This window comes from Homo sapiens, chromosome X (assembly GCF_000001405.40).
Source record: "Homo sapiens chromosome X, GRCh38.p14 Primary Assembly".
Classification (NCBI taxonomy): Eukaryota; Metazoa; Chordata; class Mammalia; order Primates; family Hominidae; genus Homo; species Homo sapiens.
Genome location: NC_000023.11, coordinates 93,658,651 through 93,730,739, shown reverse-complemented (window position 1 = coordinate 93,730,739; position 72,089 = coordinate 93,658,651). Strand labels below are relative to the sequence as shown.

At 35.7% G+C, this 72,089-nt stretch overlaps 2 protein-coding genes across 15 annotated transcripts; one reads left to right on the top strand and one right to left on the bottom strand.

The window, feature by feature from the left end:
- On the bottom strand, positions 18,475-57,059 carry FAM133A (family with sequence similarity 133 member A). 14 transcript variants are annotated; one of them, XM_017029455.2, is made up of 6 exons: positions 56,466-56,534; positions 55,988-56,059; positions 32,255-32,343; positions 25,242-25,294; positions 22,466-22,574; positions 18,475-21,423 (listed from the first exon to the last, which is right to left on the bottom strand). In XM_017029455.2, the coding sequence occupies exon 6, from the start codon at positions 21,318-21,320 to the stop codon at positions 20,574-20,576; it is 747 nt and encodes a 248-aa protein (XP_016884944.1). In that variant the 5' UTR covers positions 21,321-21,423; positions 22,466-22,574; positions 25,242-25,294; positions 32,255-32,343; positions 55,988-56,059; positions 56,466-56,534; the 3' UTR covers positions 18,475-20,573. The 14 variants fall into 14 exon arrangements, with proteins under 14 accessions (XP_016884944.1, NP_001164581.1, XP_011529231.1 ...); NM_001171110.2 differs by lacking the exons at positions 22,466-22,574; positions 25,242-25,294 and adding an exon at positions 52,790-52,824; XM_011530929.2 differs by lacking the exons at positions 22,466-22,574; positions 25,242-25,294 and adding an exon at positions 52,790-52,824 and having other exon boundaries at positions 32,301-32,343.
- On the top strand, positions 57,162-59,810 carry NAP1L3 (nucleosome assembly protein 1 like 3). Its single transcript, NM_004538.6, has one exon. The coding sequence runs from the start codon at positions 57,436-57,438 to the stop codon at positions 58,954-58,956; it is 1,521 nt and encodes a 506-aa protein (NP_004529.2). The 5' UTR covers positions 57,162-57,435; the 3' UTR covers positions 58,957-59,810.

Here is a 72,089-nt window from a genome sequence, read left to right as displayed (position 1 = left end):
ATCCATAAAGTATACTTTCTAGCGAATCCTGATGAAAACTTACATCTTTCTCTCCCTGTCTCTTTCTTTCTCTCTCTTTCAGACTTGAACTAGACTTTGACTCATAACCTATAGCATTGAAGGTGCTATGAAATAAAAAAAAATATTTTAGCATTATGTTTCACAGAGTCTATATCTTTTTAAAAATTACCTCCAAAGCCCCCCAAAATCATGACTAAAATGGAGAATAGGCCCTGCTACCTTTACATTGTCTCCTAATACTAGACTTATAGGCTTCTTCAAGAGCCTGTGCCCTAAAGACACACAATTACACTTCACATCCCACTTGTTATTGTTGATGGCTGCAGTAATAATAACTAGCATAGTGCTTCCTATGTGGCAAATACTATTCTGAGTTTTTCACACATAAAAACTCATTTAATTCTTACAATAACCCAATGAGGCAGGTACTACTATTTTAATCTTCATATTCTACAAATCAGGAAAGTGAGGCACAGAGAGGTTACATAACTTGCCCAAGTGTTTACAGATGGTTCAGAATCAGGCTTCAAATTGATACCATTCATCTCTAGAAACTGTGCTGTTAACCAATGCACTAGTGATTCTTTGTTATGTCAAGGAACATAATTACCTAAGAACTCAATATGAGAGAAATCTTCCTAAAGCACTTGTAACAAACAGTGGCAATTTATGCTTGCAATATTGATTAGACTGACTAATTACTTCTGTGAACTGCTAACCAAATAACTAATACTGTCTCCTTTAAACCATTGACTCTGTTATTAACGACAATAACAGCCTTGGAAGAGTTCCTCACATGTTCATTCAGTTTATCATTGTTTTGTTTCCATCTTTTTCTTTATTTCATATTTCTTTTCTCATACACACACACACACACGTGTGTAAATTTCTTTTGGTATGTGTGCTCTCTTCCTTTTTAGATCTCATTCTCTCCCTAACATTCATTGTCAAACTCATACAAATAACCTTTTGAAAATGCTGAAATAAGGCTGTTTCTATAGCAGCAGTTTTCAAATATCTTGAATTTTTCTCTAATCGGTACAGGCTTTTAAGGTCATTCAGAAAACTAAATTAGCTATTCCTGAATATGCTGGTATTTCAAGAGCTGCATTGTTCTCTCTTTCTGATGAAATTCTGTTAACAAATATCAGTTACAGGAGGACAGAGTCAATTAACTTTTAGAAAATCCATTCTTTAAGAAAGGACTATAGCCCAGGTTTACACAATCTCAGAATTTAATGAGCTTTGATTTTTTACTTAAAAGGTTATAAGTTCTTGAATGATGTTGAAGTAACAACATTCTATATTTTTGCCTTGTATATCACATTGCCAAGCACATAAAAGCACTCAATAAACACTTTTAAAAATTAATATAAGGACTTCAAGTCCCAAGCAAGATAGAGTAAGTCAACTATAGCCTATTTCTTCCACTGATTACAACTAAAACCTCTGGACAAATTATAAAAATAAACTATCAGAAGGTATGTTAACAGGAGAAAAAATGCCTATTTTTCTCTGGTTAAACATATTTAAAATATTGTGAAAGATAGAATGGCCCCCCAAATGTTTATGAACTAATCCTGGGAACCTGTGAATATTCTTTATTATATTACAAAAGAGACGGTAGAGATGTAATTAAGGTTATTGCTGGAGTCAGATAGAGTCAGAAGAATAAGAAGTCAGAGAGATTCAAAGAATGAGAGGAACCTGACATGCCATTGCTAGAGGAGGCCACATGGAAAGCATGGGTAGGAATGTGAGCAACCTCTAAAAGCAAAGACTGGCCCCAGCTGATGATATTCAGCAAGGAAAGAGGAAACTCAGTGCTCCAGATGAAAGAAAATATATATGGCCAATAACCTGAATAAGCTTGGAAGTCGATTTTTTCTACAGATCTTCCAGTAATAAACAAATATAGCTCTGCTGATACCTTAATTTAGGCTTTGTGAGGCCCTGAGCAAAAGACCCCAGTGAGTCATGTTGTGATTGGCTTCTGATTCATAGAATCGAGCTAATAAATGGCTGTTGTTTTATGCTGTTAAATTTCTAGCAACTTGTTATGGAAGCAATAGAAAAACAATGAATATTTTGGTACCAGAAGTGGGGCATTTATATGACAAATATCAAAAAACGTGGAAGTGAGTTTGGAATGGGTTAGTGAATAAAGGTTGGAAGACTTTGAGGAGCATGACATAAAAAGACTAAATTGACTTTAACACTCTGTAAGTAGAAATACTGATGCTGCTTGTCAGGGTTCAGAAGGAAGAGAAGATAACTTGAGAGAAATTGTAAATCACTAGCGAAAGCCTAAATCACTTGAACAGACTATTAATAGAGATCTAGACTTGGATGATAGTACTGGTTAAGGCTCAGAGAGAAGTGAGGAACATATTTCTGTAAACTGAAGGAAAGGAGACCCATGTTATGCACTGTCAGACAGTTTGGTGAAATTGCATCCTGCAGTTATATGAAAAGCAGAACTTGTAAATGAAAGTCCTGATCATTTACCTCACATCTCCAAGCAAAATTTTAAAGTGCATTCTGTTTTCTTCTCACTGCTTATAGTAAAAATAAAGAGAAGAAAGAGAACTTAAGGAAAGAACTGTGAAATTAAAATAAAAATACCCAGGAATTAATGATTTGGAAATTTTCCAACCTATTCAGATGCCAAAAAGTCAGAGTATTCAGTCACACAAAATGCATTAAAGGTGTGGCCCACAGATCCCCTTAAACAAATCAGGGACCCTCTAGGTATCTTAAGGGAATCATGCCTTAGACATCCCAGCAGAAGCCAAGCATAGAGAATCATCCAAAAAGATCTGTAGACCTAACTTCTGTCTAATGAATACTTGTGACATCAAGATGAGATCCACAAACTTCTTGAGAATTGTATATAATCAGAACACTGTCAGCTTAGATTGAAAAGGACAGAGAAAGTAAGTAATTAAAGAAGGCTGGAGAACCTGTGAAATGCTGCTGACAGTAAGCAGGCTGATAAAGTTATTTTGCTGCAAATACATGCTTCCTCCCATGAAAAAGGGAGAATGACTTAGAGGACAGAGCCAAGAGCATACAGGACAGAGCTTAGAGCACCGAGGGCAAGGCTGAGAACCACAGAAAATTATTTCCATTTCCAGGTATTGAACTATAAGGGAGTTTGAATGACTAATTTCAAAACTGTTTTAGATTATTGATTATTGTTTACTATCCATCTTCCCTTTTTGGAAATAAAATGTCTACACTGTAACTGCTATCCTATATCTGTGCCACAAGTGTATTTTGGGAGCAGTTCACTTGTTTCTTTAGCTTCACAGGCCCGCAGATGGAGAGGAATTATGCCCTAAAATTTGTATCTAATGAATTATAGCCACAGTCTCATCCACAACTGATTTAGATTAATAGATTTAGGTTTTTTGAGCTGATGAGATTTACATGCTATTTTTGGACTTTGTTTTGACATGGTAATGGAATGAGATCTTTGAGGAACTTAGAATGAAGTGAGTATTTTCTTTTTTATTTGGAACGGACATGAATCTTTTGTGGCCAGAGGGTGGATTGTGGTAGATAGAATACCCACCAAGATGTTCAAAATCCAAATCTTAGGAACCTGTTAATATGTCACATGGCATGGCAAAAAGGAATTGGCAGATGTAATTAAGGTGACCAACATTAAAATAATAAAGAGATTATTCTTGCTTCTCCATGTGGACCTAATGTAATTCCATGAACCCTTAAAAGCAGAGAACTTGTTCCAGCTGAGGTCACAGAGATGTAGTATCAGGGACTGTGAGAAAGATTCAAAGCATAACCAGGACTCTATCCACTGTAGTGGGAGGGGAACACATGGAAAACATGAGAAGTAATGCATGTGCACTTGCACTCCAGGAGCAAAGACCTGCCTTAGCTAACAAGCAACGAGGAAACAAGGACCACGGGCCTACAGCTACAATTGGATGTCCATATGCAAATATATAAATAAATGAACAAGCTATAATCTATATAGTTTGGCAGCAAAATACAATAAGTATCACAAGAAATGTAAGTGGCCTAGCTTCATCCATCAAATCATATAACACCTCAGACTTAACTAGAAATAAAATTCAATTATATGTTGCTTATAAGACACATGTTTTTAGTAAAAAATTTAAAAAGAAAGGCTGAAATCTGTAAATCAAAAGTCCTTAGAAACTACTAGAAACAAAGAAAAAATGAGGAAAACAATAGTGGCATGATATGTTTAACTAATGTCAATCTACCACAGATAACACTAAACAAATTAAATAGCAAAGGAATAAAAATTTAATTATTAACATAGAATTAGATGTGCTTTAAATTCTATAACTCACTAATTGAAATTATACTCATTTTCAAATGTCTTTTTATAAAATAACAGACAATATATCAAGCTGCCAAAAAAGGTGAGAATATCCAATTAAGTTAGTAATATAAAAAAGAGTAAATGTTTAGAAACAAAAATGGTGCACCCTAAGTAATAACTCAAAGACAAATTGAAAATATCTGATTGCCTAAAAATAATATTTAGAAAATAATAATAGCTATATAGCATTTACTATACACAAAGCATTGTTTAAAAAAGATCTTTACATAAACACTTTTCTTCCTCTCAATGAGCCTATGGGATTTATGTGTGTATAACTATTGTAATAATTATTATTTTACAGTGGAGATATAGTCAAGGAAGTATTCAGAGGTAAATTAATTAACTTTAAAGCCTTTTTTAAATAGCCAAGTTAAGGCAACTAGTAACTATCCAGATAGAACCATCAAGTTGAGACCTACAAAAAATTTTATAGGATCATAATAGGCTCAGTTGGAGCATCTTGAGTTAAAAACCCCAGAGAACATGAAAATGGAGTTATCCAGCAAGAGTTTGAATATATAGTCTGAAGCTCAGGAGAAATAGATCATGGCTTGAGTTGTAAAGCTGAGGAACATCACCCACAAGTTAATAGCTGAAACAATTTACCTCTCTTTGTGTTATCAATTTGTTTTTACAAATTTCTATTACAATGACAGTCTGAGCTCATTCAGGTTAAAAATGGCATCATATTCATAAATAGATACGATTTCTCAGGTAGAGAACAAAGAATGAGAAGTGACAAAGGCAAGACTCTTTGAAGATACATTTGAAGGTGAATAAAAATGGAAATTGAAGGGCTTCATGCCTGAAGGTGTAGTTGACAAGATATCTAGAAGAGAATGGGAAGGTAATGAAGGCTGGAGGGGCCCGCCAGCCTGGGAGAATTGGGAGGGATCACAGGTTAAAGATATAGAAAGTAGAAGAGTGGGAAAGTAGAGAGTGGAAGTGGAAAGATACAAGAAAGAGTCATTTCTGAATTCAAGAATTCAATGCTTGCATTTTCCCAGATGTTTACTATGTCTAGGGTGGGCCCATGAGAGGGAATTACAGAAGTGTTGAGGGTAATTTTTGGTGGAGTATAAGATAGATATCAGAACTGAAAAACCACATTGTTAGATGAGTCATCACCATGATCTTGAATTTGCTAAGAACAAATTTTCTCAGGATTACAGGAGAATAAATGAATGGGAAAACTGTGAATGAAGTTCCAAATCCCTTTCTGGAGATGGGGAGAACCCACGATTTAGTTAGAAACCGGAATCTAGGAAGAAGGTTGGGAAAATGTGGCATCTTCAAATGAGACATTAGAAAGCAGAAATGGTAGAAAAAATTTCAGTTTCTCTTATCCATAAGTCATATGCCCCCATGTCTTTGCTTGGAATGCATATACCCCACACATCTCTCTCTTCACTAAGTCAGCTGATATCTGTTATTTAAGAGTCCATGAAGGTATCACCACCTCCAGAAAGACACTGTTGACTTCCTCAGTTTGGGTGATGTGTCCCTCCCCTGTGCCTATCACTATAAATTCACTAATAATAATTTTTTATAATGATGCATTTGCATGTCTATTAGGATTATATCATAATAACCACTCTAACCCTAATTCCTAGCAGTGTCACACACATAGTAGGCCCCCTATATATATGTGTTGAATGAGTGTTCTCTCTAGTTAAGTTCAATTTTATCAAGATTTTACTTCCCTTACTCTCATGTAAAAACCCCAATATGTAACATACAATACCATTAATTTCCATTTTGTTTCACAAACCACTTCTTATATAGAAGTCAGTCTTCAAGTTTTGTCCTAAAACTTCGTTCAAAATGAAGAATCACAGACCTATACTTAGAAAGTTTGATTCAGAAAGTCTAGCATGCAGCTCAGAGCTCAGAAATCTATTTTTAACAATCACTCCATGTGATTGTGATACATGTAGTCTGAGCATCATATTTTGAAAAACATTTCCTTAAGTTAAATGCTTGAAATAAAGTTAGGTTAGTGATTTATAAAGAATGTAATGAAAGACATATTTGGTATGACTGTTTTAGCATTTTTCATCTCTGCCATGGATTTTTGTCACAATTAACTGTGATTAAGTCATGTCAAAGTTAGTTTTATAAGAATGATTTGTAAGTATCTCTAAATAAAATTGGAGATGCTGATAGCAGTGTCTTGTGCAAAAGGAAAATATAGCTATATCCATAATTCAGAACAAAAGTCCAATATGACAGGATTTTGATTTCTTCCACAGCTTTATCCAAGAATCAAGAGTGGAAGCAGTTAATTTTCTAATCAGCAAAATATCAGAAATTTTTTTCAGTCGCTCATAAACACTTATAACTATTTGATTAAATAAAATAAAGAAAGAAGTTTTCGTGATTGCAGTTCCATCTTGTTATTATGTGATATGTTAAATATATAAGAAGGTAGAGAGAATGATACCACATACCTACTCTTGTACCTACCACTTAGTTTAAGAAATAAAACATTACAAATACAGTTATACTCTGGTATACCACTGCCCAATCAACTTTCCCTCCTCATGCCCAAAAGTAACCAATATCCTGAATTTGGCAGTTATCATTCCCAAGGATAACTTTCTACTTTTATCGGATATGCATTTATCAATGAGCAAAATATGAAATTGTTTATATTTTTTTTGCATGCCTGTACTACAATTTATTTTTCCTTTCTCATGTTAATGTTGCCATTCTTACCTCAATGTAGAATTTTTATGCTTTTCAGTTTTAACCTCTTAGCTCCAAGATATTAAAATGTTATCTAATATCTAATTTGTGTGGTTTCCTTTGACAAACTTTAGTGGCTCAAGTTTGTCCCATTCTCTACCGCTACCATCAAATTTTCTTAGCTCGTTCTAAATACTAATTTATATAAAGTCATTTTTACAATTAAAATGAGCATTCAAAATAGGCATGCAAATAATTTTTCTATACTTAAAGGTTGAGATTATTCTAAATCTTTGTTTATGAATACTTTTAAATATACATGGGATAGAGAGAGCATCTGTTTTGGCATATAGACATGGTGACCTCAAACTAGAAGGAGGTACACAGGTGTAATCTTACCGTGTGCTCAGAAGGGGAACCATTAATATCTATTGAATAATATTAATGATTACCACGCCAAGGGAAATATATTAGGCAACTAGTAGGTTGAACACTTTATATAGTTGACAGTCAAGTTGTGAACTGATAATGTGTCAAGTCAGATTCAGGACATAGGCAACAAGATGAATAAGATTTGAGAGCAGACTGAAGAGAAGACCTATTAGGGCTCAAGTTTCCACAGGAATAGACTGATCACCAATGGATGGGTTCCTCCTGTTCTCAATATCTATGTGCCCCACCAGCTCTACTCTACCCTTTGATTTCTGCCCTGGGATACTAACAGTTATGGGTTACATCAATAGGCTCCTGTGCTCTCTAGCTTCCCCTTGGGTTTAGTGAAATGAGAATCCTCGAAAGAGACAGGAGAGAGAGGGAGCACTGTGAGCCCAGCATATTTATTCTCTTGGCATTCTCCCAGTGAGGTCAGTACAGGTTTCTTGTGTCCATTCAACTCTCTTGCCTGTAAAGGCAGCCTCTCTGCATAAAACACTTTCAGTAGTAGGACCAGGACTGGTTGCCTCACAAATTGGAATTATTCCTCTTTGTAAGTTACCATCTTTCATTGTCTTTGGGCCCATAAGAGAGTGTGGAGGGCATGTGTGGGAGTGAATTATAAGAATGTTTGAGCAAGGCAGGTGAAATTTAAGACTCAATGAACTAAATGCATTGACATGAGTATATTCACCTAGGATACAGTAGTTGATGTGGCAGCTCAAGAACCTTGGATTAGCTAATAACAATCTGCTAGATTGGATAATTAAATTCTGGGTTCAATAGTGGACTACAGTTAATGAGGTTAAAATGCTAGTATTTTCCTGGCATACACTGGAGCAACTATTATCAAAAATTAGTCCCTAGACCATCATCAACAGCCTAACCTGGGAACTTGTTATCATTCTAAATTATTAGTTCCGGGGTAGTCGGAAATGTTTAATCAGAAACACTGGCGGCAGCACCCAGTAATATGTGTTTTAACAAACCCTCCAGGTGATTCTGATTCACACTGATGTTTGAGAACCACTGCACTAGAGGAAAAAGGCCAAAGACCCAGGGAAATGGAAACACTGGTGCATCAATTATGTAAAATCTTAACTCTGTAGTGGCCGAACTCTGTAAACCAGCGAAGAATATGAAATGTGATGGATTTGGGTTCCCTAATGTCAATGGAAATAATGGGATCCTGGTGTGGTAGAGATGAAGTAGCAGCATTTAACTATCAAGTTCTGTGAAATTTCTCAAAAACCCAGGGATTGTAATGATAATCAGAGTGTTTTGACCTAAAACAAACTGTGGCAATGGCCACCTGATCACAGGGTCCTTAGAAATTCAGTAGATTGGTATCCTACTAAGTTGCTAGTTGATAATAAAGGTGGAAAAATTCTAAAACAATTAGAATCCTAATTTTTACACCACAGTGTGAATTTATTCACCACAGTGTGAATCCATGGCCTCTTCTCCAATTCCTCAGGGTCAGTCAGGTGAAAGACCTCCAACTGAGGGCAAACTGTGAACTTTTGAGGAGGGATCTTGCAATATGGTCACAGACTTATACCATAAACGTTTCCTCAGCTCTTCTCCAGTGAACCCTGCAGCCATTAGTCTGAGTAACTGCACTAGGGGATGAAAGATAGCCTTAGCTTCTGGGGATTAATAGTTACTTACCTGGAATTTGGGTTGATGCCTAGATACTTGAAAATGCCACTGTATTCCACTGGTAGAAGTATGGGCTTAGTAAAATCAGATGATAGATGGAGTCTTGGCTTTATTTTACAATATATTCATTGGAAATGTAGGATCATTCCGTGGTTATTTCACTGGCTGCAAAGTATATAGTGGGAATAGGCATATAAAGTAACTTACAAGATCTCCACAATGCTTCCTTTTCTCATGGGGTAAGGACTATTATGGTAGAAAATGTGAAGGGGGAGATCCTTCAAAGATAACAAACCAAAAACCCTGAAGGAATTTGCAGATTAGTGCTGCTATCAGAATTTCGAGATGCAGAGGAAATGATTCCTATAACATTTCCATTTATTATGCTTGTTTGGCTGGTGCAAAAGCCAGATGGATGATGGAAAATGACAGTAAATTATTGCAAATAACCAGGATGTGATGCCAATTACAGGCATGATTTCAGATGTGGAATCTTTACTGAAGCAAAGCAACACAGCTCCTGGATTCAAGTACGCAACTACTGACCTGTAGAATGTTTTCCCTTAACCTTCCAATCCGTAATGACTATCAGAAACAGTGTATATTTCCATAGCATGGACAATAATACATTATTTACTGTATCACCTCAGGACTGAAAGCTCTCTTGCTCTAGGTCCAAATGTAGTCCAAAGAGATTTTGATCATCTTGATATCCCACAGACTATCACTTTGGCCCGTTAGAGTGATGTTAATTGGATTAAATTATGTTAATTGGACCTACTGAGTCAGAAATAGCAACAAGCACTATAGATCAGTTCTTACCAAATTTCATTAGCAAAGGATATCTTTTAAAATTTTCAATTAAAAATTATTAATTATTTTTAATTTCATCAAAGATTGACACTTTTTTCTACTTTTATTTTGGGCTCAAGGATTACATGACATGTGCAGGTTTGTTACATGGGTAAATTAAATAACACTAAGGCCTGGTGTACAAATGATCCCATCACCAAGGTAGTGGGCATAGTACCTGATAAGTAGCCTTCCAATCTACGACCCTCTGCCACCCTCACCCTTCAAGCAGTCCCCAGTGTCTATTCTTTTCAACTTTGTGTCCATGTGTATTCAGTGTTTAGCTCCCACTTATAAGTAAGAATATGTGGTATTTGGTTTGTAAAATATAATAAACATAAAGTACTAGAAAAATATCTATGTACTTGGATATTGCAAGTATGTCATTAGTTCTGTATGATTGTTTTAAAATGTCAATTTTCTTATTTATCTTATCGTAGACTAATGACAAACAGTTCCTGAACCGACATGAATCCATTACTTTCAATAATACTGCCATAGATGCCTTAGTAAGACATGTGAATGCCAGAGAGTGGAAGATACATTACACAGAAGTTCAAGACCTGCCACATTAGGGAAGAGTCCAGTGGTCTAGGGTATATTGGGAAAATTTATTCAAAATGAGACACAAGTTGTTTTACCTTTTACCACCCACCACACACACACACACACACACACACACACACACACACACACGAGACATAATGCTTGGCGGACCTCTTTGGATTTGGAAGGCAACATATAATATACTTGGCATGCTGCTATGACAGCCTATTTGGTGATCTGTAGAGCTTCTAATTTTAAGTGAGTGCTCGAAAAGAATGGGGTCTCCCTGAGTTCCAGGCTGCAGTGCAACATGCTTGACTATTAAGGCTTTATGAGCCAAAGGTCCTGAAGGTATGCAAAGTTTTGTGGGAGAAAGAGATGTTGCATGCAGCCTCTGGAAACTCCAATTGGAGAAAAATAGCACAGAATTCCTGGGTTTAAGAGAAAAGTCTTACCCTACTTCCATTAGAAAAGCAGCTCCTGCTTTATGAATGGGCCCTAGAAGAGATTGTATTGCTCATCATTAATTGGTGATATCTGATTCAGATAACCATGAATTTGGATGTGCACAGAAACTTTTCATTATAAAATAGAAGTGGTGTATACCTGGCCTAAATATATTTGAAAGGCAACATAAAAATTATGAGCAGATGATCCAGCAATCACACTTCTTGGTATTTAACCAAATTAGTTGAAAACTGATAGCCACACAAAACTTTGCCTAAAAATATTTATAGTAGCTTTATTCATAATTACCAAAACTCGGAAGCAACCAAAATGCCCTTCATTAGGTTAATAGACAAACTATGGTACATCCAGACAATGGAATATTATTCTGTGCTCTAAAGAAATGAGCTATCAAGTTGTGAAAAGACATGAAGGAACCTTAAATATCCATATTACTAGGTGAAAGAAGCCAACCTAAAAAGGCTACATTACTGTACGATTACAAAAACACGATATCTGGAAAAGGCAAAATTGTGAAAACAATAAAATTTCAGTTGTTGTCAGTGGTTACAGAGGGGCAAGGGATGATTAGATGGAACACAGAGAATTTTTAGGGCAATGCAACCATTCTGTATGATATTATAACGGTGGATACATGCCATTATACATTTGTCAAAATCAGTAGAATGTAAAACACCAAGAGTGAACCCTAATGTAAACTATGGATTTTGGGTGATGATGGTTTGTCAATGAAGACTCATCAATCGTTTTTTTTTTTTTTAGTTATTTAGCATTGTCTTCTTATTTCCTTTTTTAATTTTACTTTATTATTATTATACTTTAAGTTTTAGGGTACATGTGCACAACGTGCAGGTTAGTTACATATGTATACATGTGCCATGCTGGTGTGCTGCACCCATTAACTCATCATTTAGCATTAGGTATATCTCCTAATGCTATCCCTCCCCCCTCCCCCAACCCCACAACCGTCCCCAGAGTGTGATGTTCCCCTCTTCCTGTGTCCATGTGTTCTCATTGTTCAATTCCCACCTATGAGTGAGAATATGCGGTGTTTGGTTTTTTGTCCTTGCGATAGTTTACTGAGAATGATGATTTCCCATTTCATCCATGTCCCTACAAAGGACATGAACTCATCATTTTTTATGGCTGCATAGTATTCCATGGTGTATATGTGCCACATTTTGTTAATCCAGTCTATCATTGTTGGACATTTGGGTTGGTTCCAGAAGACTCATCAATTGTAAAAAATGTACCACTCTGCTATGGAATATTGGTAGTGAGGGAGATTGTGTATGTATGGGAAAAAAGGTGTATGAGAACTCTCTATGCTTTCTGGTTAACTTTTCTGTGAACCTAAAATTACTCTAAAAATAGTCTATTAAAATTATGGACAATTATCTCAGGCTTTTATGCTACTTGATTATATTATTTTATCACTTGCCCTCAACCACACCTATTACCCCATGAGGAGTTCCTCATGAGTAGTTAACGAGGAGGAGAAAATGTGGGCTTGATTTACCTACGGATATGCATGCTATGCCAATATGACCAAGAAGAAATGGTTGTGAAAATCAGTGGTGAAAGGAAACCCTTCCAGTTAGCAGAATATTTGTCAGTATATGTGGTTTTACACATCAGTGGAAGGAAAGATAGCTAGACATATAGATCTAGCTCAATTAATGAGCAAAGGCTAACAGGCTGGTTAGGAATTTGGAAAAATCATAATTGGGAAATCAGTAAAAAGAAGTCATGGGAATGGGGGAAGGTACTTGGATGGAACTCTTAGAATGGTTCCTCTTACAATAGTGTAAACACATTCATAGCCCATGCAAATGCCAGCCGGGGGTATCCATAGCAGAGGAGGCTCTCAATAATCAGCTGGGCAAGATAACCTGTTATTTCAATGAGTCAACCTTTCCCCAGTTACGTTGATGCTTATTCAGTGGGTTAACGTACAATGTGTACATGGTGGCAGAGATAGAGACTACGTGTGGACTCAGCAATATGGTCTTTCCATTGCCAGAGCTAACTTGGCTACCACCTCTTCTGACTGCCCAACCTGCTAATAGCAAAGGCCAACGTTGAACTCCTAATATGGTATAATTTGCCATGCGTTCGCATGTGGCAGATTTATTATATTGGACCCCTTCCCTTATTAAGGAGAAAATTTTGTCTTTGATGCGATAGGTCAGCACAATTGTTCTTGGACTTATAGAATGCCTTTATCCATTGCTGTGGCATCCCACACAATATTATCTCTAACCATAGGACACATTTATAGTAATAAGTTCACACCCACAGAATTAACTGGACTTATATGGCCTACTAAAGATTAATTTGTTATTTGAAATAGAAAAAAAAAACCTGGAAGGTTAGGATGCTGTGGTAAACGATACAATATGTGGCTTAAACCACGTGGCCAATAAGTGGTGCAATTTCTTTCATAACAAAGAATTAAAGGGTAGGTGGGAGTGGCTCTTCTTAATAGTACAGTTCATAATTTCCTTGAACATTTTTTTTCCCATTTTCACAGTCTTGGTCTTGGTATATTTGGAAATCCTAGTGTACAAGGGAAGAATACTTCCACCAGAAAAAAAGAAAAAACAGATCATGGGTTTGATGAGCAGGAAGCTGAGACTACCCCAGTGGCCTTTTCTTGAGCTCCTGATGCCACTAAATCAACAGGCACAGAAGGGAGTCACTGTATCGGACTAGGTAATTGGTTGTAATTTTAGGGGAAAATTGGGTTGTCGCTACACAATGGCACCAAGAGGATTATGTTTAGAATCCAAGTACTTCACTGGGGTGCCTCTTGTTATTTACTCCCTTGTCCAGTTGTCCTCGTCAACTGAAAACTGCAACAACCCAATAAAGGCAGGACCACAAGGACTCAGATCCATCAGGAATAAAAGTTTGTTACACCTGGGTAGGTAAAGAACCCCATCCATCCAGGTGCTGGCAGCAGGTAAGGGGAACATGGAATGGAGAGGAAAGGTAGCTGTGGAAACCGATTTAGCCTCATGAACAGTTATAGAAGAGAAAGATGTAGCACTATGTTTTATGTTCCTTTTCCTCTCACCTTCCGATACCCCATCACTATTTTAATGAATAATGTCAGTGGTGGCTAATATTTTACTTGCAGTGTGATCAAACTGACATCACCTTGAGATGATATGAAACTTGTGTGACTTCATGAAACTTCTTGGATGGAGACATAAAATGTTCACTCAGTCAAAGGACAAGAATGAATGCTGACGTGCAAAAAGGGTGTGCAGTGCTGGGTATATATTTCATTTGCCCCTCCAGCTCCACTGTCTATCCTTCTTTCACCTTCCCTGTGCCTGAGGAGGCTGACCTGTATAGATAACATCAGTGAGATCCCATGACTTCTGATTTCCAGTTGGGTTCAGCTAATGGGGAAGCAGGACAAAAGATCAGAAGAAAGGAAGTGAACTCAGAGTATTTATTTGTTTAATGACAGCTCAGGTTGATTTGACTATGCTCAGCTCAAAGTGACCTTCTATACACAACTCTCTTTCTTAGTTTTAGTCTCTTTGGGCCTAAAAGTAGTGATAGCTCATTGTTACTAGTCCCAAGGTTACTGTACTCACTAGCCCTGTGGTTCTTCTATACTCTGCCAACACCTTTGTAAATAGCCGTTTTGTAAATAAACCCTTTTCAAATTATCTGGAGTGTGCCATCTGTTAAATGATTGGATCTCTGATTGATGCAACCTCCCAGGGAATGCTCTTGGTACAGCCTACTATCAGTGGCTGGGCAGGTATATGACAGATATTTCCAAGCAATTTTTTAAAGGGTTAATCTATACATGTGCATATATGGTTATATATTGGGGATAATCACATCTTGCCCTGCTAATTGATTGCAATGACTTCTAGAATATGATAGATAAAGATCTATGTGGTATTGCAAAAGATCATTGGACTTATGGAAATTATGTATATAGGATTCTTGGTTAGGTCCAGAAATACATGTCCATCAAGCGGGAGTAGTAACTGCTTAATGACCATAGTATGTCTTTTGAAAAGTCTCCATTTTTTTTGTTGATATTTATCTCTATTTTATCTTATTTTTATGTACTGGAACATTATTAAGATCATTTTGAGTTATACTAGCTCATGGATTTCATCCACTGCTTTCCCCCTGTTCATTTGTAACAGATGTAATAGGGCCTTAGCTGTGGTTCTTTACTTCGTATTATGTTTGTTGTACTGGTGAAATATTTATGTCAGTAAAGAGACTACAATAGAGAAAATATATTCTTGTGTATTATATCTGAATAGTGTCAGATAAATTAATCCTGTGAAGGTTTGGGTAGCAGGTAAATGGGACACATCTTAAAAACAAATTTAGGTAAAGTAATTGAATGAAGATGGGAAGGTGAGTGGATGGATTGAAAATGAGATACCATATAGATAAATAAGTAATAAAGCTATGTGGGGGCACTAAAGAAAAGCAGATTACAACGTCTTCTTTGAAGGGAGATAATCTGTATCTTTGATCTTTGTAAACAGCTTCTGAGAAAAGACATTTCAAAACACTAGAGTTCTTGATTAAATCATTCAGAGTAGTAGCTTATTGGAAGGAAAACAAGCATATCCATGCTCTCCTTAAAACAATTTCAACTTGCCAAGTTTCTGAACACAAATCATGCTCGTGCTGGGTTAATGTTATCCGCATCTATCATAAAAATTGACGCAATTTCTCTATTAATTCATATTCAAACATTTTTACATCCAAGAAGTATAAACGCTCAATAGCCTTCTGTATAATCAGTATTTTTCAATCAGTGCAAATCGGATTAATGATGTCTGGCATATTTAAATAGGGAAGATTTTTTTCTCCTGGTTCTAGCAGAAATTCTATGGACTGCACTAGATTTTCTTTCTTTTTATCTTGATGTAAATGCTGTTAATACATGATAAAGAATGGATGAACATTGAAAATATTATACAAAGTGAAAGAAGTGTCACAAAAACCATAATTATATAATTCAATTTATATGAAATGTCCACAACAGGGAAATATACAGAGTCAGAAAGTATGTCAGTTGTTGCTTAAGGCTTGAGAGGATGGGTGGGGTGAGTAGGGAAGATAAAAGGGACAAAGTTTCTTTTTGAGATGATTTACATGTTCTAACATTGTGGTTATATGGAATTCTTGGTTAGGTCCAGAAATATATGTCCATAAAGCAGGAGCAGTGACTGTTTAATCGCCATAGTATGTCTTTTATAAAGTCTGATTATGTTTCCATGTATTTGTAAATACGCTAAAAACCATTGAATTGCATACTTTAAAGAAGTGAATTTTATGGTATATGAATTATATCTCAATTCAGCTGTTGTAAAACGTAAGGCAAGGAGCTTACACACAACATCTAGTATACTACATTCATTCAGTTTCCTTTCTCCCAAATCTTGTTCAACTAATTCAATTTAATGAAAATTAGGAGACACCCATCATATGCAAAACACCATGTATTATCATTGTTAAGAGATAAAAGATGAAGCAGGCGCTACTTTTAAAAAAGTTAAAATGCAGCATAGAAGGTGGCGATATCATAATAATGTAATCATCATTATGTCATATGTGATAATGATGATAATTGGAGGTGGAGGATGAAAAAAACACATTTATTGAGCATTTACTATGTGCCAGGAATTTTTAAATACTTTAAATGTTATTTTATCTTATTTTCATAACAATCCTAGATATAGGTACTGATGTAGTTTAGATGTCTGTCCCCTCCAAATCTCATACTGAAAAGTGATTCCCAATATTGGAGGTAGGGCCTAGTGGGAGGTGATTGGATCATGGGGGTGGATCCTTCATGAATGGTTTAGTAACGTCTCCTAGGTGACAAGTGAGTTCTCACTCAGTTAGTTCACAAGAGATCTGGTTGTTTAAAAGTCTGGGACCTCTCCCCCTGCCCTTGTTGCCTGTCTCACTATGTAAGGTGCCTACTCCTGCTTCACCGTCAACCATGAGTGTGAGCTTCCTGAGGCCTTCACCAGAAGCTGAGCAGATGCTGGTGCCATGCTGTACAGCCTGTAGAACCGTGAGCCAATTAAACCTCTTTTCTTTACAAATTACCCAGGCTCCAGTATTTCTTTATAGCAACGCAAAAATGGTTTAATACAGATACCATTTTCTCTGATTTTTGTATATGAAGAAATTGTGTCATAGAGGTGGTGAAATAACTTATTTTGGGTCACATGTCAAGAAATGGCAGAATGAAAATTTCAACCTAGTGCTGAGCTGAGAGCTGAGGCTCATAACACGAAGAGTCCATGAGTCTACAAAATACATAATATAAAGCAAATTAAACTTAAGTGGCATGAAGAGTCAAGAAAAAGTGCTGGAGCCTATGATCAAAGAACATACCTTGTTTGCAGCTCAGACAGGAATGAGAAAGTCAGTTCAACTTTAAATTACATAGGTGATTTTGAATGATTGTCTATATTTTCATGAGACATGACGTAGTTACAAACCTACATCTTAGATTAAATATGTCTTTTTTGTAAAATAAATAGGGCCAAACAGAAATGACTACATAAATGTCACAATGTCAAATGAAACTTTTCTTCAAAATAAATTTATAATTATCAAGAGAGTTGTCACAAGATAAAAAACAAGAACTCTAAATTTTCTTGTTTCCTTATCCCCAATCTAAATCTTCACCTGAAGCCTGAGATCTTTCAAATTCCTTTTGTTATCAAAATTAAATTGTGAGTCTAGAGTGTATCAATTTTTCCCATCTCCCATCTTCTTTCTTGTTTACTTTCTCACTGCTGCCCTTTCCATAGCCAAAGTGAGTTGAATGTTATAGCTAAAGCTATACTCCTTACTAAGCACATAGGCAGATCACTAATAACAACTTTAGTGCTTTTCAAATAGGGACAAAATTATGTTGCTTTTAATTTAGAAGCTACATATTAATGTTCAACTAAATCTATTTAGTGTATTATCCTCCATATTTCTATAGCACTTTTCTCTGCTGTAAGTTCTATAATTAATATAAAAAATAGCATTCCTCTTCTTCATCAAGTGCTCATGAGTACTTTTAAAATTTCCTTCTCAAAAACTTTACTGGAACTTTTTTACTACAATCAACAGAATAATGTAGTTTTATTTCCTAGGCAGCATTTCTGATAAGCATGAAATAGGGTAGACCACTCTCTCCCTCAATCATTACATAAAAACCAGTGCAAATACAATGAGTATTTCCTTCTGCTATGGCATAATGATCACTTCTGAGTCAATCTGTAGACTACAGAAGAATGTGATAGAAGAAGGTGAGTTATTTTATGTAAATAATGAAATAGATGTTCTAGAGTTCTATGTTATTGGTCAGATTAGGTTAGGTGATTCCGCAGTAATAAAAAGACCCCAAATCACAGTGGTTTAACACATAACAGTTTATTTCTTACACTTAAAAAGTTTACTGCAAGTCCATCAGCACTCCAGTCAGGTCCCTTCTAAACAGCGACCTAAGGACCCAGGTTGCATCCGTCTTGTAAGTATGCCATTTGGAACATCTTGCTTTCAGGTCACCATGACAGGCAAAAGAAAACTGGAGGGTCATGCAGAACTTTTTACAGTCCAACATGGAAATAGAAAATCACTTCTGTTTACAATCCCTCTGCTTGAAGTAGTCAAATGGCATTGCCTAACTACAAGAGGTTTGGAAGTGAACAGGAGCAGATAGATACATGATGAGCTGTAAATGCTTTTGCCATATTCTACAAATAATATAAGCTTATAAAAAGCATTTTAATGAACAATTCTGAAAAACTCTATATGGATACAAAATATCCCATAAATGTAATAGTTTTTATCAGCATAAACATATATTTTTAGGAAAAAGCTAAAGTTATGAAGCTCCAAGGTAATCTAACATGGCATCACTATAATGTTCCAAGAACTTTAATGAGAGATTCCAGTATTTCCAATGCAAAAAATTTGGCAGCCAACATGTTTATGTAGATGTTTTTTATCTTTATAATTTTACTTGTGATTGAAGGTAGCCGAGATAAAATCTGCTATTGAAAAACAATAGCTATTGAGCTTTTCATCATGCCAAAATACTTTGTACCTATGACATTACAATTAGCACATCCTCCATCACAGGTGGTTTTGAGACACAAATTTATAATTTATGTTACTCTGATATATAAAAATGTAAAGTAAAAATATTTTTTCACTTATTTTTACACTAGTGGTAAAAGTGAATCAGCAACAGATACAAGGCACCAAATTGTAGGAAAATACGGACACAGGAAGATCAATGATGTCATTATCATCTACATTTAACTTCTATATAAATTCAATATTAATGCTTAAGACAACAATCTTTTCAACAACAATCTTACTAAGATTTTGGCAGTAGTTTCATGTAACATACGGCGTACTAGAGGTCTGGCACTCAACTTGCGTACAGTAACCAGCTTCAATATGAAGGCATTACATATTTTTTAAAAAAAACCTTTTCACATGCTAAATATTTTGGCAAGGGTGCAATTAAACACAGTAATGAAATTAATATAGCAAGGCTAAGAAACTAAAAACTTGAAACTTATATCCTAAGCATAAATCATATCTTAAAAAAGGATCATCAGTTATATAGAATATGGTCAGATAATTAAAACTTAACAGTATAAAACATGCAAAAAAAATTTCAGAATATTTCTTAATCAAACAACATCAGGGTCTGTTTAGAATGGTTCCCATACAAAATGGGTATAAAGTTATTTCAAATCATGTAATATTGTAATACTAAATATTATTCAGTACTGTATAGTAAACAGTGCTGAAGAAGAGGTAAATTTCATAGATATGGGGGCTTACTTATGCTGTAAACTCCTGTCCTTCTTGTTCACTTGAAGCAGCATACAACACCCCAGAATTTCATAAAGTAAGAAAAGGACGGCTGCTGCTCTGGCAAAAATAGGATGTGTAAGAGTCAAAGGCACACTATTCAGCTAGCCACAGTGATTAGCAAACACTTGCCCTTCCCACCCCACATGCTCTTTCCCCATGTAAACAAAGATTCATTAAAGAAAAAAGGAAAATGAACTAAACTTATTTACAAAAGCAAGGAATTTGAGACATCAATATTAAGTCCTTGCATCAAAAATACCAACTACAATTGTCTGGAAATTACATTTATGTTTCATTGATGGTGATATTTCAAAGATGTATTCGAATTAGATACATTTAACCTTAGATACACTTTTTTTTGTCAAAGTTATTCATTATCTAACACATTTTACTTTAATTTCAAACATTTTATTCACTGGTATGACAACAGAATTTTAGCTCTCAGAGGAATTAACCATTAGAAGGAAGGACAAGCAAACAAACAAAAATGTATATTGAAGTTGCCAGCAGCCACTATGCCCCTTACTGGCACAGTGGGATTTGATAGGCAACTCAAAGTCCAGAAATAATTCTACTAACACAGGGGAACTCGGCAAACTCATTCTTGCTTTTTTTCTTGATGTTACCTTGACTTGTGACTTGATCCAGACTTCTTTTTCTTCTTCTTACTATGTTTCTTGTGCTGTTTCTTCTTCTTCTTCTTTACTTTTTCCTTTGCTTGTTCTCGCTCTTCACACCTTCTCTTCTTTTTTGCTTGCACATCCTCTTCATAATCTGATTCAGATGAGGACTCAGATGATAAAGGTTTATCATCAGGGTAACTTTTCTTTCTTTTTTTGCTGAGGCTTCTTACATCCTTTTCTTTCTCTGTTTCATCCTTTGACTTCTTTTTCTTTTTTACAGACTCCTTGCTCTCTGATTCTGATTCATGCGTAGAGCTTTGGGATGATTTGTATGAACGGTTCTTCTTTTTCTTTCTCCTTTTTCCTTGTTTCTTTTCCTCATCCTCAGAATCTGAAGAACTGCTTGAAGAATCAGAGCTTGATGAAGAAGATGAAGACCGACAAGATTTCTTCTTTCTCTTTTTCTTTCTTTCTCTTTTTTTAGATGAGCTCTCATTTCCACTTAATAATTTCTCTCTGCTTTTTTCAAGTTCTTTCTTCCAATTTTCATTCATTTTTTCTTCAAATTCAGCTAATGCTTTTGAACCTGTTTTTTTATTTTCTAATTGTTTCTTTACTTCTTCCCAGGTGGGTCTTGGTCGATTTAGATAATCTTGGATTGTTGGGCCCACAGATTGAGTTGGGCCTCTCCATCTGGCCATTGCTATAGGATTCATATAGGCTACCCGATTATCCCGCTTCCCCATGGTGCCTGATGTTTCCAAGGGCAGACTCTCAGTTGCCAAGGAGAACAAAGATAGATACTCGCCTTAAATTCTTTATCTAGTGAAATATCAAGCAAGCTCCATTCTGTAAGAGAAGCAGATGGAATGATTACAAATCACCTTTAATATAAAGACAAACAAACATATAAGCTTAATTGTTAACACTGCCTATCACACAGTACAGTAGAAATTTCCAAAATCTTATACCATGGGAACAAACAATATACACATTTTAAAATTTTACATATTATAGACACTGTGGTATAAACATAATATAAACTAAAAGTGTTTTATATACCTCATGTAAGATTCTGACAGATACCTAAAATATTTAATAGCCATTTTCTCTTACATTGTATGATACTTAACTTTTTCCTTTCTTTCATTCCTGCTTTATATAGTATATAGAGAGAAATTTATAAAACTAAAATCTGTACCAGACAGACCTTCGCCAACTCAAGAAAGTGCAACACAACCCTCTCCATTCCTTTTGACAGAAGCCCAGGAGTCATAACTGAGAAATCCTTCTCCCTCAACGGTCAAATCCAATACATTACTAAATCCTGATATTTAAACCTCCACAATAGGCCTCATATCCATTCACTTGTCTCCAAATATACTGTCATCAACTTAGCCCAGGCCACTATCATCTCTCGCTTGGGCTATTAATCTCTAGTACCTAGTAAGTGTTTATTCTCTGTCAAGGACTGCTTAGTGTTTGCAATGGATTATCTCATTCAATCTCAAGGCCAGACCTATGAAGTTGATCCTATCATTGTCTCTATTTCACAGATAGATAAACTGAGGCTTAGAGAATTAGAGTAAAACTCAAAATTTGAACATGAAGTAACATGGCTAATAAATGGCATATCCAGGATTTAAACAAAGGCAGCCTGATTCCAAGCTGCACAAATAAGGCAACACCAAATTGTCTCCTTACATCAACCTCTTAATAGGTAGCATTTTTCCAACCTTACTCCCTTTTATTCTAGTCCCACACTGTAAACAGAGGGATCTTAAAAAACTCCAGTGGTTTTATATTTTAATGAAAAACAAATCCAATCTCCTATAAGGTCCTATATGATCTGCCCTACTTCTGTCTCTTACTTTTGTTTTGTTTCACTCACCTTTTTTCTCAATTCTTTTCATTTGGTTCCTGGAACATGCCGAATTATAGGCTTAGCCAGCATGGCCAATTCCACCTCATCCTTCAGGTTTCAGCTTAAATGTCAATTCCTCAGAAAGTCAACCATTAGGTTAAACTATGTAAAACTATTTTATGGGACACAAACAGTTTAAAGATCAACAACTTTTTATGGCTCAACCTTATACTAAAGTGGTTTGCCTCTCTGTCTACCCCTCATCCTCATTTTTCTGTATGATAGTTCATCGTTTATTTTATTTGTAGCATTTATGAAATTGGTAATTATTTTATTTGTGATTATTGCGTTATACATGTGTATCCACTGCTAAATGTAAGACCAAGAAGGGTAAAGGTCATGTGTGGCCTATCTTATTCACCACGGTGTTCCCATTACCTGACATAGAATCTGATCCATATTAAGCACTCAATAAATATTTTCTCAATAATAAACAAATAAATAAATGCATGGATGGATGGATGGGTAACTCTGAGAGAAAGGAGGATTCAGAGGGAGTGTCCTGGAGATGGTGATGTCTGTATAGGGTCTTAAGGAATGAACAGGCATTTACCCAGAAAATGAGGAAATTAAGGACAATCTTGGCAGAGGAAACATGAGAAAAGAGCAGCAGGTATTTAGAGTTGATGGAACCTAAAGATCAAGAGGGCAGGGGGAAGGAGGTAAGTTTGCAGAGATAAAAAGAAGCCTAAATATGGAGGCCCTCTTAGGTCATTTGAAAATCTTGAATTTTGTCCTATAGTTGATACAAGAGCCAATAAAGTCTTTTATATAGAAGAGAAAGACGATCAGACATATAATAGATTTTTCTATCAATCTCCATCTTAAATCTGATCCTTTAAGTCAACCTAACATACCTACCCATCATAAGCTCAATGCTATAGACATTTCAGTGACTCTTGGTGATAGTTTCCAACATCTTATTTTCTGTGTTCTTGATCTTATTCTCCTTCCTCTTTATTTATAGGCAGCCCTTTTAGGTCTTTCTGTAATTTTCATTCTTACTCTTACCCTAACCACGTCTCAAATATCATTGTGTCTCTGATTTGACCATTCAAAACTCTTAAATACTTCAGTTCATATTCAACTTGCAGCTTCTTTCTGTTACTTGACACTTACAATAGAATAATCCATTCTAATTTCAGTCCCTTGAGACCTAGTCCTGACATCAGCTAGAAAGATAGGCGAAGGCCAGTTAACAAAGGCTTTGGGTGGTATGCTAAGGTGGTTGGAATCTCTCCTGTGGGATTTACAGTGAAGCTAACGGGGAGACACTATTTTAAGCAGAAAAATGATATGGTCATATTTGAGTGTTTAAGGACAATTATTTGCCCAGTGACAGACGGATTGAAGTCAGGTTAAGACAGAAGGCAATGGGACCACTTAAAAATTCATGTAGACAAGAAATGAAAGAGTCTGAACTCAAACAGCAACACTGTGAATGAAAAGAATGAGAAATATATGAGACATGTTGAGAAGATTCTATTGAAATTAGTGACAAATTGGATACAAAGGATGAAAAAGAGAAAGAAATCTGGGGTAAGGCTCTGGCTCGACACATTAGACCAAAGGCAATGACAATGACTAGGTAATAGAGAAAATGGCACAGACTTCGAGAAAAGGTTCTAGTTTCCATTTTGGACTCCTGAAGTTTGAAGTGCCTATGAGATTTATGGACAATTATCCATGTAAGAAAGAGGATGTATGGGATTTGGCACTTTGGAAAGTGATCTGAGTTAGAAATACTGAACTGGCAGTCGCTGAGTGATAGCTAGGGTCATGAGAGAAAACTAAATTATTTTGCAGGGAAATTTCAAGTGGAAAAAAGTTTGAGACTGGATCCAACTGAACACCAACATGCAAGGGGTTGGCAGTGAATGAAAAACCTACAAAGTATGCATTAAGAAATTAGCCAGAGTAGTAAGAGCTGGACCAGTATCAGAAAAGAAAGAGTCAAGAAACACAGGGTGAATAAAGTTTCAAGGTGAGCATAAGAATCCTTATGACTCTGTAATGTTTAAATTTTCTACAAAAAACAAGTATTATCCTTACCTTTGAAAAATTCATAAAAATAGAAAAGATTTGTTACAGACAACAGTATTAAATGCAGAAGATCAGTCAAGTTCAGATCTGAAAATGTCCATTATACTTAGCTATCAAGAAGTCATTAGTAACCTTTGCTAATGCAATCTCAGCTAAGTGGTGAAGGCACAAGCCAGGTGACAGTGGGTTAAAAGACTGAATTGAAGGTGAGAATGTAGAGACCTAGAGTACATAGTCACAGTCAATACGGAAAGTAAAGAGATAAGAAGGCAACCATGAAAGATGCAGAGTTAAAATTCTTTTGTGTTTTTTTTTACATGAAAGAAACTTGAGCATATTCATAGGGCATCTAGAAGGATAAAGTACAAAGAAAACATGTTTTAAAAACCTAGGTAAGAGAAGAAATAACTAATGTGGCAATATCACAGAGAAAACAGAAAGGAATGAAATTAAATTCAGAGATAGAAAGAATTTCTTCCCCCAAGAGCAGAGGCAAAGAATAAAGACAGGGAATGGATGCAGGATTTTTTGTAGGGTGGTAGGAGGTAAAAGGGAGAAAGATGAAGTATTTCTCACATAATAGCCTTCATTTTCATTCAGTGGTAAGTGCCAAGGTTGTCTGCTAAGATTAAGACAGGAGTTTTGAGACCAGTAATTAAAATTTGGAGTAACAACAGAGAATGGGAGAGGGTGTTGTCACCATGTAAGTGTTGCTGGAGTTCTTCTGAACTGAAGAATCTGTATGATCCTTTCCTAGAAGATAAATCAAATTGAGAAAAGAGAAAAAGTAACACCAACAAAGTCTCTTGCTCAAATACTCTGTTTTAAAAGCACTGTGGCTTATCTTCTCTGTTTCTATTATAGAACAAAGAGTAACTTGATTTTCTGTACATCTACTTATTTTCATGAAATATGCTAAAATCCTGTAAAGGTTAGATATAAATTGTGACAATCATGCTAGTAATCTGGATATTATAATAATATTTGTTCATTGATTCTTACAATTCCCTTTTGATAATCTATTATGTGCCAAGATACTATGCAATGGATATTACAGTTTAGTAAAGGTAATAGTTATTACACAAATATGAAACAAATGAGTATATAATCATAATCATGACTGGGGAGATGAAGGAAAAGTACAGGATGCTATGAAAGAAACAGAGACCTAATTCAGAAGGGAAGGTCAAGTCTGAGATACTGACATATCATCTGAGACACTGACATATCATCTGAGACCTGTGGTATAAACCAGAGCTAGCCAGAAAAAGCAGTTAAACAGGATGGGAGTAATAAAAGAGCCAAAATTGTTTGAATGCCCCAATCAGAAGGAATATCAGATGCTAAGGCCTTGAGGTACAAAGGAAAAGCTGAATACAGTACAAAATATTCATATTACTTTTATAAACTAGTAATCATCTCAATTTCTCCTTTTTGAAAGTGATTATACCATCTGTTATGAAACATACTTAGGTAAATGTCAATATAAATGTAAGATCACTGAAAAGATATTTAAATGTTTCACAATGTAGTTTCTACCACAAATATCACTAAAACTAGTTATTTTAAAGGCTACCTCTAAATCATTTAAAGATTACAAATGATTCCAATGAATTTTCACTGAGATGTATAATTGTAGATAAATTCTCACAGATACATAAATTTGAGTTGAAACATCTTTTTCAAAGTAGCTGGAAATTCCTCTAAGCCTTAATCTGAAGCATTCAACTCTTCTGCAAATATCTGGACATTTGGATGAGGCTCCTATTTAAAAAAAAACCTTAATGTTCTTTGTTCACACTAGCTTATGTAAATTACCATGCTGCTGAAACAAATGTATCTTAGAAAGTTTCTTAAAGGATTTAAGATAGGAATGGGCCTGTCAAATTATAAAATGACAATAATCTTCACATATAACAATATCTTTAATTACCACAATATGTTTGGCCATTTCACATTGGATGATAATATAGAAAATAACAATAGTGCAATCTAAGTCACAGGACAAATGAAAAATAAAGAGGTTTTTTTGGAAAATTTAATCATATATATTAATTTCCAGGAAATACATAGCTCCAGCAAGGGTGTGTAATATAATATCCTTTTTTTCCTAAATAAAAGCCAAGCATGAACACATCCTATTCTAGTTGTCAACATGACTGTTCTGAAGCAGAAATTATCACTCTTATCCTGACTGGAATCAACATGGTAGAAAACTGTGCAGTGTGGAAACAGTTCTTCTCATGTATATTCCCTCCAGCATAGTTCTGTCATGGAGCATTTGTCATTCTAAGGAAAATGTGAGAATTTAAAATATCTCTTCCTCTTTCTTCCCTCTACAGAACTGTCAAGTGACAAACAGTCAATCTCCGCCATCTTAAGGATGATATCTGAAAGCTTATAGAAGCAACAAAATATTGTAGATGCAAGTGATAAGATAGAAAAGAATGACGTGACAGGGTAGAAGCTCCAAGTATAAATGTTTGTCAAATGTTTGTTTTAAAGAAATGAGCACTTCACTCTCTCATTTACCTTAATATAGTAAGACATTTTGAATTTTGTATTCAGAAAAACAAATCATCACTATTGTTTAGCTTTTATGCCAATCAAGTGATATGTATTTTTAAACACGCTTTTTATTTAAAATATTTTAGATTTACAGAAAATTTGCAAATACTGTACAGAGAATTCCTGTATCCCCTGCATCTAGTTTCTCTTACCGTTAATATCTTACATTGATATGGAACATCTACCACAACTAATGAACCAGTACTGACACACTATTGTTAACTAATGTCCATTCTTTATTCAAAGTTCCTTAGTTTTCAGCTAAGTCCTTTTACTGTCCCAGGAATCCATCTAAGATACCACATTACAAGTAGGCATCATGTCTCCTAGGCTCCTCTGAACTGTGGCAGAGGAATTTGTTTTTGATGACCGTGACTGTCTTGAGGAGTAATCATCAGTTATTTATTTTATAGAAGGTTTATTTTATATTTATTTTATTTTTGAGACAGGATCTCACTCTGTTGCCCAGGCTGGAGTGCAGTGGCATCATTTCGGCTCACTGCAACCTCTGCCTCCTGGGCTCAAGCGATTCTGTTGCCTCAGCCTCCTGAGTAGCTGAGACTATAGGCATGTGCAACCACATCTGGCTAATTTTTGTATTTTTTCGTAGAGACAGGGTTTCGCCATGTCACCACGGCTGATCACGAACTCCTGGACTCAAGTGATCCACCTGCCTTGGCCTTCCAAAATGCTGGGATTACAGGCGTGAGCCACAGTGCCTAGCCTAGAATGCTTTTCAATTTGGGTTTGTCTAGTGTTGTTTTTTTTTTTTTTTTTTTTTTTTTTTTTTTTTATCATAGCTATAATTAGATTGTAAGTTTTTGGGAGAAATAACACAAAGGCAAAGTACCATTCTCATCACATCATATCAAGGGTATGTACTACTAACTTATTGCTAAGGTTACTAACCTTGATCACCTGACCAAAGTAGTATTTATCAGTTTTCTCCACTCTAAGATTATTCTCCTCCCATTTCCGTACTGTACTCTTTGGGAAAAAAGTCACTATGTGCAGCCCACACTTAAAGAACGGGAAGTTACATTTCAACTTCTTGATGGTGGTATGCCTACATAAATTTTCTGGAACTCATCTGTACAGGAGATTTTTCCATTTATCCCCATGTATTAAGTCACTTATTTATACCAGTATCGATTCATGAGTATTAATTTTATACTTTGGGTAATATTCCAACACAATTTTATTTTGTTGATTAAACTATTCCAGCTTTGGCCACTGAAAGCTCTTTTAGTTAGCTCCTGTGTCCCTCTGACATTAACTCCCTCATTTTGATTCTTAAGTACTCCCTTACTTGCTGGCTCTTACAAGATGTTCCAGTACCATTTTGTATAACCCCTGCATTAGCCCTAGAATCAGCTATTTCTACAGAGCCCGGGTTCCTTTTACTGCAGAACGATAATAGAAAACAAGACCTTGGCACTGGGTGTGCTTATTGCTATTGGGATATTGTTTCTTCCAGGCCTTCTCAATGGACAGAGCTACAAAATATGTAAAATGTTTTTAATTCATTCGATCACATATTAAGTTTAAATTAAGCACTTTGCACGCGACAGGAATTATTTAAAGATGATATATAGAATACTGTGTTTACTATAATGGACATCTAGGTGATATGACTGAGTCATCATCGACAAAGTCCATTTATTTCTCAAGTAGTAGGAATGGATCTGTCCTGCATATACTTCTGAAATTCTTTGAAAGTCTAAGAGTATAGTCTAATAAAAAGCGTAAAGGCCCTCAGAGAAACTAAATTTGCAAGCTTTGACCCTTTAGCACTTTACCCTAGCCAAGAAGCCATGAACTAAATAACAATAGTTTCTATAGTTCCAGTGTCAATGCTTTAGGAAATCCTCTGTAGAAAACCATTATATACATAAATACCAACTTCAAATACGCATTTTCCAAGAAGGTACTTGTTTTGAAAATGCATTTGATATGTTTTGGATACTCACTAGTAACTTTCTTGATTCTTTCTTGACAACAGATTTTGCTCTAGAGCCCTATGTTCAGATGTAGTGGGACATGACTACATATGAAGTAACCAAAATGTCCTAGAGCCCTGAAAATTCCAGCCCCTCTATTTTCACGGGTCACCTTACATGAAACAAATCTAATTAAATACTAGTTTATTTCCATCTATGTGATATGACTACTTATATAAAAATACACCCCAAACAAATAAGGTTTGCCCTATGTTCTCTGCCCATTGTCCTAGTTCCTATTTAACAAATGTCTTGTAAGTTTTGTAGAAATCCTTGACAAGGTTCCTCAAATTACAAATCTTATTAAGCCAGTGTTGTTCAGCACTGAACACCTAAAATCAATTTTATTTGGATTTGACCAGTATGCAAATGAAAAATTATTTCAAACTTTCAGATTGAGATCAAACTGGACTTCCCATTTATTTCTTATAATTTCATCTACATTTTAGCTTTAAACTAAAGCAATATATTTTATAGTAGAGGACCATAATATGCACTTTGAGGCAATGCACTGTGCATACAAACCGATTTGCAATCTAAAATATGTCAACATTTCCCTAGCATCTAGTTGTGCCAAGATACACATGTCATCTCGTCTAACAACTTATCAAAGATAAGGCCTTAAGCATAGGAAGCAAAATACCAGGGGAGTTCTTTACTATTTTTCCCAGTGAACATAATTCAAAACATATCTATTTGTGCATGGCTTTAAATAGCATTACTTGGTTTTACATGTATCAGTGCCTTCTGCAAACTGCCACCCCCACATAAATTTTTTTAATGTATTTCTGAAAAGAGAACAGAGAATTTGATGTAAATATACTGGCTGAGAAACAGCCAAAAGTACTACGTTATTTATTGAAGCTGGATACACTTATATGAGTTTTAGATTTTCTCACATTAGAAATGTCTATGTATATGTACATTTCCTTAAAATCCAAAGGCCAGAGTATATTTGTTAACGTAACTAAATTATAGATGACTACTGAAAATAATAGCACGTAATGGTCAGAAGCATCAAAAACTGTGCAAATTTATATTATAATTATCATACTGGAATCAAAAAGGACTATATTTCCATAACTGGCATGATTTGAAAAAACATGTGGAGGGATCACTCAGTATTCATCGTCAGAGGGAGAAAATTTAAAATGGAAAAATGTCTTAAGCTGAGATTGAAACTGGATGGCAAAAATATATAACCTGAATGTAGGTGATTCATTCATTCACTCAACAAATTTTTATTGAGATCCTACTGTGAACCACACACTGGTATTAGAGAAGGCTTTATGGGGCTTACATTTTAGAGAAGAAAAATAATTAGCAAATTTGGTTTTTATTCCAAATATATCAGAATGAGTCTAACCAGGACTTTAATAGAAAATATTGGGAGTGGCGGTTGGGGGATGGATAGAGGAAAAAGTTAAATGACATAATGAAAAAACAGGCAGATAAATCTAGAATGTGGAAGATTCCATAAAACAGCTGATTTCCTCTAAAAATCAATTTCATGGACTAAAAGAAAAATTATTTTAGGAAAAAACTTTAAAGAGACATAACCTTGATTTAATCCTAGTTCAATTAAAAAAAAAACATGTATCAGAGGCTTCTTTCTAGAAATGTTCTCAAATTAGATTAAGATGATGGCTGTACAACTTTTGTAAATTTGCAGTAAATCATCAAACTGTACACCTAAAATAAATAATTCTCATGGTATAAAAACTCCAATAAAACTGCTAAAAACTGGGGGGAGGCTCTAAGATATCTAATACTGATTAGGCATTAGATGATAGGAAAATACTTTAAGTAGCTTAAATATGGTAATACTGAGATTACAGAGAATGCCCTTATTTTTAGGCAATATATGCTGCAGTATGTGCATATGAAGCGTCATGAGGTCTGTAACTTACTTTCAAATTATGCAGCAAAACAGAGAAAGAAAATAGAACGAAATGATAAAAGTTCTTGGCTCTAGATTGCGGGTATATAGGTGTTAGTCTTCAGGTTTTCCAAGTGCTTAAAAATTTCATAAGAAAAAGTTGGAAAATATATTATTTTTAAGAGATTAAAAGAAAGCCGCTGGAGGATATTAGGTAGGGAATGACAATCTGTTGTTACTGAACATATTAACAAACAAATTGGACCTGCTTACTATATGATTTGATCAGTTAGACAGAAATATCTCAATGCTGTGAATACTGAATAAATTTAGTATTTATGAGAAAAAATAATTGATGATGAAGCTGCAGATAGACTTGGCCTAATGTCATGTGTGTGGCAGTATGAATAGTGGTAATGCAATTCACCTTTCCTTTCTGCTTTCTATCTGTCCCATCTTTTACCTTTCAGTTTTGGCTAGTCTACTTTTGTTATGCCAAACACACGAAGTCAAGAATCCCTAAGGTACATGGCATAATAACCAAAGACCTTAACTAAATCTATGAACTCCAACCTAAATAATTTAGCCACTGATTAACTCTTCCTCTTTATCTTCTGCCAAATTCATTCTCCCCTCTGTCTGTACTTCAAGCTCAGTAGCTTCTTTCTTTCAGTATCCCTGATATGCCATATTCCCTCTGCCCAAGACCTTTTCAAGTAGTATTCCCTCCCTAAGTGCAACCTTAGTATCATTTACATAGGGAAGCCTTTCTTGATGTCCTTGAAAAAGTTAGGTGTGGTAATCATACTCTAATTATTTGTGTAATCATTTGTTTAATACCATTTTCCCCCACTAGATCGTGGATTCTATAAGGAAAGGATTCATGTCTTCAGAGTTCACCACTGAAGCTCTCAAAAAAATAAGCAAATATACATGCTATTATTTATCTCATTTACAAACCAAAAGAAACCACCTGTATTAACCTCATTTCCTCTAAAATCTATTGCTCCATTTCTCTGCTTACTGTTTCAGCAAAACTGGAAATAGCTACTTATACAAAGTTTTCAACTCCTTTCCTCTCAGTCTCTCTTGAACTCATAACAATGGAACTTTCACTTCAAACACTCCATGGGAACTTTTCCTCTCTAGGTTATGAATGACCTCCATGTCACTAAATCTCATGATCAATGATTATTCTTCATTTTAACCTCATGGATCAGCATAATTTGACAGAGTGGATCACTCCCTCTTCCTTGAAACACTTACCTCAATTGGCTTGCAGGATAACACACACTCTAGGTTTTCCTCTCACCTTTTCCAGCTGCTTCTTTCCAGGTTCCTTTTCAGGTTCTCCACTTTTACCACAGATAAATGAGAAATAAGATAATGTTTGTCAAAGTTATTGCACTAACATGGCAGTAAGTTTTAGGTTACAGAACTAAAACTTAGAGTAACAAAAAATGTAAGAAAATTTGAGGAGGTATGTGACCACAAGAAAATACTGTTTTATCAGGCAAATTAATCACCCCTTTTAGAAAGTTACGATTAGCACTTTCTTAACATTATTGTTATTTATTCAATTGTAAACAACTATCTACTATAAATAACTATAGATTGCTCCCTGCTCTCCCACTTTTTCTACCTATAATTGTTTACCTAACGTATTCCTTCCTCACTGCCTATTGAAACCACTCTATCCTCAATCTAATCATTGTTCTAAAACCCAATTTCTTTAAACAAAATTCTTCCCCATCACCTACACTTCTATTTTATATTTCAATAGTGCTTTAAACCTAATAAAGTAAATTAATGAAAGAGCGACTGGGGTAATATTTATAAAATAATTTTCCCCACCCTAAGTAATCTAAGAAATAAATTCATTTTTAATGTTCCTCAGTGTCCCTGAACTTTGATTGCCAACAAAAACTGATGAATATAGAACTCTGACAGTAAAAACAGCTATTCCTAAAAAACAGGAACTCAAAGTATGGTCCCATGACCATGGGCATCTTCAAGATCCTTTCAGGGAGTCTCCAAGGTTCTCCTTTTCCTAACTATGTATTTGTGTAAGGTCTGATTTTCTTCATATACTTCAACTAAAATATCATATCACAACAGACTGAATGTAGAAACAGATAAGAAAATTATTAAGCTAGGCATTAAGGAGATTTTAAAAAATATGCAGTAGTATATCTTGTTTTCACTAAATGTTTTTAATTTGGAAAATACAGTTATATTTTATAAAGTGTTACCTGGTTAACAGGTAATGGATTTATTCTTGGTATTTTCAAACGGGTTAAATATTGTAAACATTTCTCAGTTTTACTTTTAATACCACAAATATCAATAGCTACTATATATCAGATATTATTTACCACATAAATAAATGCTTTTTAAGGTTCTTGGTAATTTGTAACAGTGCAAAGGAATCCTGAGATTAAAAAGTTGGAGAAACTTCTCTCTGAAAAAGTGTTTCTCAAATAATACCCACTGACCACCTGTCTTATTTTTATTAAAAACATATTTTTATTTTTAATATATTAACCTGCCTATGATATATTATATATATATATATATATATATAACTTGCCTATATTTATTAAAAATACAGATTTTTGATTTTGCAGAATGCCTACTAAATCATAATTTTGGGGGAACTTGTCATGAGTTTACATTTTCAACATGGTCTCCGGTTGATTCTTATACACATTAAAATTAGAAAAATCAAGGGAAGGGGTATATAGACTTTGAAGTCTGATTAATTCAAACTCTAGTTCGTACACTTCCTGGTTGTAACCCTAGCCTACACTACCTTTTTTTTTTTTTCTTTTTGAGACGGAGTCTCACTCTATCGCCCAGGCTGGAGTGCAGTGGCGCGATCTCGGCTCACTGCCAGCTCCGCTTCCCGGGTTCACGCCATTCTCCTGACTCAGCCTCCCGAGTAGCTGGGACTACAGGCACCCGCCACCATGCTCGGCTAATTTTTTGTATTTTTAGTAGAGACGGGGTGTCACTGTGTTAGCCAGAATGGTCTCGATCTCCTGACCTCGAGATCCCCCCGCCTCGGCCTCCCAAATTGCTGGGATTACAGGCGTGAGCCACTGCGCCCGGCCGCCTATACTACTCTTAAGCAATTTCCAGCTCTTAGTTTCCCCTCCCCCTATGTCCCGAATCCTATTCTAACTGCATATACTCAATTAAATAATTGCTCATTTCTTGAAGAAGCTCCAAGCTTTTGTATCAGAGAAGTTTTAGAGGCAGTAATCTGGGTCTGAGAGAAAGAACACTGGAAAGGAAACTTGCACTTCCATAAGAGACACGTTGTTTTTACTTAAATTGTTTTGAGGTGGCTATGAGAAGATGATGGCGATTTTAATGGGATTCTGTCTCCCAAGCTACTCCTTGGCATCGACACTTACCTGTTTGCTTCTGCTATTGAACAGAGAGGGCCCCCTCAGAGGATTTTATTTTCTGTTCTTCACCTCCAAGCATACGGCGGGTGAAGATGGCAGCCATTTTGTCTTGCCCTAGCCCCAACCCAAATCAGTTATTTTTATCGAGCTGCCTGGTAACTCCTCAACGCTCGTTGTAGTTTGAATACACAGTTCTGACCAATCACAGGCTTAGAACTGGTTAGACTGTTACCAATTCAGTCAGTTAACAGAAACCTAACAGAAACCCATGAAATTTTGCCCAGCAGTGAACTATCCTTTTAAGAAAGTTTTCCTCTGTATAAAAGTGCTGCTCATAGTTCATTAACCCTCAGGATGAGAATTATACAGAGTGAAGTTTAAAAATGCAGATTCCTGGCCAGGCGCAGTGGCTCACGCCTGTAATCCCAGCACTTTGGGAGGCTAAGGTGGGTGGATCACAAGGTCAGGAGATCGAGACCATCCTGGCTAACATGGTGAAACCCCGTCTCTACTAAAAATACAATAAAAAATTAGCCAGGCGTGGTGGCGGGCGCCTATAGTCCCAGCTACTCGGGAGGCTGAGGCAGGAGAATGGCATGAACCCGGGAGGCGGAGCTTGCAGTGAGCAGAGATCGCGCCACTGCACTCCAGCCTGGGCGAAAGAGCGAGACTCTGTCTCAAAAAAAAAAAAAAAAAAAAAAAAAGCAGATTCCTGTGTTTCATCCCAGACCAAGTGTGTCAGAATTTCTGGGAATAAGACCTAGGAATTTAAAAAATGTCTTCAGGGGCCTGGCATGGTGGCTCACGCCTGTAATCCCAGCACTTTGGGAGGCCTAGGCGGGCAGATCACCTGAGGCCAGGAGTTCGAGACCAGCCTGGCCAACGTGGTGAAACCCATCTCTACTAAAACTAGAAAAATTAGCCAGGCGTGGTGGCACGCGCCTGTAATCCCAGCTACTCGGGAAGCTGAGGCAGGAGAATCGCTTGAATCCAGGAGGCGGAGGTTGCAGTGAGCCTAGATTGCGCCATTGAACTCCTGCCTAGGCGACAAGAGTGAGACTCCATCTCAGAAAAAAAAAACAAAAACAAAATGTCTTCAGGTTATTATGATAGAAACTAAAGTCTGAAAACCATTGCCATAGGAAAAATTTCACATAAAAACAATACAGAGAATAGGAAAAATATGCATATTCTCTATCATCACCTAGTTCTTTTACCAACTGCAAACAGATGGATGTTGTCACCAACATGCCCTTCTATATAGACATATTTATTTCCTTCCAATTAGACACTATTATTCTGCAGTGTCCCAGTAGCACCAAGAGTAGTGAGGCTAATTCTCCCTGTCTAAAGTCATAAGATATTTAAGTATAAATTAGAATGCCCATGCAATAGCTTATACTGGGAAATATTATAAACACAGGAATGTTTAGTTTGATAACCAGCATATTACATCTCTATTAAAGGATATACATACTTTTGTATGTATATCATACATTAAAATCATAATCAGAGTTTTCCTTGGTGAGCCTGGAATCACTAAAAAGAGAGTCAGTAGATTTTTTTAATGATCACTGCCTCAAGGTTTAATTTGATGTACTTACCCATCTCCATCATTGAGATAGGGACTAGAATATTCCAATCTACTAATCAGGACACCCTCTTTCCCAGACAGTGCTGGAAACCTGCAACTAGCTCTCTGATTTTCCCTAATAGAGCTGTTTTCCTTCTGATAATTCATTCTCCTGTTAAATGATTAGATTTTACTTTTTCAATTTATAATCACGGTCTATTTGTGTCTCCTTCAGACTCAACCAAAACTCTGGGTGTTTCCAAATTGAATTATCTACTCACCAGTCATCTCTTGGGTTAATTTTGCAGGTGTTTTATCTTACTGGGGATTTAAATTTTTCCTAATTTCACCTTGAATTTCTGACCCCTTTGTATTGATTTCACACGCTACATCGAATTTTAAAAGTACAAGCAATCAACTTTTAAAGAGATCTCAAGAATGTTTAGTATAAAGTCTATTAATTGTAAAAATCCCATGGCAGAAGTTTTTCATTGTGTTATATTAACTGGAGAATATTTTCAAAGTGGTTTACTGCAAAAAAAAAGATATTCCATATGAAAATATTATAAACAAGCATGTAATATCATCTTTCTCAAAAGATGCTCAGTAATATTGACATTTTTCATCTGCATTTTGCATTTCTACCTCTGCTTCTCTTGATCTTACTCTCACTTTCTAAACATACAAGATGATCCCTGTGCTGCCAACCAAATGTTATTTTTTCTCTGTGCTCACTTGTTCTTTCCCTTTAAAAAAAATATACCTTGGGTTTTGTAAAAGGTCTAAAATACAGGTGTTTTATTGTACTAGATAATAACATTTTAATTTTAACAAATATTATATTCATAATCTATTATCTAGGTAATTCTTTATTCAACCTTTTACACTGTGGAAATACTTCAAAAGAGCAATTTGAAAGAAGCAAATGCTAACCTTGTTGTTACTTCAAAGTTAAAACTTTCTTATAAAACTTCTATAAGAAACATTAGTTACAAAAAGCAAAAGCAATAAAATTAGTACTAAAATGCATGGATGAATGCTACCTTTAGAAGGGGTTTGGACTTCAAAAAGGGTTCTAATGTTGCATCTCAACTTGTAATGGTTATGAAACCATAGGCTGATCTTTTAGTCTTTATTAGGATAGTCTTCACATTGGTAAAATGAAAAATGCTGTCTCTACCTTGTGGGTTTTTGTGAAAATCAAATATAGTACTAATAGGGGCACACTTCAAAAAGGCAAATGTGTCATACTGATGTAATTTCATATTGTTAGAATTGTTAATATTAAGAATTATCATGCTGTCACAAGGATATAAAGGGAGGACCATGTGGCTCTATTTAACAAAAATTCCAAAGCAAATTTTGAAATTAAAGAATATATATCTCAGTGACATTACACTCTCTCTCTCTCTCTCAAGCTTTTAGGAGGCTCCTATACATAATACAGATGGCTATACAAATATTGTACACTGGGTTTGCCCAGCTTGCATACATATTATTTATTCTTTTCTCTGTCCAGTCCATCTTCCATACTGCCAACTCTAGTTACCTACTTTAAAATAAAACCCTGACTTTTTAAAATGTCATTAGTTTGTCAGAAAGACCCTGGCTTCCACTTGCTTCTCCAAACTCATCTCCCCTTAACTTTCTTCCTCTTATTCTCTTTTCTTTTTGACTCATCACTATAACTCCTATGCTACAGCCCTAGAAAATACCTTACAGTTCCTCAAATATTTCTGGGTCTTTTCTAACTCTTTGAGTTTAAACAATCATATTCTTTCCTTTGGCTGGAAACCTTTCCTTTAATCCCTGACTTTTCTGATCCTCTTAGTAGGAATTAATTTCCTTCTGCCCTATATTTCCATGACATGTTGTTCACTCATTCATTCAAACAATATTTATGGAGTGTCTATTATGTTCCAAACACTGTGCTAGGAAATGCTGACAACATGGAAGTAAACAATACAATCATGGTTCCTAACCTCATAGATTTTATGGATGTTCATATTAAATAAATCACAAGTAACTACATAATTAAAAATATGACAGTGCCATAATGGTTCAATAGCAGCACATAACTACTACCTAGTCTGCAGGATCCTTAGGGAAGCAATGATGATTTATTCACCCATTATTTCCTGTGGTATTGAATATATAAGAAGTGCTGGAATATATCTGTTTGTTTATTTAAATTACAAAGCCAATCTCAGTAACTGTTTCATCACCATGCTAAACATAGTCTATTCAATGCAAAAAAAGGAAACTATTCAGTAACCTAAATGTTTTGTCTTTATAAGACAAGTGTTAGTTTAACATGTTTTTTGACTGAATTGGCATCTCAATACATACTATGTTACTGAGCATTTGGAGCTAGAAGCACTTGGAACATAAATTCTCATAAAAATACACAGATGACAGAACTTCCAGTTATGACCAGATGAGAAGATCAGGAAATCCTTTCCCACAGAAGAATTACAGGTTGAGTATACCTAATGTGAACATCAGAAATCCAAAGTGCTTCAAAATCCAAAAGATTCTGAGTGGCAACACGACATTCCCAGGAAATATTCATTGGAGCATTTTGGATTTTGAATTTTTGATTAGGGCTATAGAATCGGTAAGTATAATGCAAATACTTCAAAATCCAAAAAAATCCAAAATCTGAAACATTTCTGGTCCCAAGTCTTTTGGATAAGGAATATTCAACCTGTATAAGCCTGGACAAAATTAACAAAAGCAACCATTTTGGTACTCTGGAAATTAACCAAAAACATACCTCCATCTAAGAAGCATTTATGCTTGAAAAATCTCTGCCTTTTGGATAAGAATAGTAGGTAACTGTGGCCTACAGCTGCTCCCATAACTCCCCACCCTTAGCTCATTTAGCTCAGAGGTTCTATCAGGACTCATACACCGAAAAACAAAACATTACTGAAAGAAATTAAAGAATATCTAACTAAATGAAGAGACATTTCATACTCTTGGGTTGGAAGGATCAACACTGTCAACATGGCAATTCTCCCTAGTTTGAATAATAGATTAAATCCAACCCCTATAAAAATACCAGCTGGCTTCTTCACAGAAATTGACAAGTTGATCTAAAACTGACACATTGATTGGAAGATTCGTATAAGAGTACAAGGGATCCAGAATAGCTGAAACAATCTTGAAAACGTAGAGTAAAATTGGATGACTCATACTTTCTGATTTCAAAACTTACTATAAAGCCACAGTTAAGACAATGTGGTGTTGACATATAATATAAATAAGTGGAGCAGAATTGACAGTTTAAAAACAAATGCATACATTTATGGTCAATTGATTTTTTACAAAAGGACAAAGACATTTCAGTGGTGAAAACGATAGTCTTTTCAACAAATGGACATTTGTGTATCCATCTTTTTTGAAAAGAAAGAAATTAGACACTTCACACCATATATAAAAAGTTAACTCAAAATAGATCACAGACCTAAATGTAAGATCTAAAGGTAAGAGCTAAAATTATAAAATTCTAGAAGAGAATATAGGAGAATATTTTGATGAGTTGGGGTTGGGCAAAGAGTTCTTAGGTAAAATATTGAAAGCATGTTTCAAAGAAGAGAAAAATTATAAATTGGACTTCATCAACTTGTGTTACTCAAAAGTCATCATTAAAAGAACATAAGAGAAAATATTGCAAATCATATATCTGATCATATCCAGAATATTTGAAAAACTCTTACAAGTCAATAATTTTTAAGACCAAAAAATTAAAAATTGGCAAATAACTTGAATAAATATTTCTTCAAAGAAAACACATTAGGGAAATGCAAATCAGAAGTCCAACAAGAAACTACTACACATACACTAGAATGGCCATAATAAAAAAGGCAAATTATACCAAGTGTTGATGAGGACGCACAGAAAGTGGCCCACAGTGCATTTGCAGATGGTAATGTCATATAGTACAGCCACATTGGAAAATATTTTGGTAGTTTCTTAACAAATTAATCACAAATATACCATACAACACAGCAATTCTACTCCTAGAAATATATCCATGAGAAACAAAAACATTTGTCTACACAAATACATGTATGTAAACATGTATAATAGCATTACACATAATAACAAAAATAACTGGAAACAGTCCAAATATCCACCACCTAGTAAATGGATGAATAAAATGTGATACAGTCATACAATGGAATAGTATTCATCAATTAAAAAGAAAAATTATTGATCCATGCTATAACATGGACGGACCTCAAAAACATAAGTGAAAGAAGCTGGGCACAATGAGGAATATACTGTATGATTCTATTTAGATAAAATGTACAGAAAAGGCAAATTTATATAGACAGAAAACAGAAGAGTGTTTGCTTAAGCCTGGTTGTAAAAACAAGGATTGACTGCTAACAGGCCCTAGATAACTTTCTGGGGAGACAGGAAAATTCTAACAATTATGGTGATGGTCCCATAACTCTCTATAAATTTGCTAAAATTATTGAATTATACACATATAATGAGTGAAATTTATGGTATGTAATTATATTTCAATAAAGGTTTTTAAAAAACACACAGGGATGCAGTAAATAAAAACAATTTAGTGGATTTTCTTAAGTCCTTACTTAGCTTTTTTAGGCTCACCGTATGCACCCATTTTCATAATTTCTACTTCTATACTAACACTCTTTACACCCAAGTCTATATCTCCAGCCCTGACTTCTAAGTCTTTTTTTTTTTCCAGTTTTCATCTCATATAGTTGGTTACCTCTTATACTACTCCTGGCAAAAGTTAACTCCTCCACCTCTTGCTTTCCTTCTCAATTTTCCCATACCTATTAGTGGCACCTATATTTTCCTATGTTTCTCACAACTTCAGTGTTGTTTTCAGTCTCCTTATCTTAATCCCACATTAAATTAGAAACCTAGTAAAACTGATTTTCTCCAAAGCATCTCTTAAATGTGCCCTTTCCATTGTCTCATCAAATAAGTCTTGCTCGTTTGATATCCTTATGCATAGGTGCTAAAGCAATCTACCTCACGTTCTATCTTCATATCACTACAGTCCTTGAAAACTTGTAGTGTCTTTAAATTTACATATGCATTTTTTCAACCAAAAATATCTGCTGAAAAAAAAACACAAATAAAAAATAACCATGGAGTACACTACTTATATGTAAACATACCTTGTTGATTATACTTCCAGATATTTTAATGCATATTTATACCCTTTATTTAAAAAAACAAATTTATATACATAATATTTTGTAACCTGTTTGCATGACTAAATACTATATCATGATCATCTTTCTAAGTCAATAAATACTTATCACTATTGATAGCGGATTAGTATTCCTTTGGATAGATGAACTTTATTTTATTTAATCAACTATTACTTTTACCAAAAATTTTTAAAATTAATTAAAAAATGATTGCTGTGGCCAGGTGCAGTGGCTCATGCCTGTAATCCCAGCACTTTGGGAGGCCGAGGTGGGAGGATCACCTGAGGTCAGGAGTTTGAGACAAGACTGGCCAACATGGTGAAACCTCGTCTCTACTAAAAATACAAAAATTAGCCGGGCATGGTGGCAGATGCCTGTAATCCCAGCTACTTGGGAGGCTGAGGCAGGAGAATTGCTTGAACCTGGGAGGCGGAGGTTGCAGTGAGCCGAGATCACGCCATCGCACTCCAGCCGCGGAGACTTTGTCTCATAAAAAAAAAAAAAAAAATTGCTGTTACCTATTATATTAAATCTAAATTTATAACCCTTGTATTCTCCAATACCATCTCTATATGTTCCAACATAATCCCTTTATGCCAGACAAAGCAATCTGCTTGTACCACATATATATATAGTTAAGTCATGCTTTTACATTTTCTTATATCCTTAGCACTGATATTTAAAATTTTTAGAGTATTTATTTTACTTATTTATATAATTGTTCTGGGGGTGTCTCATACTTGTATTTTTTTCTCTCCTAAATTAGATTGTGAGCTACTCCTAAAGCAATTTTCAAGTTTGTTTTTTCTATCCCCACAAAGCAATCAATATAGTGCTACATATACAGTAGGTAATTAAATTAATATTGATTTAAATTAATGACTCACATTCTTGCATTCATTCATCATAAGTTCATTTGGCAAAAATGATTTTGAGAAAGTGAAATGAAATGAAAAACATTTATTATAAGTTAATGAACATCTACTACATACATAACACTGGGTTCTCAAGAAAACAAATAAATAAATGATACATGATCTCTCCTCTCAAGGGGTTTATAATCTATATGGGGAAAGTAAGGCACATAAATAGTTAGACAAATATACAAGACTACCATTCAAAAAAGATACTAACAAGCAATACATGATTAAAAGAAAATGAGGAAACAGAAAATCAGTGATTCGGGGACCAGTGAAAGGAGAGCTAAGTCTTAGAAAAGATAAGTTGAATATTAAAACATGAGAGATTTGGAGAAAAGGCAATCCTTACACACTACTGATGGGAATGTAAATTAGTATAGTCATTTTGAAAAAACAGTTTGGTGGTGCCTTAAAAAACTAAAAATTGAACTACCATATGATCCAGCAATCCCACTGCCTGGTGTATATCCCTCCGCCAAAAAAAAAAAAAGAAAGAAAAATCAGTATATCAAAGATGTATCTATATTCCCATGTTTATTGAAGCAATTTTCATAATAGCCATGATATAGAATCAACCTAAATGTCCATCAACAGATGAATGGACAAAGAAAATGTGATATACAGGCATAATGGAATGCTATTCAGCCATAAAAAGAGTGAAATCATGTCATTTGCAGCAACATGGATGAATCTGAAGAAGATTATGTTAAGTGAAATAATCCAGAGACAGAAAGATTCCACATGGTCTCACTAATACGTAGAATTTAAAAAGTTGTTCTTATGGAAGTAGAAAGTAGATTAGTGGTTACCAGAGGATGAGGAAGGTAGTGAGTTAGTCGGGGGATGGGAAGAGATTGGTCATTGCTACAAAGTTACAGTTAGGAAGAATAGATTCTGGTGTTCTATTGCATAGTAAGATGACTAGAGTTATCGACAATGCATTGTATATTTCAAAATCGCTAGAAGAAAGGTTACTGAATGTTCATCACAAAGAAATGATGTTTAAGGTGATGCATATGTCAATTGCCCTAGTTGATCATTATATAATATATATACATGTACCAAAACACCATGTTGTAACCCGTAAATATGTATAACCATTATGTGTCAATCACACATCTTTTTAAATTTTTAAAATATTTTAAATTTTATTTCAATAGTTTTTGGGGCACAGGTGGTCTTTGGTTACATGGATAAATTTTTTAGTGGTGATTTCTGAGATTTTAGTGCACTAATCACCTGAGCAGTGTACACTGTATCCAATATGTAGTTGTTTATCCCTCACCTCTTCCCACCCCTCCATCCGAGTCCTCAAAGTCCATTATATCATTCTTATGCCTTTGCATCTTCACACTTAGCTCCCACTTATAAGTGAGAACATACGATATTTCTTTTTCCATTCTTGAGTTACTTCACTTAGAAAAGTAGCCTCCAGCTCTATCCAAGTTGCAGCAAAGGCCATTTTATTCCATTTTATGGCTGTTGTATATATACCACATTTTCTTTATCCACTCATTGGTTGATAGGCATTTAGGTTGGTTCCATATTTTTGCAATTGTGAATTACATTGCTATTAAACATGCATGTGCAGTCATACATCCTTTTACAAAGTAACAGGTCAAAAGCATTGCAGGCAGTGGGAATGAGCTGAGTGAGAAAAGCAGATAGGAAAATTCAGGGCTCATGCAGAGGAAAATTAAGTTTGGAAAAGTAGGCTGAGGCCAGACAGTGAATGGCCATGAATGTCTGATAAATGAGTCTAGACTTGTTAAAATAGCCCTTTACTAAGCACTATTATGTGACTGGTGGGTCACATGCCTAGTGGGCATCTTTTGTACATTAGATATTGGAAATCCATTTCCTTTGTCTCATGGCACTCTTGTTTTCTTTTGAGAGTAGTCAAGTGAGACTATGACCAGCAGCCTCATCCTCCTATAGCCAAGTGGCAAGTAATTGAATTAAAAATGACTGATGTTCCAGTTTATCTCAGCCTCAACATCATGATTAGACTATTCTGGCTATGGGGCCATGTTGTATTCCCTGTTTCCGTGGTCTGCAGGGCTACTTCAGTTTCTGCCTGTTTCCACACCCGACTCACTAGCCTCCCATTGATTCTGTGAGACCCTGGTATTTTTCCAATGAATTAAATATTACATAAGTTAGCCAGAGTCTATTTCTGTTGCTTGTAACTAAAAAGTCCTAATTGACATAGCTATGTATTATTTTCCACATTTCACTGAAAAGAAGACTTTGTATTTGTGAAATTTAGTAAATTCCCAAGGCCACACAGCTAGCAAGTGGTAAATGTGGGTATGTTTGACTCTGGAATCTAAGTTGTATAAAATTACCTACTAGAGGCTATGTGTCAGGCCAAGGTTTAAACTCTAATTTAAATCTTCAAAACTGATGTTCTTATCCCTATGTCATTCTGGCTTTAAATGAGAAGTGACTGCAGATTTTAGAGAAGGGTATGATATAAAGAAAATTACATTTTAAAAGGGTTAATTTTTTTTTTTTTTTTTTTTTTTTTTGAGATGGAGTCTCACTCTGTCACCCTGGCTGGAGTGCAGTGGCGCCATCTAGGCTCACTGCAGCCTCCGCCTCCCAGGTTCAAGTGATTCTCTGCCTCAGTCTCCCGAATAACTGGGATTACAGGTGCCTGCCACCACGCCCAGCTAATTTTTGTATTTTCAGTAGAGACCAGGTTTCACCATGTTGGCCAGGCTGGTCTTGAACCCCTGACCTCAAGTGATCTGTCCGCCTTGGCCTCCCAAAGTGCTGGGATTACAGGCATGAGCTAGCATTCCTGGCAAAAGGGTTAATTTCAGAGTATGTAGGCTGGAAGGGAAGCAAGAGAGCTTGAGGTTGGAAGATAAATGAAGAAGGTGAGGTGAATAATCCATGTGGGAAATGACAGAAGTCTAAACAGTGAAATGATGGTTGGAACGTAAGACAGTGTAGAAGGGAACAATTATTAGAATATTCTATCGGTTTTCATGGCTATCTCTCTGAAATTTGCATCCTATTAATTTTTCTTTTTACTATTTTATAATAACTTTGGTCCAATGACTTCAAATTTCAGTCCAGTAAGCATAAGTCTTACTGAATTAAACAGAATCTCTTGGTAAGCATATTATAAACTTATAAGCATGCATAGATCATTTGCAGCTAAATTAGGTACACATCATTTGCAGAAAAAGTGCAATCTCCCTAGTGATTTTATGATCGAGCAATATTTTATAGGTTGAAATTTCTTCAAATCATCACAAAACTACAGGAAAAAAGGATATCATAAAATTAAGATAGACATTTGTAGAAATTGGCTCAAGTTTTTTCCTACAAGAGTAAAAATAAACTTTTCAGAAGAATGGTTAGCCAACTCACGATCTTCATTTTTCAGGTAAGAAAGGTCTCTAGAAGCAAGAGTCATTTTTCTCCATTAAAAACAGCTGTACGAGTCAATAAGAAAAAGAATAGAAGTTTTGAAATAAGAAGAAACAATTAAAAGTAATTTCACAGAACTTAGACTGTGAACATAATGGAGAGCAGGACAGTACTGCCTCTGATAACTTTATTGTCATCCCAAGAAAATACCATGCTTTTTGGAAAGAACAACGATGCATAAAAGCTTCAAATACCAATCAGAATAAAGCATAAGCTCTTTAAAAATTGTACAATTTACATGGCACCCATATATGATAATACCTCAGAGCAGCCAGTATGAGTGCTATTCAAGTGAAAGATAGTTCCTCTTTTGCAAAAGTAGTAATTGAAACACTATTTCAGCTTTCTGTATAAACTTTGACCAAATAATGACCCAATTTAAACAAACAATGTTATTCATTATTGTGTTAAATGTTTGTTTTTTTAATTATAAAAATAATATATGCTTGTTTTAAAAATTCAAAACGTGATTCAGAATAGAAAATACAAAGTTAAAGCTTTTCCTTCAATCTGATTTCACTGGTTCGGTGTATATATTGTCAGACATTTTTCTATGTGAATGAAAACAAACACACATGCACAGAACATATATGCATCTATACTTTTTTATATAGATGGGAGCAAATAATAGATATTGTCTCACAACTTGCTTTTTTCATTTGAAACTCTATTATGGACATCTTTTTTACATATTGAGAACCAGCTCTTTTGTTCTAAGTTACCAAGGCAGATATGCCCTTAAGCTCTGGTTTCTGGCATTTTCCCAACCATCTAAATGTTTCAATAACTGATTTTTGTATTAAAAAAATTGACTTCTGGCATAAAAAGAGGCACGTAGTTCAATAGAACAGAACAGAAAATCAAAACATTAATCCACATATCTACAGCCAACTGATTTTTGACAAAGGCTCCAAGAACACTCATTGGGAAAGGGCAGACTCTTCAATAAATAGTGCTGGGAAAATTGGATAACCATAGGCAGAAAACTGAAACTAGACTCCCCCACCTCTCTGCCTATACAACAATACACTCAAAATGGATCAGACTTACATGTAAGACACAAGACTATAAATCTATTAGAAGAAAACATAGAGTAAATGCTTCAGGACACTGGTTTGGGAAAAGGCTTTATGAATAAGACCTCAAAAACACAGGCAACAAAAGCAAAAGTAAACAAATGGGACTATATCAAACTAAACAGCTTATGCACAGCAAAGGAAACAATCAACAATGTGAAAAGTCTACCTAGAGAATGGGAGAAAATATTTGCAAAGTATTCATACAACAGGGAATTAATATCCAGAATATACAAAGAACTCAAAACAGCCAAAAAAAAACCCATTTCAAAAATTGGCAAATTAGCTGAATAGACATTTCAAAAGAAGACATGCAAACGGCCAACAAATATATGAAAACATATTCAACATCATTAATCATCAGGGATATGCAAATCAAAACCACGAAGAGATATCATTTCACCCCAGTTAGGATGGCTATTATAAAAAAGATAAAAATTAACAAATGCAGGTGATGATGCATAGAAAAGGGAACTCTTATACACTTTAAGTAGTGAACTAGTACAGCCACTATGGAGAACAGTATGGAGGTTCCTCAAAAAACAAGCATGCATAATTTTTATGATTATAATAGAAATATGATTTGACTTTCCAAAGAAAAGTATTTTTCAAACAATAAAGAAATTGGAGGGAAGTTGTTTTCCATAATTTATGAGACAGGAAAAGGCAATGTGGCAAGTTTGATTATGCTTAATTCAAGCAACAGATTCTGATAAGAATAAAAGTAACTGGGTTATTAGGGTAGCCATTTTATGAGATAGAGTACTGTTTATTAAAATAAGCTCTGGTACTCTGATCTATATTTTCCTTTAAATGCTCATTATATGTAAAGCAATTTTGCAATACTTATCTAAAATACTGTCCTTTAGAAAGAAAATACTAATGAAATGAAAGGGTTAAATAAACAGACATTTTAATTTAATATTAAATGTGGATCATCATTAGATTTCAAAATTTTTCTTCTGAAGACTCTGTGTGTCCTCCTAACTATTAATAGTTTGTGAGGTGTTACTATTTAGAAGTTGGTTGGTAAAACACCAATTCTTTAAAACCTGAAAATTTAGTAAACTAATGTAATTTGTTGCATGACAATTACACATTAGTAAATCAGGCACAATTAAGAGACAACTGTTAAATAAAATTAGAGTGCAATTAAAGGCTAAAAATGAATTTTATTTGAACAGCAAGTAAAAATGGTACTGCTGGCTGAACGCGGTGGCTCACTCCTGTAATCCCAGCACTTTGGGAGGCCGAGGCAGGTGGATCACTTGAAGTCAGGAGTTCGAGGCCAACTGACCAACATGGTTAAACCCCGTCTCTATCAAAAATACAAAAATTAGCTGGGCATGGTGGTGAACGCCTGTAATCCCAGCTATTTGGGAGGCTGAGGCAGGAGAATGGCTTGAACCCGGGAGATGGAGGTTGCAGTGAGCCGAGATCACACCATTGCACTCCAGCATGGGCAACAAGAGCAAAACTTTGTCTCAAAAAAAGAAAAAATGGTACTGCTGTAAGGAAGCCAGTTCATTTGTTTAAGAAGTTAATTAGTACAGTACTAAATGTATTCTTGTGCAGAGCAATACTCTGAGCAAGGACAGAGGATTATAAATAAGAAAATATCTTGGTCCTTTTCCTAGGTAAATTTAAAATATACATAGGAAAAGAACATGTGTGTGTACACACAATAAATGACCTATGTGGTTCTGTTATAATGTTTATCATAAAGCTCACAAAAATGTAATACACTCCAAGCAAATAAGCTCTGAAGGAAAGAAAGAGTTAAAGAACTATGTTCCACTGGGTAACTATTCCTGGAGAAGATAAGTTTAGTAAAAACTGTTTGGACATGCACTATGTTATCAGAATTTTACATGTATTATGTCATTTCAAGCTCACCATTGCTCTGTGAGATGGGTACTATTATTATCCCCATTCTACAGATGAGGAAATTGAGGCATAGAGAGTTAAGAAATGTGCCCAAGGTCACTGGAGGGTAAAGGACACAGCTTGTACTTATACACTGGTTTGATTCAAGACAGTGAAGTATCACTAAAAATTTGGGATTAGGGCAAGGATATAAGTGTTTTCAGAAAGACCTTTCAAAGAACTATGTATAGCATATCTGAGAGGCTAAGGGGCAGTTTGGGGGCTGCTACAAGCAGATTGGTCAGATAGTCTAATCATTTATGTAATTCTCTTGTCATGTCATATTTAATCTTTCTTACAAAGAAGGCTAAACACATTCTCATGATGTAGATAATGAAACAGTTTTAATTAAGGTATCCAGTTACCTCTAAACAAACAAAAAAATGCTTATTCTTTTAGATAGACAAATGCTGCTTATAAGAGAAGACAGACAAAAGTGGTCAATATTATAATTTTAAAATTTTGTTTACACCTGTTTTAAGACAGTTGCTAAATCAAAGTAATGAATCTAGAGAATGTAGGCCTCTATTTCTTCTTTCTCTGACAAGCAGATTTTTTAACCAAAAGCAACAATTAGTTCATTGACATCTTGTTTGTTTACTCACTTCTTAGAGAATTGTGAAGTGTTAGCTATCATCACCTTGAAAGTATCAATACTAGATTTGCTGAAGCATTAGTCTATACTACTTACTAAACATATACTTTCATAGAAACATCTGCCAGAATGGAGAACAACTACTTTTTTTCTGAGAGGAGGTACCTAATGAAATTAATTAAATATATTTGGATAGTCTGGAAAAAAATCAGCAGAAAATGTCACTTTGGGCTTCCTCCATTTTGTCCAAATAAATTGCAAAATGGGGAAATAGCCATTGCAAAGATAGATAGATAGATAGATAGATAGACAGAATATATCTAAGATATCATATAAGATATATACATATATATCATATGCACATAAGATATATCTATATATATTGTAAACATTGTCCATTTTTCAAAGTCTTTGGATTTTTTCTTCCTTTATAGTAAAATTAAATAAAATACTTTCAAACTTGCAATAAAAAGGCTTGCTTTATTTGAATTGTAGGATGGAAATTCTTCAGATGAGTACTACAGGCAAAAAATTCCTGATTACCCTTGTAAAAGTATTCTTCCGTGATGTGGTTTTACATTTTTGAAAAATGTACGCTGTTTGTACATTCAAAACTAGCATTAGCAACAAAAGCAAAAATAGACAAAAGGCATCACATCAAACTAAAAAGTTTTTGCACAATAAAGGAAGTAAATGAGTAAAGAGGCAACGTATGGAATGGCAGAATATATTTGCAAACCAAACATATGATAAGGAGTTAAATATTCAAAATATATAAGGAACTCAAACAACTCAGTAATTTTAAAAAACATAATTTTTTAAAATGAGTAAAAGATCTGAAGAGATGTTTTTCAAAAGGCATACAAATCGCCAATAGGTATATGAAAAAATACTTGACATCACTAATCATCAGGTAAATGCAAATTAAAAACATAATGAGATATCATCTCATGCCTGTTAGGACAGCTATTATCAAAAAGACGAAAGGTAAGTGTTGGTGAGGATATGGAGAAAAGTTAACCCTTGTAAACTGTTGCTGGTAATGTGGATTAGTATAGCCATTATGGAAAACAGTATGGACATTCCTCAAAACTACTGTAAGAATGGAACTACCATATGATCTAGTAATCCCAGTACTGAGGATATATCCAAAGGATATGAAATGAATACATTGAAGAGATATCTGTACTCCCATTTTCATTGCAGCATTAGGTACAATAGCCAAGATATGGAATAAACCTAAGTGTCCATCAGTTGATGAATGGATAAAGAAAATATGGTATGTATACACAGTAAAGTATTGATCAGACTTTAAAAAGGGAAATCTTGTCATTTGTGGAAACATAGACAAATCTGGAGAACAATATGCTAAGTGAAATAAGCCAGGAACAGACAAATACCATGTGATCTCACATGTGGAGCATAAAAATGTCACATTCATAGAAACAAAGAGTAAAATGGGTGGTTACTAGACAATTGGGAGTTGGGGGTTTGAGGAGATACTGTCAAAAGAAACAACACGGCCTGGTGCAGTGGCTCATGCCTGTAATCCCAGCAATTTGGGAGACCAATGTGGGCGGATCACGAGATCAGGAGATGGAGACCATCCTGGCTAATATGGTGAAACCCTGTCTCTACTAAAAAAAAAAAAAAAAAAAAAAAAAAAAAAAAAAAAAAAAAAATTTGCCAGGAGTGGTGGTACACACCTGAAGCCCCAGCTACACGGGAGACTGAGGCAGGAGAATCACTTGAACCTGAGAGGTGGAGGTTGCAGTGAGCCGAGATCACAAACTGCACTCCAGCCTGGGCAACAAAGCGAGACTCCGTCTCAAAAAAAAAAAAAAAAAAAAGACACATTTCAGTTAGACAGGAATGAGGTAAGAGAGATTTTGAGTGTTCTCACCAGAAAAAAATAAGTATTTACGGTAATATATATGTTAAAATGCTTGATTTAGTCATTCAACAATGTATACATATACCAAAACTTCATGTTATATGGCAAAATATATGTAATTTTTACATGACAATTAAAATTTCTTTAAAAAATAGCGCTATGTTAAATATCCAAATTGGGAAACAATTTTCCTTATCTTATGTTGCATTAAACTTCCCTTTTAAACTCCATGCAGTTAAGGGTATATTGCTAGAAACGCAATTCAGAAATGTTTCCTTAAAAAATAAAAATCTATAACAACATACCATATTCTGTTAATTTGAGTATATCTGTATTATAGGAATAAGTATAAAATGAAATATTTTTGTTTGAAAACCACTGCTATGGTTTGAAATGTTATAAAACAACCAATGTTTTATTTATTACTATTAATAATAGTAACATCATAACAACCAATGTTTTATTACTATTCTTTTTTTAACTATAATTTATTAACAGCTTAAAGATACTTTCTATTCAATATTTCCATTTTTGCAAGCAGGTCTCTCTTTATCAGGAGTGAGAAAAACAAGGGCATTATTTGTGCTCCTGAATAATGCTAACTACCATTCTTGTGGCTGGGCTATGGACATCTACACACTGGCAACTCCACAAAATAGAAGAACATTTATGTTTCTTTTTGTTATTTCTTTTCTAGGTTTTTACTGCTGTTATCTGACCCTTTATCTCACATAGTTGGGAGCAGAAGTGAAAGGTCAAGGATGAAGATCCAGCTCCTGTGACTGTCTCCATTGTAATGAAATTCTGTTATCACACAATTTTGTTCTCATTCTTTCCCAAATGCATCTAACAAATGGATAACTACCGATTGTGTCATTAAAATCAGTACACAAAGGAACAGATTAGAGCTTCCAACATAGACCCACACATACAAGGACAGCTAATTTTGACAAATGTGCAAAGGCAAATCAGTGGTGAAAAGACAGTCTATTCAACAAATAGTGCTGGAACAACTGCATATCTATATCAAAAGAAATAAACCTTCAATCCATACCTTGTACTTTTTGCAAAAATGTATCAGACCTAAATGCAAAACCTAAAAGTATAAAACTTAAAAAAAATGGAAGAAAATAATTGTGACTTTGGGTTAAGCAAAGATTTCTAAGAGATGACACACAAAGTATGCTCCATAGAAGAAAAACAAGATAAACTGGACTTCATCGAAATTGCAAACTTCTTATCCCAATTACCCTGATTTGACCATTACACATTGTATTCATGTATTGAAATCACATGTGCCCCCAAAATATGATGTATCAATATAAAAATTACTAACATTTCCTCTTTAAAAACAGTAAAAGGCACCCTTAAGAGAATGCAAAGAAAATATGCAGTCTGAGAGAAAATATTTGCAGAAGCTATAACTGATAAAGAACTTGCATCCAGAGTATATAAAGAACTATCAAAACTTAATGATAAAACAACAATCCTATTTTTTTAAATGGACAAAATACAAATGGTCACTTCACCAAAAAAGATATGTGGATGGCAAATCAGCACATGAAAAGGTATTCAACATCATTAGTCATCAAAGAAATATAAATTAAGATCACAATGAAATACTACTGAATACTTATTAGAATGGCTAACTTTTAAAACACTGCCCATATCAAATGTGAGCACTATTGGTGGAAATGCAAAACAACCACTTTGGAAAACAGGTAATTTCTTAAAAAGTGAAACATACACCTACCATGTGATCCAGTCATTCCACTCCTATGTATTTTTCTAAAAGAAATTAAAACATATGTCCATACAAAACTTATATACCAATGATCATAGCAGCCTTATTTGTAGTAGCCCAGAACTCAAAACAACAAAAATGCCCATCAACAAATTGTAGTATTGCCAGGTAATGAATAATTACTCAGCAGTAAACAGGAAAAATAAACTCCTGATACACACAACAACATGGGTAAATTTCAAAATAAGTCTGCAAAGACAGGCAAAAAGAGGAACATACTACATTATTCCACTTATATAAAATTTTAGAAAATGCAAATTCATCTATAGGAACAGAAAACAGATCAGTGAATATCTAGGGACAAGAGGAGGGATTCAAAGGCATATGAGGAAACTTTCAGGGATGACACAATTTTCATTATTTTGTCTGTGGTGATACTTTCACAGATACACACATTTATTGTGTGCCTATTATCCATCAATAAAATGGTTTTTAAAAAAGAATTCACTTGTGTATTCAGATACAACTTGTCCAAGAAGAACAGGAGGAAGTCATTCAAAAATAAATGAACTTGCAATGCTTTGCTTCTTAGATACCTACAAAAAAAGATAATGCTGCTACACTTGTCATTATATACCTTGCGTGTTTGTGTGGTAGGAGTGGGTGGTGGAAGGGATTGTGTGTATGTTCATATTAAGGGAGGTATCAACAGATGTTAATGTACTATGTTCAGTCTGAGTATACTATCAGATTCTGTGTTATGTATCATCTCATGTAGAAGCATGAACATTTAGCCCCCCCGCCAAAAAATCATGTTAATTGAACAAAAAAACATATCACTATGCAAATAATTTATATCTAACCTTATTAAGAAAAACAAGCATATGATATGATAAAACTAATACTTATATTTCACAGTAGAACAAATAGGATATAATGCATCAATTAAATTGATTATGAAGAAAAAGCTTATTTTCTTTTAGATACCTACTACATAAAATTAAAGAAACTAATTGACCAAAAAAAAAAAAAAGGCTACAAAAATAAGTGTGTTACAAGATCCCTATGTATACACAATTAAAGTAGAGAATTGTGATTAGAAAAAGTCATCTACTTTCAACCATTTTCATTGCCTATATCTGGAAAAAATAATTCCAAATTGAAAATAACAATTGTTGATTAGTACATTATTTTTGTATGATGTTTTTGTAAGCTTTTTTCTATTTTTCATCTCCATGTTCCATTCCAAACTTTTCCAGGATCAGTGTGAGTGGTTAAGTAGTAATCTGTAATCCTTGAAAAGCATCCAAAAAACCCCACAAGTATCCAAAAAAAAAAAAACAACCAATTTTAATATGAAAGTAACTGAAAGTAATTTAGTCACATTTGCCCAATATCATGCGTTATTTCCTGAAGAAATCATAGTTGTCTTAAGTCAAGGCCAAAATCATTTTACCTTTAGGATTTCACCATTGATTAATTTCTTGCTTAATTCAGTGGCAAAAAAATATGAATAGACAATTCTCAAAAAAACATAAACATATGAAAAGACAATCTTACCACTAATCTAAGAAATATGAATACATAATATTGATAAATTAATTTGGAGATGTTGATTACAAATGTAAGTAGTGATTACTTCTCAGTGGTATTTTGAGTTACTTTTAATTTCTTCTTTGTATTTCAATGTATTGCCTGACTTTATCAATGAACACATATCATCTTCACAAAATGTAAAGTTATCTTAAAACCGACTCATTAGTTGTTTGCAGCAAACGTCTGACCAATGGATCAGAAAAGAATTTAGAGACAGACCCAAGCAATTTATTTAATGTGATCAAAATAGCATTTCAAGTAAGCAGGAGATAGAAAGATTACCAAATAAATGGTACTAGAAGAATTAGCTAGCTAATAAAAATAAATATTTTAAAAATCTGGATCCCTAACTCATGACTGACTCTAAAATACTAATTCCTAATGCTACAAAGTTTAAAACATAAGAGCATACATTTTTTTAAATCTCCATAATTTAAAATAAAAATAGTAAGTTTCAGAACAATATTTATGGTATAACATCAATGACGTAAATCATTGTTTCTATAACATATGTTTTGATTAAAATTATTCAACGAAAGGATATGCACTTAGTAAATTTCATTCACCATTATACTACAATCCTCTACCACATTTGCCCGGCATATGACAAGCACAAAAATATATTAGTTGAATAACAAAAAAATGAACTTTATGCACTGTTGGAACTGTAAATTGTGATAATAATTCTGCAGAGAGTTTGGCAATATGTATACAATAATAATTTCATAATATGAAATGATCATCCCCAAGCCATCCATTTCTAGGAATTTATCTTATGACCAATTTTCACAAGTGCATAGAAATACATGCTTTAGGTATCCAGGGACACTTTGATTATAGCAGGAAAATAGTATGTATTTAAGGGGAGAGATGGTATAGAAATGGCCACCCTATAACAGGAATCTGGTCAAATAAATTAAGGCAATTATTTCCATGGAATATGCACTTACTTAAAAATAAGATGTCGATCATTTGCCATGAAAATATAGCCATTAGTAATTGATAAATTAAATGAAAAGATTACAAAACATAATATGGTGTCACATAGATAAAGCAGTATACATAAATAGGCAGGTATGTATATGCACAAGGAAATTTCTGGAAGGAAGTGCATCAAAATGCTAGTAATTCTTATCATTTGGTGGTTAAGATTTTGTGTTTTTACTACTGTTGGAATTTTCTATATTGTTTTATCTTTGCAATGTTCACAGACTTTGACAATTAGAGATAAACAATAAAAGTAAATGCATTTATGAAACAGAAAAGCGTTTCCTAACTTTTAAAAAACGTGATTACATGACAAAGCACAAATTCTATAAAGATTAATCTAACTTTAATACATTTCCTCATTTGAAATGAATAATTTATCATATTTCATATTTTAATTTACCACTTGTATTCTATGACCAGGTTTAGATAGTTAATGCGGTTAAGTATGTAATTGTCTACATTAGTATGCCAAATTACCTCTGTGGATTTTCCTGTTTCCATAGAATTATCAAGATAATTCTCTAAAATAAATCTTTAAATGACTGTATCCTGTAAACTTTTATTCAGATGGAGATGAGTAATTTTTGTCATTCTTTAAAATGTGCTAAATATGATCCTTACCTTTCAATGAAAAGTAAATACTCGTCTTTTTTATTGTACCAAGGGAGTTGTTCTGTAGCAGAAAAAAAAATCCTGTAAATAAAAATAACAAATACTCGTTTTTAAACTTCATTTTGCAAAAGTTTATTCACATATTACTGGACTTGTAAATCATACTATAGTATGGCTAGAATTTTACAACATTAGAAGGAAATTGGTGGCAGATGACATCGCATACACTGACAGAAGATGCACATTCATTAGCACAAATTCCCCCTCCCATCCCACTGTTCTTGGAATTGAAACCTGCTGCACAAAAGTATAACGCAAATCATTTGCTTTTTAACAATACTACCTAACATTTAATACCTCTTTGTTTTATCTACAAGGTTGTTACAAGCATTGAGAAGGGCTACGTGGCAAGTTAGCAGCAAGGTTGGGGTATATAATATGCCAGCCTAAAAAGAGAAATATAATAAAAATGGTGTAACTGACTCACGGCAACATGGGTTCGCAAACCTTGTAGATGGATATAAACCAGGCTTGCCAAACATCACAGACAGCACTTATTAAATCAGCTTCGTGGAATGCAATACGCCTGCTGTCTAGTCCCTCCCTCCTCTGCCAATAACCGACTCTCCCCTTTTTTATCCAGTGTAAAAATGCATGCTCATAGAATATTTAGAGAAAATCGTTTTGTTTTTAAATCGTCCATAGTCACACTACCCAATGACGCCATTTGGACCATTTTCATTCAATTTTTTTTTTTTTTTTTTTTTTTTTTTACAGCTTTTTGTCAAGAGACCCGTGACAAACTAAACGGGAATTCAGGGTGGGCGGATGGGAGAAGGAAGACACGCCTCTTTTGCCCTTGTTAGGAACTATGGCTGGTATTTTTACCTCATGTCTACGCTTTTTTTTCTTTTTTAATTATAAAACTATAAATATAGACTTTTTGGGGGGCAGGGGGACACCTTCCAAGGGGTCGCACCTCAGCCAGCGAGCGGCGTCTGGGAAGGTGGGCGGAGCCAGGAGTAGTGGCGTTTGGCCGTTCGTTGGGCGTACAGTTTGTCAATTAAGGTGGACCAGCAAATGAGGAGCGAACTAAAGGCACACTGGGAACGAAATTAACGGGAGGTCTGACTGCAAGGGGAGGGGGCTCGCGATCTAAAACGAGAAGAGATCTCGGGGTCTCATACTGCGCCATTCGGCTGCGGTACATCTCGGCACTCTAGCTGCAGCCGGGAGAGGCCTTGCCGCCACCGCTGTCGCCCAAGCCTCCACTGCCGCTGCCACCTCAGCGCCGGCCTCTGCATCCCCAGCTCCAGCTCCGCTCTGCGCCGCTGCTGCCATCGCCGCTGCCACCTCCGCAGCCCGGGCCTCCGCCGCCGCCACTCAAGCATCCGTGAGTCATTTTCTGCCCATCTCTGGTCGCGCGGTCTCCCTGGTAGAGTTTGTAGGCTTGCAAGATGGCAGAAGCAGATTTTAAAATGGTCTCGGAACCTGTCGCCCATGGGGTTGCCGAAGAGGAGATGGCTAGCTCGACTAGTGATTCTGGGGAAGAATCTGACAGCAGTAGCTCTAGCAGCAGCACTAGTGACAGCAGCAGCAGCAGCAGCACTAGTGGCAGCAGCAGCGGCAGCGGCAGCAGCAGCAGCAGCAGCGGCAGCACTAGCAGCCGCAGCCGCTTGTATAGAAAGAAGAGGGTACCTGAGCCTTCCAGAAGGGCGCGGCGGGCCCCGTTGGGAACAAATTTCGTGGATAGGCTGCCTCAGGCAGTTAGAAATCGTGTGCAAGCGCTTAGAAACATTCAAGATGAATGTGACAAGGTAGATACCCTGTTCTTAAAAGCAATTCATGATCTTGAAAGAAAATATGCTGAACTCAACAAGCCTCTGTATGATAGGCGGTTTCAAATCATCAATGCAGAATACGAGCCTACAGAAGAAGAATGTGAATGGAATTCAGAGGATGAGGAGTTCAGCAGTGATGAGGAGGTGCAGGATAACACCCCTAGTGAAATGCCTCCCTTAGAGGGTGAGGAAGAAGAAAACCCTAAAGAAAACCCAGAGGTGAAAGCTGAAGAGAAGGAAGTTCCTAAAGAAATTCCTGAGGTGAAGGATGAAGAAAAGGAAGTTCCTAAAGAAATTCCTGAGGTAAAGGCTGAAGAAAAAGCAGATTCTAAAGACTGTATGGAGGCAACCCCTGAAGTAAAAGAAGATCCTAAAGAAGTCCCCCAGGTAAAGGCAGATGATAAAGAACAGCCTAAAGCAACAGAGGCTAAGGCAAGGGCTGCAGTAAGAGAGACTCATAAAAGAGTTCCTGAGGAAAGGCTTCAGGACAGTGTAGATCTTAAAAGAGCTAGGAAGGGAAAGCCTAAAAGAGAAGACCCTAAAGGCATTCCTGACTATTGGCTGATTGTTTTAAAGAATGTTGACAAGCTCGGGCCTATGATTCAGAAGTATGATGAGCCCATTCTGAAGTTCTTGTCGGATGTTAGCCTGAAGTTCTCAAAACCTGGCCAGCCTGTAAGTTACACCTTTGAATTTCATTTTCTACCCAACCCATACTTCAGAAATGAGGTGCTGGTGAAGACATATATAATAAAGGCAAAACCAGATCACAATGATCCCTTCTTTTCTTGGGGATGGGAAATTGAAGATTGCAAAGGCTGCAAGATAGACTGGAGAAGAGGAAAAGATGTTACTGTGACAACTACCCAGAGTCGCACAACTGCTACTGGAGAAATTGAAATCCAGCCAAGAGTGGTTCCTAATGCATCATTCTTCAACTTCTTTAGTCCTCCTGAGATTCCTATGATTGGGAAGCTGGAACCACGAGAAGATGCTATCCTGGATGAGGACTTTGAAATTGGGCAGATTTTACATGATAATGTCATCCTGAAATCAATCTATTACTATACTGGAGAAGTCAATGGTACCTACTATCAATTTGGCAAACATTATGGAAACAAGAAATACAGAAAATAAGTCAATCTGAAAGATTTTTCAAGAATCTTAAAATCTCAAGAAGTGAAGCAGATTCATACAGCCTTGAAAAAAGTAAAACCCTGACCTGTAACCTGAACACTATTATTCCTTATAGTCAAGTTTTTGTGGTTTCTTGGTAGTCTATATTTTAAAAATAGTCCTAAAAAGTGTCTAAGTGCCAGTTTATTCTATCTAGGCTGTTGTAGTATAATATTCTTCAAAATATGTAAGCTGTTGTCAATTATCTAAAGCATGTTAGTTTGGTGCTACACAGTGTTGATTTTTGTGATGTCCTTTGGTCATGTTTCTGTTAGACTGTAGCTGTGAAACTGTCAGAATTGTTAACTGAAACAAATATTTGCTTGAAAAAAAAAGTTCATGAAGTACCAATGCAAGTGTTTTATTTTTTTCTTTTTTCCAGCCCATAAGACTAAGGGTTTAAATCTGCTTGCACTAGCTGTGCCTTCATTAGTTTGCTATAGAAATCCAGTACTTATAGTAAATAAAACAGTGTATTTTGAAGTTTGACTGCTTGAAAAAGATTAGCATACATCTAATGTGAAAAGACCACATTTGATTCAACTGAGACCTTGTGTATGTGACATATAGTGGCCTATAAATTTAATCATAATGATGTTATTGTTTACCACTGAGGTGTTAATATAACATAGTATTTTTGAAAAAGTTTCTTCATCTTATATTGTGTAATTGTAAACTAAAGATACCGTGTTTTCTTTGTATTGTGTTCTACCTTCCCTTTCACTGAAAATGATCACTTCATTTGATACTGTTTTTCATGTTCTTGTATTGCAACCTAAAATAAATAAATATTAAAGTGTGTTATACTATAAAAATCTAGCCTTTTCTCCTGACTATAAAAGAGGGATGCTTATCATAGAAGAAAGTAGAGGATCACAAGGAAAAGGACAATTTAATAAAAAGATAACTATTATTAACATTCTGATGTATTTCCCACATCTTAGCTTTTCTGTTGGAGGACACTCATTCAAGATTTTGGAGAGCAATGGAACAAGGAAAAGGAACATGGCATGGAGGGAAAGGAAGGGAAAGGTAGAAGGGGATGGGGATGGGTAAGGGAGGAGGGAGAAAGGAGGGGTGGAGAAGAAAGAAGAGAGGTGAAAAAGGGAAAGGGAGGAAGGTGGGTAGCAGAAGGAATGTGGGGGGGGGGCGGTGGCAAAGGGAACTGGAGAGAAGAGGGGAAGGAGAGCAGGAGTGCCTCACTCACAACACCAGTTATGTAGAAGACAAGCTATGGACCCACCCTTCACCTTGACTTGGAAGGAGGTCACACTACCTTGACTCATTTTTTCTTACAGTGATACCAGGCTCTCATCTCTTCACCATGCAGCTGGTCACAAAGAGATCCTAAGATTTTGGTTTGAGATAAGTGTGAGGAGGTTCTCTCACACTTAAACTCAGTTTACCAGGGAGCTTTGCACTGGACATAAAGGAAGAAGCACAGCATATAATAAAGTGGTACCTTATTTCACATTTGCCATTTCCCAGTCCACAAATGTTTCCCTTGAAAATCTCATAGGAAACTGTAGCCGAAGTAAGAGAGGATTTTAGAATTTCTGACTCTCTAGGCCTAAAATGATCTATAATAGTCTTCCGTACCCTACCATATATAGTTTAGCATCTCACTTTTATTCTGCTTAACAATAGTCACTCCCCAATTTCTATAATGTAAAAATATTAAAACCAATGTCATATTTAACCCACCACATGTGTTCAGATAGTTAGGTTTGCTTTATGATTTTCCACAACATCAGGAAGCAAATTATTGTTTTTAGCAATACCACAGCGTTTTTTGTTTTTTTTTTTTTTGTTTTGTTTTGTTTTGTTTTGTTTTGTTTTAGACAGTTTCACTTTTATTGCCCAGGCTGGAGTGCAACCTCCGCCTCCTGGGTTCAAGTGATTCTCCTACCTCAGCCTCCCAAGTAGCTGGGATTACAGGCATGTGCCACCACACCCAGCTAATTTTGTATTTTTAGTAGAGACAGAGTTCCTCCACATTGGTCAGGCTGGTCTCGAACTCCCAACTTCAGGTGATCCGCCCACCTCGGCCTCCCAAAGTGCTGGGATTACAGGCATGAGCCACTGCGTCTGGCCCATAACATTGTTTTTACAGTGCCTATTTTATTTCTGAGATTTTTGCATCCACGAAGAATGGATATGGCAGATTTACTTATATGCCAAAACCAAAATGAAGAATGTAACAAATATAGTGTACCTGGCTCCTGATGCATAGGTGTCCAAATAGGATATATACTGTACTTGCCAGACATCACAAAGAGCAGAGCCCTTAAAACTTCTACATAGGATGCAATATCCTTTTTGCATCTTAGAACTCTTAGCAAAAGTATTTAGCACCTTCCCTTTCTGTGTTCTCCATATTAAAGGAATACATGTTATTATAGAATGTTTGCAAAATAGAAGCAGAAATGCAGAAGATGAAAATCACTCAGAAGCACACTATACTAAGATATGCTCTTTTGTGGTTTGGTGTATTTTTTCCCAGTTTATCTCTCGGTAAGGTTTTATTACTGTTCTTTTTAACTTTAAAGTTAGATCTAGGGATGGGGCAGGCTTGCAGAGAGCCGAAGATTTATGCATCAGTAAAGTTGGGATACTGGAAATGCAATCAGCCGGTAGTGGATGCTTCAACCACCTCTGCATGTTAAGAAAGATGGGCAGAGCCAGAAAACTCATTGGACTGGCACATGTATTGGGCTTCATGTTTGCCCATCACACTTGCTCAGACAATGAATGATGTTAGAAGGAGAAGCCCGCTGGGAACTAAGCTAAAGGGAAGCTGAGATAGTGAGAAGTGTTCAGTGGGTCATCTTCTGCACCTTCCTTATGGTTTGATGTTTCTTGTTGCTGTGACTCAAAGTCTAGGCCAGCTGCCCCCGGCCCAAGGAAAAGGTCACCTCCTCCTCCAGACTGCTCCTCCACCCGCTCTTTATCTTCCTTTGCAGTCCAGACCACCTCCTTGTTAATGAGCTCATTTCCCTCCTGAGTTGGGCTCTGAGCATCCACCTAGTCATTCTAAATATTAGGTCTTTTTTGTTTAATGTTGCAGACTCAGATAACAAGAGACATCTCTAAGCAGCAGCAGCAGAGACTACTGAAATGGTAATGGAAGGTACCCGAGCTGAGCGAAGAAAGTGACAACACAGTCAAAGGATGCAAATGTCCTATTCTGCAGCCTGGAGTGCTCCAAGCCTGGAGGTGCCATACTATCTGGCAATGCCAGTTCATTTGCCCTTAAAAAGCTTCAGGGTGATTCGATAAGATAGAAGCTGATTTTTTATCAGGAATTGCAGGCTCTGGGGAAAGGTATATATCTTCACTTTATAAGGTGTTTGAGCCCACCAGCCCATGTGTGAAGATGTGGGATTATACCTACAGATTGCAAAGTGAATGTCCTGAAAGTGATGAGGTTTTGAATAAGGAGAATCTGGATTCTGAGCTAACTAGTAAAGCTGAGAAACAAAAGGAGGGGCAAAGATGGGAAAGGAGAAAAATGATTTAGGAAAAAACTCCTTAAAGTACTGAGCATGTGCTGACTTTTTGAAGTTATAATTTATATTTTATTTGAACAAAATATTTCAAAATTAAGGTGTTGAAGAAGATAGGAGCTGATGTTAAAATGAGATTTCCTGATCCCTTCCTTTTTGAATATTCAGAAAATAAGGTCTGTAAAGAATGTCACGTAGACCAGAGGAAAATAAAAAACATCCCTCTAAAAGTAAGATAATTACATTTTAAATCTGACACTCCAACCCAAACTGAAGAAGTTCCCAAAGACTATTTATTTCCTTCAGTGCTTTATTTCCTTTAGTTCTCTTGAAATACAGTGCTTGAAAGTGGAACCCATGAAGAAAAAAAGTCAGGTTCATTTATAACTGTGTGATTGCTGGATTTAAGTTACATGCTTTTCTAATTCAGAAATGAGATTTACACTAAACAGAAGAGTCTGTTGGAGCCTAGGATGACAGCAAACTGAAAGGCTGACAGATCTTGGCCCAACAATTTATAAGATGGAAAAGCTGAGTTTTCAATATCTGGAAAATACTTTGAATATCTGAACTCAGAAAACAACATGATTTGAAGAAGCAGAGTGTATAACCTACAGTATAATATTTCAACACAATTAAGCATTACTTAAAATTTTACATTTTGTGTTTTTTGTAGATTATATTTTCAAAATGTCAAAAGTGGAATGTTTTAGTATTAAAAGACATAGTACTTAGAAGTATACCTTTCTTTGAGATGAAGAACACAACAAATTCTCTAAAAAATCTTTATTTATTGCTATGTAGTTTAGTTCTTATGATGTATTTTTATCATACAGCTATTAGAGAGCAACAGTAAAAATTATCAGAAATTTTCAGTGAAGCTAATATTCACTTGAGGAAAAATACACTTGAAGAATGAATCCAAGTGTATGTTTGCCTCCAGCTCAGAAGTAGGAAGGGTTTAAGTCACCTTGTACCAGGTATACCTGCATTAATTTGCTGTAAAAATAGACTTATTTATTATGCAATGGTACATTCCAAAATTTTACCTCTTGAATAAAGCAACATAGAGCTAAGAATTTTCAGAAATCCATTAATATAAATTATCCTAGATTATTTATAGTTTTGAATTTTGCATAACACAAATTTATAAAGAAAAATATAATAATAATTAGGCTGTTACTTCCCATAGTAGTGTTATTAAAAGTTACTGTTTGCAAGTGGCTTTCTCATTCATCTTTTACTCTTCAATTATATTTGTAATTTTTAAATTATTATGCTTAATTACCTGAGTTTGAAGATGATCAAGCATATTTTCTTTGCATTGTGCTTTACTAAAAGTTATATTGTTTTATTAAATCTTCTGATTATGAAATGTGTTCACTGTAGAAAATTTGGAAGATATATTGAAAAGTACAAAATAATTTAAAACTTTATTTGAAATTTGACACTTTATATGAGAAAGTATGTATATGTCTTTAAACATGATAATTACTATTTTATACCTTTCATATTTCATTTATTATATTTTGAAGTACTATCTATATCAGTGCATGTAAATCTTCACTCTTTAGTTGTATTGGATTTATAATTGATGTGGAATAATTGTACATTTTTTATATTTGTATTTTTTTTTAATTATACTTTAAGTTCTGGGATACATGTGCAGAATGTGCAGGTTTGTTACATAGGTATATACGTGCCATGGTGGTTTGTTGCACCCATCAACCCATCATCTACATTAGGTATTTCTCCCAATGCTATCTCTCCCCTAGCCCCCCACCTCCTGACATGTCCTGGTGTGTGATGTTCCCCTCCCTGTGTCCACGTGTTCTCATTGTTCAGCTCCCACTTATGAGTGAGAACATGTGGTGCTTGGTTTTCTGTTCCTGTGTTAGTTTGCTGAGAATGGTGGTTTCCAGCTTCATCCATGTCCCTGCAAATGACATGAACTCATCCTTTTTTATGGCTGCATAGTATTCAGTGGTGTTTATGTGCCACATTTTCTTTATCCACTCTATCATTGGTGGGCATTTGGGTTGGTTCCAAGTCTTTGCTATTGTGAACAGTGCTGCAATAAACATACGTGTGCATGTGTCTTTATAGTAGAATGATTTATAATCCTTTGGGTATATACCCAGTAATAGGATTGCTGGGTCAAATGGTATTTCTGGTTCCAGATCCTTGAGGAATCACCACACTGTCTTCCACAATGCTTGAACTAATTTACACTCCCACCAACAGCATAAAGTTGTTCCTATTTCTCCACATCCTCTCCAGCATCTGTTGTTTCCTGACTTTTTAATGATCACCATTCTAACTGGCATCAGATGGTATCTCATTGTGGTTTTGATTTGCATTTCTCTAATGACCAGTGATGATGCCCTTTTTTTTCATATGTTTTTTGGCCGCATAAATGTCTTATTTTGATAAGTGTCTGTTCATATACTTTGCCCACTTTTTGAAGGTTTTTTTTTTCTTGTAATTTTGTTTAAGTTCTTTGTAGATTCTGGATATTAGCCCTTTGTCAGATGGATAGATTGCAAAAATTTTCTCCCATTCTGTAGGTTGCTTGTTCCCGCTGATGACAGTTTCTTTTGCTATACAGAAACTCTTTAGCTTGATTAGATCCCATTTGTCTGTTTTGGCTTTTGTTGCCATTGCTTTTGGTGTTTTAGTCATAAAGTCTTTGTCCATGCCTAGGTCCTGAATGATATTGCCTAGGTGTTCTTATAGGGTTTTTAAGGTTTAAGTCTTATGTTTAAGTCTTTAATCTATCTTGAATTCATTTTTGTATAAAGTGTAAGGAAGGGGTCCAGTTACAGTTTTCTGTATATGGCTAGCCAGTTTTCCCAACACCATTTATTAAATAGGGAATCCTTTCCCCATTGCTTGTTTTTTGTCAAGCTTGTCAAAGATCACGTGGTTTTAGATGTGTGGCATTATTTCTGAAGCCTCTATTCTGTTCCATTGGTCTATATATCTGTGTAGGTACCAGTACCAAGCTCTTTTGGTTACTGTAGCCTTGCAGAATAGTTTGAAGTCAGGTAGCGTGATGCCTCCAGCTTTGTTCTTTTTGCTTAGGATTGTCTTGGCTATACAGGCTCTTTTTTGGTTCCATATGAAATTTAAAGTAGATTTTTCTAATTCTATGAAGAAAGTCAATGGTATCTTGATGGGAATAGCATTGAATCTATAAATTAGTTTGGGCAGCATGGCCATTTTCATGATATTGATTCTTCCTATGCATTAGCATCGAATGTTTTTCCATTTGTTTGTGTCCTCTCTTATTTCCTTGAGCAGTGGTTTGTAGTTCTCCTTGAAGAGGTCCTTCACATCCCTTGTAAGTTGGATTCCTAGATATTTTATTCTTTTTGTAGCAATTGTAAATGGGAGTTCACTCATGATTTAGCCCTCTGTTTGTCTATTATTGGTGTCTGGGAATGCTTGTGATGTTTGCACATTGATTTTGTATCCTGAGACTTTGCTGAAGTGGCTTATCAGCTTAAGGAGACTTAGGCTCAGACAATGTGGTTTTCTAAATATATGATCATGTCATCTGCAAACAGAGACAACATGACTTCCTCTCTTTCTATTTGAATACCTTTATTTCTTTCTCTTGCCTTACTGCCCTGGCCAGAACTTCCAATACTATGTTGAATAGGAGTGGTGACAGAGGGCATCCTTGTCTTGTGCCGGTTTTCAAAGGGAATGCTTCCAGCTTTTGCCCATTCAGTATTATGTTGGCTGTGGGTTTCTCATAAATAGCTCTTATTATTTTGAGACACGTTCCATCAATACCTACATAATTGAGTTTTTAGCGTGAAGTGGTGTTGAATTTTATCGAAGCCTTTTTCTGCATCTATTAAGATGATCATGTGGTTTTTGTCATTGGTTCTGTTTATGTGATGGATTACATTTATTGATTTGTGTATGTTGAACTAGCCTTGCATCCCAGGGATGAAGCTGACTTGATGGTGGTGCATAAGCTTTTTGATGTACTGCTGGATTCAGTTTGCCAGTATTTTATTGAGGATTTTCGCATTGGTGTTCATCAGGGATATTGGCCTGAAATTTTCTTTTTTTGTTGTGTCTCTGCCAGGTTTTGGTATCAGGATGATGTTGGCCTCATAAATTTAGTTAGGGAGGAGTCCTTGTTTTTCTATTGTTTGGGATAGTTTCAGAAGGAATGATACCAGCTCCTTTTTTGTACATCTGGCAGAATTTGACTATGAATCTGTCTGGTCCTGGGCTTTTTTTGGTTGGTAGGCTATTAATTACTGCCTCAATTTCAGAACTTGTTTTTGATCTATTCAGGAATTCAACTTCTTCCTGGTTTAGTCTGGGAGGGTGTATGTGTCCAAGAATTTATCCATTTCTTCTAGATTTTCTAGTTTATTTGCATAGAGCTGTTTACAGTATTCTCTGATGGTAGTTTCTATTTCTGTGGTATCAGTGGTGATATCCCCCTTTTTCATTTTTTGTGGGTCCGCATGATTCTTCTCTTTTTTCTTCTTTATTAGTCTGGCTAGCGGTCTATCTATTTTATTAATCTTTTCAAAAAACAAGCTCCTGGATTCATTGATATTTTGAAGGGTTTTTCATGTCTCTATCTCCTTCAGTTCTGCTTTGATCTTAGTTATTTCTTGTCTTCTGCTAGCTTTTGAATTTGTTTGCTCTTGCTTCTCTAGTTCTTTTAATAGTGATGTTAGCGTGTCGATTTTAGATCTTTCTTGCTTTCTCCTGTGGGCATTTAGTGCTATAAATTTCCCTCTAAACAGTGCTGTAGCTGTGCCCCTGAGATTCTGGTACATTGTGTCTTTGTTCTCATTGGTTTCAAAGAACATCTTTATTTCTGCCTTAATTTCATTATTTACCCAGTAGTCATTCAGGAGCAGGTTGTTCAGTTTCCGTGTAGTCGTGCGGTTTTGAGTGAGTTTCTTAATCCTGAGTTCTAATTCGATTGCACTGTGGTCTGAGGATGATTTCCGTTGTTTTGCATTTGTTGAGGAGTGTTTTACTTCCAATTATGTGGTCAATTTTAGAATAAGTGTGATATGGTGCTGAGAAGAATGTATATTCTATTGATTTGGGGTGGAGAGTTCTGTAGATGTCTATTAGGTCTGTTTGGTCCAGAGGTGATTTCAAGTCCTGAATAACCTTGTTAATTTTCTGTCTCATTGATCTGTCTAATATTGACAGTGGGTTGTTAAAGTCTCCCACTATTATTGTGTGGTAGTCTAAGCGTCTTTGTAGGTCTCTAAGAACTTGCTTTATGAATCTGGGTGCTCCTGTATTGGGTTCATATATCTTTAGGATAGTTAGCTTTTCTTGTTGCATTGATCCCTTTACCATTATGTAATGCCCTACTTTGTCTTGTTTGATCTTTGTTGGTTTAAAGCCTGTCTTATCAGAGACTAGGATTGCAATCCCTGCTTTTTTTTTTTTTTTTTTTTTTTTTTTGCTTTCCATTTGCTTGGTAAATATTCCTCCATCCCTTTATTTTCGGCCTATGTTTGTCTTTGCACGTGAGATGGGTCTCCAGAATACAACACACCGATGGGTCTTGGCTCTTTATCCAATTTGACAAAAATCTCTCAGCATTTGCTTGTCCGTAAAGGATGTTATTTCTCCCTTGCTTATGAAGCTTATTTTGGCTGGATATGAAATTCTGGGCTGAAAATTATTTTCTTTAAGAATGTTGAATATCAGCCCCCATTCTCTTCTGGCTTGTAGGGTTTCTGCAGAGAGATCTGCTGTTAGTCTGATGGGTTTCCCTTTGTGGGTAACCCGACCTTATTCTCCAGCTGCCCTTAATATTTTTTCCTTCATTTCAACCTTGGTGAATCTGATGATTATATGTCTTGGGGTTGTTCTTCTTGAGGAGTATCTTTGTGGTGTTCTCTGTATTTCCTGAATTTGAACGTTGGCCTGTCTTGCTAGGTTGGGGAAGTTCTGCTGGATAATATCTCGAAGAGTATTTTCCAACTTGGTTCTATTCTCCCTGTCAATTTCAGGTACATCAATCAAACGTAGGTTTGGTCTTTCACATAGTCCCATATTTCTTGGAGGCTTTGTTCATTCCTTTTCATTCCTTTTTCTTTGATCTTGTTTTCATGCTTTATTTCATTAAGTTGATCTTCAGTCTCTGATATCCTTTCTTCTGCTTGATCGATTAGGCTATTGATACTTGTGTATGCTTCACGAAGTTCTCGTGCTGTGTTTTTCAGCTCCATCAGGTCATTTATATTCTTCTCTAAACTGACAACTCTAGTTAGCAATTCCTCTAACATTTTTTCAAGGTTCTTAGCTTCCTTACATTGGGTTAGAACATGCTTCTTTAGCTCGGAAGTGTTTGTTATTACCCACCTTCTGAAGCCTACTTCTGTCAATTCGTCATACTCATTCTACATCCAGTTTTGTTCCCTTGCCAGCAAGGAGTGCATTCTGGTTTTTGGAGTTTTCAGCCTTTTTGCACTGGTTTTTCTTCATCTTCGTGGATTTATCTATTTTTGGTCTTTGATGTTGGTGACCTTTGGATGGGGTTTCTCTTTGAATGTCCTTTTTGTTGATGGTGATGCTGTTTCTTTCTCTTTGCTAGTTTTCCTCCTAATAGTTAGGCCCCTCTGCTGCAGGTCTGCTGGATTTTGCTGGAGGTCCACTCCAGACTCTGTTTGCCTGGGTATCACCAGCAGAGGCTGTAGAGCAGCAAAGATTGCTGCCTGTTCCTTCCTCTGGAATCTTTGTCCCAGAGAGGCACCTGCCAGATGCCAGTCAGAGCTCTCCTGTGTGAGGTGTCTCTCGACCCCTGCTGGGAGGTGTCTCCCCATAGGAGGCACTGGGGTCAGGGACCCACTTGAGAAGGCAGTCTGTCCCTTAGCAGAGCTCGATCGCTCAGCTGGGAGATCCACTGCTGCCTTCAGAGCTGGTAGGCAGGAAAGTTTAAGTCTGCTGAAGCTGCACCTACAGCCGCCCCTTCCCCCAGGTGCTCTGTCCCAGGGAGATGGGAGTTTTATCTATAAGCCCCTGAGTGGGGCTACTGCCTTTCTTTCAGAGATGCCCTGGCCAGAGAGGAGGAATTTAAAGAGGCAGTCTGGCTACAGCCGCTTTGCTGAGCTCTGGTGGGCTCCACCAAGTTCGAACTTGCCAGTGGCTTTGTTTACCCTGTGGGGGGAAAACTGCCTACTCAAGCCTTAGTAATGGTGGACCCCCCTCCCTTAACCAAGCTCGAGCTTCCCAGGTAGACTTTAGACTGCTGTGCTGGCAGCAAGAATGTCAAGCCAGTGGATCTTAGTTTGCTGGGCTCCATGGGGGTAGGATCCACTGAACTAGACCACTTGGCTCCCTGGCTTCAGGCCCCTGTCCAGGAGAGTGAACAGTTCTGTCTCGCGGGCATTCCAGGCACCACTGGGGCATGAAAAAAAACTGCAGCTAGCTTGGTGTCTGCCCAAATGGCCGCCCACTTTTGTGCTTGAAACCCAGGGCCCTGGTGGCATGGGCACCGGAGGAAATCTCCTGGTCTGTGGACTGTGAAGACCGCGGGAAAAGCGTAGTGTCTGGGCTGGAATGCACCATTCCTCATGGTCTAGGGGAGGGAGTTCCCTGACCCCTTGTGCTTTCTAGGTGAGGCAATGCCTCACCCTGCTTCTGCTCACCCTCTGTGGGCTGCACCCACTGTGTAACCAGTCCCAGTGAGATGAGCTGAGTACCTCAGTTGGAAATGCAGAAATCACCCGCCTTCTGCGTTGATCTCGCTAGGAGCTGCAGAAGGGAGCTGTTCCTACTCAGCCATCTTCGATCTGGACAGTAATTATACATATTTATGGGGTGCAGTGTGATGTTTCAAAGCACGTATATGTTATATAATGTACATCAAATGGATGTCCTATAATTTATTTCATCAGTTCCTTATAATGTCATTTTGGATATAGGCATCTTTTTATATGTGATTAGTAATTTTAAGCACCAAATTAAGAAAAAATGTTGCATGTGTTACAAACATTACTTTTTTCACTTGTTTTTATATTTTTCCCTACAGAAGTTTTAATGGTCATAGTTATCTTTTTTCACATTATGGAATTGAGGTATTTTGGTTAGAAAAATCTTTCTGCACCAAGATCATTGTTTAAAATTACTTATGTTTCTTCTAATACTCTTATAGTCCTATTTAAAGCCTTAAACTTTTTGGAATAATTTTGACGTAAAGATCAAGATAGCTACACCACTTTTTTTTTCTCTCAACACAACTAACCAGTTTTTTCAACACCATTTATTAAATATTGAATATCCAATATAATTAATTGCTGCCTTTATTATCTAATTTATTATTGTATGCGTTTGGGCCTATTTTTGTACTCCTATTCAGAGGTGTTATTCTTGTGGCAGTATAAATCTTATACTATATATGTTAATCTTATAACATAAATTTGTTTATATACATTTTAATATCTAGTAAGAATAATTTCTTATAAAACTAGTTTTTAAGATTTTCTTGGATATTTTCACCTATTTTTTCCCCACATGATCTGCAGTATCACTTTTTTTCAACTCCCTCTCCCATCAAAACCTACTGATATTTAGATTGGCATGTTTTGAATTTATAGACCAACTTACAGAGAATCAGGAACTTCATATTATTCAGTCTTCTTATCCAAGGTCAAGGTGTGTTTTTCCATTTAATTGTCTTTTTTATATCATTCAATAGAATTTTGAAGTTTATTTGTTAAATAACGTCTGAATCATTTTCAAAAACTTGTTTTTACTTTTTCCTCCAATTGATTGTCTTTTGTCTATGCTGTTTTGCTGGTTACTTTTAAATCATCTATGATTAGGCGTTGTGTCCTTTTTTTCAGCTTTGAATGGAAGTAACTGTTTGCTGAAGTGCAGTATGTGAAGAGGTGGGAGGAAATGAACTTGGGCATCTCAGAAGCTTTAATTCAGGTTTGTCTCACTATCATCTCACTCTAAATTGTCACGTCTTCCGCTGAGGTTATTTTTCCTCTTAATTTAGGAGAGGAAGCTCATTCCACAGCTCATTGCAATCAATCTGTGGAATGAGCTTCAGGTCAGCGTGACTCTGTGAAATGCCTTGAGTTAGAGGTGTTCAATGTGATCTTGTTTAGTTAATTTGTTTTCGACTCACTGGCCAACATCTGTGTAACTGTGTGTTGCCTATTTCCTCTGGAGGATCTCAGAAAATGAAGATGATATTTCGGTATAATTTCCCCTTTCCTCTAGCTCCCCTTCTGTGTTATAGGACTGTTTTCCTAAGGGGTCATTCCTGTTGTTTTCACTGTGTGACACAGCCCTGAATCACATCATCAGGGCTTGAACACTTAAGAGAATCTACACCCTGCCTGAAATCTATGGAAGCAGACATTAACTCAGATTCCTGCATTGCTTTGGTCCAAATTTCACTGCAACAGGAAGATATTATTTTCAATGTGTAGTGTAGGGTTGTGGCTATTTCTTTGATTCATTGAAGATCCTTTATTCTTTTATTTTTTATTCAGATGATTCTGATGCACAGCCAAGATTGACAATCATAGAGCAACATTGAGGGGAATCTCAAGTTGGAAGTATGTAGTA

Bases quoted from the DNA above. Each gene is read 5' to 3' on its own strand.
- FAM133A (XM_011530926.4), bottom strand. From the start codon at position 21,320: ATGGGGAAGCGGGATAATCGGGTAGCCTATATGAATCCTATAGCAATG.
- NAP1L3 (NM_004538.6), top strand. From the start codon at position 57,436: ATGGCAGAAGCAGATTTTAAAATGGTCTCGGAACCTGTCGCCCATGGG.